We start from the raw sequence: 72,089 nt of genomic DNA, 5'->3' as shown, positions 1-72,089 counted from the left end.
CTTTTCATGAAATTTTCTGTGGAAGGAAAGGAAGTTGAATTAAGGGGTATTGTGGGGAAACCGGGAAAGATAATCAGCTCTAACGGTATGACAAATCTTCTAAAAAAGGGACAAAGAGGTGTAATTGCACAATTATGTTCACTAGATGTTTCCACATTGGAATCATCTATTTCTCCAGATCTCCAAAAAGCCTTGGACAACCATTCCAAGGTATTTGAGACTCCCAAAGGTCTCCCAACTATTTGTGATCATGATCATGCTATTCATCTAATTCCAAGAAGTGTTCCTCCAAACATCAGGCCGTATAGATATCCCTATGCCCAAAAGAGTGAAATTGAACGTATGGTTTTAGAAATGCTAGAGGCTGGTATAATTCAACTGAGTCAAAGTTCCTTCTCTGCTTCAGTAGTATTGGTGCACAAGAAGGATGGATCATGGCACATGTGTCCAGATTATAGGGAGCTCAACAAGCTCACTATTAAAGATAAGTTTCCCATTCCTGTCATTGATGAATTACTGGATGAATTGCATGGATCAATTTACTTCACCAAGTTGGATCTTCATTCAGGATATCATCAAATCAGAATGAAGACTAAAGACATTCTGAAAACAACATTTAGAACTCATGAGGATCATTATGAATTTTTGGTCATGCCTTTTGGCCTTACCAATGCACCTTCAACATTTCAAGGTTTGATGAATTCCATTTTCAAACCATTCCTTGGAAAATTTGTGTTAGTATTTTTTGATGATATACTAATCTACAACAAGTCTTGGAAGGATCATGTTGAACATGTTGACAGGGTGCTACAACTATTGGAGGAGAAACAATTATATGCGAAAAGATCGAAATGTTTCTTTGGAGTACAAGAGGTGGAATATCTGGTTCATATTGTATCTCATGAAGGCGTTAAGGTAGACCCTAGCAATATTAAAGCCATTAAAGAATGGAAAATCCCCACATCCATAAAGCATCTACAAGGATTTCTCGGGTTGACAGTGTATTATCGCAAGTTTGTTAAGAATTATGGGAGAATAGAAGCACCTCCAACAACATTATTGAAGAAAGATGCATTTTCATGGACTCTAGAAGCAACAAAGGCCTTCGAACATCTTAAAGAGGCAATGTGCCAAGCACCGGTCTTAGCTACATCGGACTTCACAAAAAGCTTTATTGTGGAATGTGATGCTTCAGAAAATGGAATTGGTGTTGTTTTAATGCAAGATGAAAGACCCATTGCTTTTGAAAGTCATCTAATCAAGGGAAAGTTTTTACACAAAGCTATTTATGAGAAGAAAATGTTGGCAATACTCCATGCACGTAAGAAATGGCGACCCTACCTAATGGGAAGACACCTTCAAGGTAAAAACGGATTATGATAGCCTTAAATACTTTTTAGAACAAAGATTATCCTCTGAAGAGCAACAAAAGTGGGTCACAAAGATGTTGGGTTATGACTTTGAAATCGTCTACAAAAAAGGGAAGCAAAATGTGGTGGCAGATGCAGTCTCAAGAAAGGATGAGGATGCGGAAGCATTGTTGTGCGCCATTTCTATTATCCAACTAGACTGGATAAATGAAGCAAGGGAGGAATGGAAGAATGACGAAGAAGTGTGGGCACTTATTCGAAAGTTACAACAAGATTCTAGTACGTCTGATACATTTAGCTGGCAAAATGATTCGTTATGGTACAAAGATTGATTATACCTCTATAGGAATTCTTAGTTAAAACAAAAGATTCTTATGGAATTGCACACTTCTCCCTTAGGAGGGCACTCAGGATTTTTAAAAACTTACCACAGGGTTAAGAAGGAATTTTTTTGGGAATGCCTTAAATCAGATATTCAGAAGTTTGTGGCAGAATGTTTGGTTTGCCAACAAAATAATTTTGAAACAATTAAGACATCAGTCTATTACAACCTTTCTCCATTCCAAGCCAACTTTGGGAGGAGGTTTCAATGGATTTTATCACAGGTTTACCCATGTTTGAGGGAAAGAGTGTCATCATGGTGGTAGTTGACAGACTTACCAAGTATGCACACTTTTGTGCATTATCATATCCATTTAAAGCCAGTACAGTTTATTCTGCATTTATGGAAACAATTCAAAAGCTACATGGAAACCCAAAGATTATTGTAAGTGACAGAGATCCCATTTTCACTGGAAATTTTTGGACAGAATTATTTTCTTGTCTTGGTACTCAGTTAGCTCGTAGCTCATCTTATCATCCTCAATCTGATGGGCAAACTGACATAGTAAACAAATTTTTGGAAGGATATCTTCGTTGCTTTGTATCTGATAAACAGACACAAAGGATCAAATGGTTGCCTCTGGCTAAATGGTGGTATAACACTTTCTTCCATACAACAACAAAAATGACCCCATTTATGGCACTTTATGGATATCAGCCACCATCCATCACATCATATTTAAGAGAAAATTCTAAGGTTCAAGCAGTGCATCATCACATCGAACATCAACAACAAGTCCTCCAACTCTGAAAGGATAGCCTCGTGTTGGCACAGAATAGAATGAAACAATAGGCAGATCAACATCGCAGTGAAAGAAGTTTTGATGTATGTGATTGGGTATTCCTATAGCTACAACCATATAAGAAAATGTCCTTCAAGTAAGCTAAGAAGGATAATAAATTATCACCAAAGTGTTATGGTCCGTACAACGTGTTGCAAAATATTGGTACTATGGCATACAAATTGGAGGTCCCTGCAGGTTCTCGATTGCACCTAGTTTTCCATGTTTCATGTTTAAAGAAGGTTATAGGCGACAAGCTCCCAGTTCAAACAATATTGCCAGAACTTGACGAGGAAGGAAAAATTATATTGGAACCAGAAGCCGCTGAAGATTCCACATGGGAGGATGAGAATTTTATACAAAAGAATCCATAACTACTCAAGCGTTGAGGACAACACTTTTTTGAAGGAGAGGGGCATGTTGGGTCCCTATAATACTAGTGATTACCCCATTACTATTGTAGTTGTATCCCTTATTAATATTGTTGTGCCCCTGTTATCCCCATATTGTTATGACTATGCCCCATAGAATCCCTCTATTGTTATTTTTGTGGCTTTATATTATTATTGTTAGGTCGGCTGGCTTATATTGTGACTCTTTAGACTCCTCTATATAGAAAGGAGGTTTTGTCATTTGAATCATCGAAGAATTGCTCATTTATGTAATGAAAATGAGGTTGCCCCTCGAAGAGGTTGAATTCTAAGGCGTTGATCTATCTTTTATATCTTTTTCTTGAGCTGGTTTCATAAAAAATACATACATATTAAGGAAAAGGAATAAGCAGTTAGATAAATGGTTGGTTACTACAAAGCAATAGATTGATAATCTCATGGTCAAGAATCAAAGAATTTATTCCACTAATGCTGTAGAGAGGGATTTAATGCAACAATAATTGAAAAACTCAAGAAGTTGGAAGAAACCATGAAGAAATTTTATGATGAGATTATCACACTACACGAGGTCATAATGCTTGTGCATGAACTACAAAAAGGCTCATAGGAGATGGTGAAGGTCCTGAAGAAATCCTATACAACCATAGATGTGATTTAGGAGTGGGAAACCAAGTATTTTACTATACCTGCAACGTTGGTTAGGAAAGGAAGGAGGGATGCTAAAATGGAGAGGGAAAAAATTATAATGTTTATATAAGTCTATGAGCAACTCAATACTTCTATAACCAATACCATATCAACATATTTGTGACTGTACCGTGGATTGGATGCCTTGGTGAGGATGCACAAGACATCTTATGTCATTTCATTGATGAAAGTGAAAAATAAGGATTCAATAAGGATGAAGATACTTGAGCACTATTAGATAGGTGACCACTTAGGATCAATTAGAGGTGAAAAAGAGATTGTTCCAAAATATGTAACCAAGCTAGCCAAGATAAATATGAAGTTAATCATATTGTGGAATAATATTTAAATAGTCTCCAAGACTATATATCGAGATGCGTTGGAGGGTAATCAAATATAATCTAGATTTATGGTTAAAGGTTGAGCATATAGATGAAGAGTATAAATCTTGGTATCGATATCTTACTACAAAGCTACATGTCATAGTCACCAAGTTACAATTTCCTTAAGTTTAACATGATATATTGTTTTGTCTCATGACTATAGCCACATTTTTCTCATATGTAATTTTGTATTTTGAAAATAATGAGAAAATGTAAAATGTGTAAGTGGAAGTCCAAAAGTCGCATAATGAATGTGAAGGGAATTATGTATCCCAAAGGTCTAAAAGGAACTCAAAAGGAATATGGAATCTCAAGAGCCATGAGGGAGCTCAAGAGTCACAAGAGGAGCTGAAAGGTCACCTCACTTTTTATAAATAAACCTTCATAACTCAAGCAAAGGGCTTGGATTATGAGATTCTTAACCTTGGCTTCTCTTTCTTAGCATAGAAGAGAATATAATTTTTTGGAGGAGCAAGTGGTAGCTTCATGTTCCACTATTGGTGCTAGTGGTGCATCTTTGTGTCACCTAATATCTTAAACCTCCCAGAGCCGACGCACTTTCATGCATGTATTGTGGATATTGTAAGACTATTCTTTTAATGTTTTCAATATATGTTTGTGTTCGTGCATACTAAAGAAAATGGAGTATTTCGTTTCCTTTGGTATATATCTTGTTAAATGTGAATTGTTACTTTCTTTTACAATTAGTGTTACCTTATGAGCTATTTTGTAGGACAGCTAATGATTATTTCTATGCTCATGTCTTTATTAAGATAGTAATACTACTTTTCTTCTCAAGGCTTAGTCCCTCTCTTCACGTCCATGAAAGAAGTTTGTATGCATAGAAATTGGTGTTCAACAAATCTAACTCTCTTGATTATCCCAAAGCTATGTGCAAACTCACTTATGTTGTTGTTTACAGCCAAGGATATCTTTAAGATCAACATAATTGTGTTCTGATCGAATTCCTAGCTTGGGCTCCTACTCTAAATGGTGTGAAGAATAGTTGGGAATTCATATTGGGAAGACACCCTATATTTTGACAGCTTCTAACACCATCAATAGTAAGATGGTAGCTAGGCCAACATTTTGCATGAGATTCTCATCCAAAATGTTGTGAATTGTAATTGGGGCATGATAAATGAGAGATCTTGTAAGACTGTAATTAGCGAATTTACCCCCATCAACACCTCCATACCACCCTACTTCCATCATTATAACTTTGACAATATTTCCCTCTCCCTCTTTTGTTGTTTTCCTCTTGCTTCTCTCCCTCACCATTATCTCTCTCCACCATTATCATCTCTATTTGAATCCATATCTATCTCCCCCCCTCTCTCTCCATATATTACACAATCCCTTCTCTCTCTCCCACCCTCTCTTCCTCTCTCTAACATTAACTCTCTATCACTCCTTCCTGTTACTACCCCTCTCTCTCCATTTCAATTGTTCAATCTCTCTCTCACTTAATTGCTCAACATATCTCATTTCCTTCTCTCTCAGCATATATATAACAATATTCCTATATCCCATTTTCCTCACCCTCACTTTTCCCATAAATATGTTTCCCCTTACTCTTTAGCTATCATTCTACCTCTCTCCTCTCTCACTCACTCTTCCCTTACTCCCTACCTCTCTCTCAATCTATCTCTAGAATTATTTTACATCTCTCTGTTAATATTTTTCACCCTCTTTTCTAATTCCATTTATCCCCCCACATCCATCTCTCTCTCTACCTGTTATCTTCTATGTTTTTCTCTCTTCCTTTCTCTCCCTTTACTCCTCCCTCCTTCCTTCCCTCAATAACTTTTTCTTTATCTCTCTCCTCTATGCTATATTCCTTTGTCTCCCTATCATTCCCTCTATTTGTATGTCATATCTAACCCTCTCCCCCCTACTCTCCAATTTTTTTTAGTTCTCCTGAATCCTTCCTCCCCTCCTCTCTTACCCTATCTATCAATGTCTCATTGTCTCCCTCTTTCCCTCTCTCCCTCTATGCCTAATTAACCCATTAACATATCTATATCTAGTTCTCTCTACCCCTTTACTATATAAGTTTATTCCTCCTTACTCACTACCTTTTTCTCAATCTCTCTCCCTCCTTATACTCCACCTCTCTCTCATTGTCTCTCTCCCTCTATTCCGATACTCTATCCATATATCTCTCCCTCTATATCTCCCTATACCCCTCCTTCGATCACTCCCTCTGTCACTAAATTTCTCTTTATATCCTCCACGTATACCCTCTCTCCCTTAATCTCCCTTCCATATGCTATATTTCTATCCCTCTCCAATCATCTTTACCTTTATCTCCCTCTCTCCCTTCCCTTCTCACCCGTACTCTACCCCTTTAGCAATCACCATTTTATATCTATCTCACTCTAACTCTCTCTTTTTCTATGCCCCACTCTCCCCCCCATTGAATCCTATACTTTACCCACATTCCTTTGTCTCCCCTTCTAACTCCCACATACAATATCTCTCACCACCCCACTCAGATTAGAAAATATCTCTCTTAGTCTCTCTATTCCAACTACACATAATATCCCTCTCCCCCCCTCCCTAACTCCCTCCCACTCCCACCACCCTCTCTCTCTCTCTTTCTTCCTTTATTGAACTATTTCCCCTTCTACATATGTCCCAATATCCATTTCTCTCAATGCCCATATCTTCCCCTATCTAAACCCCATTATATTTTACAAACCTATCCCTTCACCTAACTACCCTCCTCTCTCTCTCGGCCACTCTCACTCCATCAATATCTCTATCAAGTTTTCTCCCCTCTTCATACATTCCTTAATCAATACCTTTATTTGCCTCACGTTCCCTCCCTATCTATCTCCATATCACATATTTCTACACCCTCTATATTCCTCCAAATCCTCTCTCTCTATCCCTTGCTCATTTTCTCTCTTCATCTCTCTTGTATTCTCTATCTATTATTAAACCCCAATATATTTTACCCACCTTTCCATACATTACTCAATCCACACCTTTATTTTCCTCACCCTCCCTCCCTATTTATTTCCATCTCCCATCTCTCTATGCCCCTAATCTCTTCCCTCCACCCCCCTCTCTCTCAAACTCAATCAATTTATCTCTTTATATATTCCTCCTTCTCTCCATATCCATTGTGTATTATTAAACCCTAACATATTGTACCCAACTATCTCTATAACCCCCTCTCTCTTCCCCCCACTTTCTTTCTTTGTTTATCTCTCCCTCCTCTCCCGTCTACTCTATCTATTATTCATTTATGCTCTTTCTCTCTCTCTCACCCCTCCCTATATATCATTGTTTCTTCCTATCTATTTATCTCTATCTTCCACTCTCTCTCCTCTTCATCTCTCCATGCACTAAACTCTCCTTGTCTCACTACCCGTATCTCCCTCCTACCTTGATCTCTCTCTTATGCATGCGTTCTCTCTCCCCTTATCACCCAATTTCTCTCCTCGATCTTCTACTATCTCCCTCCATCTATTTTTCTCCTTCCTTTGTCTCTCTCCCCCTCTCTCCTGCTCCCTCACAGTGCTTGTCATGCTCTACCTCCCCCCAACATTCCCTATAGCCCTCCCTCCTTTTATACCATCATTTCTCTCTCTCCCTCTCTTGCACCACCCTCCACAACTCTCTCACTACTACTCTTACTCAACCTCTCTACACTCGTCTCTCTCCCAATCCCCCATAACACTCTCTTTCTCCCTCCTTCTCTACCTCTAACTCTATGCCTCTCTCTCTCTCTCTCTCTCCCCACTCTCTATCTTTAAGATTATTTCTCCCTTCACCTAGCCCATATTTTCTCTCTCTTACTCTCTTTCACCCTCACTATCCACCTCTCCCTTTATCTCTCTCTCCGTCATTATTCTAACCCTTACTCTATACCCACACCCCCTCTCTTTCCCACATTAACCATATCTACTTTTCTCTCCTTCTCATCCTTTATCTATTTCTCCAATTCCTCACCCTCTTCACCCCTCTTTCCTTCTCAACTATCTCCCCCACTCCATCCTAATTCTCTTTATCTACACCCCCTCTCACTCTCACTTTGTCTAAACCTCAATGTCCACCCCTATCTATATCTCTATATCCTTTTCCATCTCATAACATTTATCCTTCATCCCCTTCCCTCTCTCTCTCCCTTACTACCTCTCCCCATATCTATCTCTCTATTTCTCTCTCTCTCTCTCTCACACACACACCTCTACCCTCCAAGACTATATTCAACTTACGTTTCTTCACTCACTCATTATTTTCCCTTCCCACTATTACCCTTTTACTCCGACCCTCTATCTCACACTGTCTCACTCCCTCTCCCCCTTCTTTGACTCTCCCACTCTCTCTCCAGCTCATGCTATCTCTCCCTCTCTCTAACTTTCTCTCTCACACACACCCCACCATATCTCTAGCTCTCTCTCTCTATATCTATTCCTTTCTCTCTCCTATTACCTTGCTTTTTCTCGTACTTTACCTCTATCTGTACTTCCATGCATCTCTCTCTCTATCTTATTCTCTTACCATCTCCTTGTCTACCCCGCTAATCCAGATCTTTTACTTCAAGGATGCATACAAAATTTCATTTAAAATAAAATGTTACCATATGAAGCATACACATAAGATAAGCATAAATGAAAAGAAACCTTGAGAACAAAGGCACAAAATGAAGTTTATAACAGAGTTCACCCAGTGTGGGCTATGTCTTTGGGCCTTGCTTAATGTGGGGAGGCCTCTTTTATTAATCTATAGTGAAATGGAATTACATGCAATTACAAAATGATACCTTATGCCTCCACTTCTAGGGATGGCCTAAAAATGCAGTCCTCTACAAAAGAAATAGACTACACCATTGTGTTCATGGAAAAAAATCATGAAAAATGACTATAAAGTCAACCTTGTTGTGTGTTAGTGACCTCTAGAGCTCTAGGGAATCTTTTAGATTCCCTTCAAGATTCTCTCGATGAATATTATTTCAAGATTCCTGGGAATCTTTCTTGAAATCATGCCAATAAAGAGAGGAGTGCCAGTTCAATGTTCCACAAGCATTGTAAGGGTTGCATTAGCCACAATTCCACTTTGTTTGTCCTCCTCCTTTTCGCCAAAATAGGCTTGGTTTAAATATATGGTGGCAGCGCTTTGGAATTAATGGGCAACTTGGCCCAATGGTTGGACCACCCATTAGCGGGTCGAAGGTTGTGGGGCCGACCTGTTGGACCTGCCCATCACTATATTTATTTTGTAACAACTGTTAACCATTGGTTTCCAGTTTCGCTAGCATCACTATTGTTGTTTGTGGTTATATGGTAGCCGATTAGTTGGGATTTCATTTTATGTTAACAATGGAAGTGGACGGGCCAATGACCATGCTGAGTGGGCTTGACCCCTGCTAGTTTTTATCAAAATATAACAATTAACCCCGTGGACCAATAGGTGGGGTTTGACTTCCCGCTGAACAACCAATTCGTTTTCTATTTTTTAATTTTTTATTATAATAGCCCCACCAACCATTTAATTTCCCGCCCAAATTTTAGGGTCACTGGATGAATTAATCAAGCAACCATAAAAGGTACAAAATGTAACCCCTTTAAGGAATCTGACAGTCCACTCACTGTGCTCCACATGGCACATCGTGATTTTTTCGTACTGTCGATTGGGATGCTAACTATTTACTAACGTCACCTGCCACCTGTTGTCTTATGATTGGAACCCTCCTGACTATATTGCCATGTCATCATGCTGAATTCATTAGCCGTATGGATGACATCAACATCTGTACTGCTGAAATCAGTGCCACATGTCATCCTGTGCGTCCTACCTACAAATATTTTAGTTATTTCTCAAAACATTCAGTGGCCCATAAAGTTCTCATACGATGTCAGATTGAGGTGACATTCATATCACTGGATTTGTAATGGCAAGATCTTGGATTTGATATTAGTTGTGTTGCATGTTGAGGACTCCAAAAATTTGGCTCTTTAGGATCTTCCTGGATCAGTCCTCCCCACTAATGAGTTTTTGGGCCACCAAAAGCCTTATCAATCAATTGGAAAGTGAGGAATTCCTCCCTCACTTTCTCATTTCCAATCCAATGGGCCTTACTTGGATTGATTCCCTTGAAGCCAATAAAAAGATACTCCATGTCTCTTTATCGTGAAGTCCTAGTTCTCCTATCAAGAATGATATCTTTGGATAGCTTGTCCCAATATTCAGGTGTAAAATTATCCACTGTAGGAACCTATCCAACCTCCTCGGTGTACATGATCAAAGGAGGCTCATAGAGCTTAATTTTTTCAATGTTCACCACTGAGTACATCTGCATGTATGCTAGAAAATTGAAGTGAAAGGCATTATCTCCAATCTTCTCTAATATGGTGAAAGGACCATATCGGAATGGCATCAACTTCTTTCCTTCGCCTTTCATTCTGTCTTTGATGATATGGAGCCACACCTTGTATCCAACCTAAAATTGGTGATTAAATCGATGCTTGTCATGTCGAGCCTTGTATTGAGCTTCACTTTTCTCTAATCCCTCCTACACTTCCAGGTGAATCATCTGAATTCGCTGAATGAAATTTCGTGCCTTGTCCCTGTCATTTTTCTCACTGGAATCTTTATCTCTCCCAAAGACCATGTCTAAGGGATCCTTTGAAAAATATCCAAAAATGTCTCCAACAGTAACCTTCGAGTGGATGAATGCACATCCCCATTCTATCCATGTTAAACATAACGATGTTATTCATCCCACAACTTGGGATGCCTGACAGTAAATGTATTACCTTTTTGTTGACAAGCTCTGTTCTCTCGTCGGTCTACGGATCAAACACCGTACGCTTCTTTAGTTTGGTTTCCATCATTCTCCACAAATTTGTCTAGAACACACCAAGGAAACAAGAGTCCCGATCAGACACAATGGATGTGGGAAACCCAAAGTGGACCCATACAAATTCGAAGAAGAGATGAAAATTTTACTCTGTAGTGATCTTTTTTTTACAAGGCATTAAGACACACATTTTACTAAATTTATCCACAACAACATACAAATAGTCATGAACTTTCCTAGAAAAAGGTAAACCGCAAACAAAATCCATTGACACACTTTCCCATGGATGACTAGGAATAAGGATTGGTGTGTAGAACCCCAATTTTCTATTAGTGTTATTACAATTTGAACACAACACAAATCCCTTTACATATCTTGTTACAATTTTCTTCATGTGAGGCTAATAATAGAAGCTCTACAAATGACACAAAATTTTCCCTACTCTGGAATGACCCAACACAAGAGAGGTATGTGCCCCTTTGATTACATGTATTTTTTCACTGGTGGGGGTAAAAAGTTTACCAAGGTGCTACAATAATTTTTCTTGGAAATGGTAATTGTCTACCAGTGATCCATGAGTTAGTTTTGCATAAACCTCCTTAGAATATTCATCAACAACATATTATTAAGCATAGCTTTCGAAAGATAACGAAGCATTTTTCAAAACAATAAATGCAGTAATAGGAGGACGAGAGATCATATGTTCCACTGCGTTGATATTTCCCTTCTTTTGATTTATTACCAAATGAAACTGCTGAAGAAACCCCATCCATCTAGAATGATCTTCGTGTTACAGCTTGGTCTACGAATAAAGGTACTGCAAGGGTTGGTGATTTGTGTTAATGATGATCTCCTTGCCAATCAAATAGTGCTTCCACTTCTTCATGCTTTGGACCAAGGCATACAACTCCTTCTCATATGTGGGATAGTTCATAATAACATGGGAGAATTTCTCTGAATGGTAACATACAAGTTTCCTTTGTTGCATCAACATGGCTCCCATGGCGTATCCATTGGTATATGTTTCAATTTTAAAAGGTTGTTGGACGTTAGGTAAGGCCAAACTAGTGTCATACAGATTTTCTATTTCATTCTATCAAAGGCTTTATGAAGCTTTCCTCCCCACTAAAATGCCTAATTCACACTCATTAATGCATGCAAGGTGGATGCATGACAAAGAATTTGGTAGTGAACCTTGTCCAATATTGTATTGCACCGAAAAAGCTACAAACCTCTATAACATTTGTGGGTTTAGGCCACTTCACAGTCACATCAACCTTGGAAGGATCTATTTTTAACTATCGACTTCTAGCAACGTGACCCAAGTAAACCAAATAGGTCTGACCAAAATCACACTTAGACATTTTGACATATAGTTTTCATTTTTGCAAAACATCAAGCACCTTTTTAACATGACTCCATGATATTCCCATGTTTTACTGAAAACAAGAATGCCATCAAGATATACACATGTACAAAATCCTCAAGAAAAGGTCTGAAAAAGTCATTCATCATCCTCATGAACGTGGTCAGATAAATACACAGTCATGGTTGCATTACCAACCATTCAAACAACCCCTACATTGTCTTGAATGCATTATTCCATACATCCTGTTCTGCAATCCTGACCTGATGGTAGCCAATGCACAAGTCTAGTTTTGTGAAATTGATAACATTTTTCATCTAGTCTAATAAATCATCAATGCAAGGGAGAGTGTATGGATTCTTCACCATTATTTTATTGAGTTCCCTATATTCCATGCACATCCTCCATGTTGCATCCTTCTTTGGCACCAAAACGATGGGTGAGCCACATGGAGAAGAACATGGCCTTATGACTCCTTGGTTCAACAATTTTTGCACTTGTTTCTTTATCTCCTCTATTTCAATGGCTGAAAACCTCTACATACCAATATTTGGTAAAGGATCATCCTGATGCAAATGAATTTCATGTTGAATCTTTAACTTTGGAGGAAACCCACTTGGTTCCTAAAAAACCCCATTATCGTTAGAAACAATTTCATAAAATTCTTATTAATGAGTGGGTTCACAACCTTGGAAAGATTCAAATGTCTCTCCATTTTTTTCTCTAACAACATGAACCCTAAAGATGTATTCCACCTCATCTTTTGTGATATGATACTTGTTTTCATGGCAAAAGAAAATTGCTTTCCTATCATATAAATACAGACTCCCATATACAATTTAGGATGCAATCACAAATCAATCCTTACACTGTTTGGTTACATGAAATTCTTCTTTGTCACACACCCTACCAAGAAGGTAGGGTTTTGGATGATGTTGGGTATCCAACCTAGCTTTTAAAACAACGATTCTGAAGTCAACTTTACTTGAGATCCCAGATCAAACAAGGTTTCCACTTTGGTATGTTTCATCGCAACTCTAATATGAAACAATTCAGTCCTCTTCCATGCATTAACAAGAGACTCGTTCGAAGAACTTGTACTTGCACACATTTCATAATTTCATTAGCATGAAGAGAAAGGTTACCTTTTATTCCCACTATTCTGATCTATGTCTCGTCATCGGAGTCAGATCCAAGGTCCTGTTGCATGGTTTCCACCATCTTTTGTTTTCCCTTTACACCAAATCTCTTTAGCTTCAATTCTTGATGAAACTTCAAATAATGTTCATCATCACGACCTTCCTTCTTCCAATGTGTGCAAGATGGAATTCCTCCTTGTTCCTTCTTGGTTGTAGTTGCCTTCTTGTCCTTTCCATTTCCATTTCTTTTGAAATTGCCATTATGACGCTTGAAAGATGATTTCTTGGGATGATCAACTTTGCCATTCTTTCCCTTACTTTCAAGGCGAATAACCTTCACACTAACCGCATGAATAGTACTAGGTGTTATAGACATTTTTGTGCCTCGCATCATGGAGCATGAAATGTCAATAATCACAGGGATCCTCAGTCCCTAAACATGTTGTTCTTACCCCTAAAAGAACAAGGTCATCAAACAACAGCACTTCCAATCAGTTCTCCACCTGAAAACACTTCAAAACAGGCTTATTTTGGATCATGTCAGCTGCTCCACTGAGCTTCTACGCTGGAATGCAACTGTCCCTCCTTGTACCTACGCTGGAAGTCAAGATTAATGAAGGCTACCTGCGCTGGGCGAGATTGGCCAAGTGGCACAGTCATTCTGCAAGGTGTCAACTGCCCAGGAAGCTTCCAAACTGACACTTGGTTCATGAGATTCGCCCTGTGATGAGTAAGAGGTACTTGATCACCATGTGTAAGCAAGGATCTCCAAGTGGACTCAAGAACTGAAGATTAACTGAAGAGGGAGAGGACACTAGTCAGCTCTATGCCAGCCTCAAGCTGACTCATCCTCTCTTCTTCTCTCCTATATATAGAGCTCTTCTATGAGGTCTAAAGGGGCTGGAATTTTGTGTAAAGCAAGGAGGTGCTGTTGGTTTACAGTTAGAGCTATTGGGTGATTGTTTTACTAGAGGTGAAGAGGAGAGTTCTTGCTGCTAGGGAGGTGCTGCTGGATTGGAGCCATCATTGGTTGTAACCTTCTCAGAACCCTGTTACTTCTATCAATAAAGTTTTGCATGTTCTCCTATATACTTGTATTGCATTGATGTATTGTATTTACATGTATATTTGATTCACTCTAATCCATGTATCAGTTATGAGTACTTGTATCTTGTAGTTTCCTCTCTTGTTTTGTGTAGGATCTGTGTGTACCTGGACCGACAAAGAGAGCAAGGAGCTGGGAACAAGAGACAAAGAGAGAGGACAAGGATCGACTAAGCGAAAGACACCAGGTTGGTTAATCTTTCTTCATTCTCTCTGTACTTTCATAAAGGAAATCATCAAAACTTTACTTTCAGTTGTTGCTAAAGACTGTCACCTTTAGAGTAGGGATAGGGTCATCCGCATCAGATACTTTTCCCCACAACACTAGGCTCAAACAAGAATAAAGAATGCTTGATATAACTATGTAACACACCAATATACTTTGTTACAGTTTCTGGTGAATCAAGTGGAATGCCCAAATTTAAAGCTTACTTCTAAACTCTTTTGTGAAGATTTGCACATTTTGACCCTTGCCTTGTCTTAAATATTGCCATTCCATTAAAGCATTTTTTCAATATCCCAAAAGATAAAACTGGTCTTTTAATGTAGAAACAAAATTGGACCAAGAGGAAAGGATATTACCCAATTTTTTGCTAACTTTCTTTAGCTTCCTCTCCCACCAGACGAGAGCGATGACACTCAGATGAAGACAAGATAATTGTATCTTGGCCTCATCTTCATTAATCTACTAAATCAGGAAATAGACCTCAGTCTTTCTGATCCAATTGTTTAACTTTTCTACAATACATTCTTCGTTATATGTGGGAAAATCAAACTTTACATGAAGATTAAAAAATGGCTTTTTAAATGCATTCCTATGATGCTTGTTAGAATGATGACAAGAGGAAGAAGAATAAATTTCACTGTAAGATGGAGAGGGAGGTTGAGGAGGCTCTCCTAATTTTCCTCGATCTACCAAGGTATGATCATTTATGTCTTTCTCCTACTTTTCCATTGTCTTATCATATTCTTCAAACAATTTGTCCAATTTTTCTACCATGGTGTAGAATATCTTGCAATAATTTCGCTCATCCTCCAACCAAACATCATCATTTGCCATATTTTGTTTTCATGTTGTACACCCTGCTTTGGAATCAAAGGATTTTAATTTTCCTACACCTATTTGGAGTGTGTTCCTGGTTAGCATTCACTCATGCAATCCACATGAAAAAGACCTACTTTGATACAAAACTTGATCTAGATATTTTGCTTCAAGGATGCATACACAATTGCGTTTAAAAGAGAATGTAACCATATGAAGCATACACATAAAAAAGGAAGAAATCAAAAGGAACCATGAGAACAAAGGCACAAAAACAGGTTGATAATGGAGTTCACCAACTATGGGCTACATATTCGGGCCCTACTCAATGTGGGGAGGCCTCTTTCATTAATCTGCAATGAAATCAAATTACACGAAATTAGAAAATGACACCTTATACCTCCACTTTCAGGAATAGCTTCAAAATACAAATCTTTGCTAAAGAAATAGAGTGCACTGTTGAGTTTGTGTCAAAAAATCGTGAAAGATAACTATAAAGTCGACATTGTTCTATGCTAGTGACCTCTGGGGCTCTAGGGAATCTTTTAGATTCCCTACAAGATTCTTTACAAGAATATTTTCTTAAGATTCATAGGAATCTTTCTCCAAAATCACCCCATGCAAGGGCATGGTTGTGGCTTAGGGTTCCCCAAGCGATATCAAGGTTAAATTTGGCACAATTTTGCTCTTTCTATCCTCCTCCCTCTTGGCACAAGAGTCCTGGTTTAAATCTATGGTGGGAATGCTTTGGAATTAATGGGTCACTTGGCCCAACAGTTGGACAACCCGTTAGGGGGACAGAGGTCTCAAGGTCGAACAACCAAATCTTCTCGTTGCTATCTATGTTATGTAATAATTGTTAATTGTCAGTTCATAGTCCAACTGCCCTAACTATTTTCATTTGTGGGTATATGGTAGTTGGTTGGTCATGCTGGAATTTTGTGTTAACACCACCGATGGACCGACTGACAACCACGCTGGGCAGGTTCAAGCCTCATCTATTTTTATTAAAATATAAGAGTGAACTACCTAGGCCAGAAAGCTGGTCAGCGAGGTTTGACCTCCTTCCGACTGGTAGGTTGGCTTTCTTTTTAATTTTTTATTATTATAATAGGCCCACTCGCCATTTAATTTCCTACCGAATTCTTAGAGTCACTCGACAAATTAATCAAGTGACAATTTGGTCATTGTTGAAAGCCACAAAAGGTAAAAAATATCACCCCATTAAGAACTCTGGCAAGCCACCGATTGGGCGCCATGTGGTGCATTTTGAGTCATCCATAGTGCCAACTGGGCTACCGACTGAATTACTTATGCCATGCTAATGTCATTTTCCACGTATCGTCTCCTGATTGACTCCATGTTGATCGTACTGCTAAGTTATTTTGTTGAGATCATCATTTGTACATATTATGTCAGTAACCATAATGCTGATGTCAATTCCACATGTCATGCTTTGGGTTCCTCCTACAAATTTTTAGTTATTTCTCAAAAAGTTCAGCATGCCATAACTTTCTCATATGATGTCGGATTGAGGTATCGTTCACATCATTGGATTCATAATGATGAGATATTCTAATTGATATTTTTTTTACTACATTTGGAGGACTTAAGAAATTTATCGCTTTAGGATCTTCCTAGATCACCTTCTCTCATTCTCCCCATGCCCAACTCTTCCTTCAATATTTCACTTTCTTCCTTTGCACCTTTATATCTCTATGTCCTCCCACTTTTCCATTTTCTTGCAACACACTCTCCCTCCATCTAATCCTCTGCCTCCTCCCTCTCCATATCACCCTCTCTCTCTCTCTTGCCCACTACTACCTCTCTATATCCTTCATACAATCCTTCTGCCCTCCCACTATTCATCTAATCCTATATCTTTCCCTTCATGTATCCCCCCTTTCTTCCCCCTTTAAAATCTCTTCCTCACTCCCTCCCTCACCTATTGCTCCCTCTCTCACTCATAATGTACTACGCATTATCTTTCCCTACACTGTTTATCTTTAACATTAGCACTTTATTTCTACTTGTCTCACAACCTCTCATCACTTATGTCATTTACCTCCCTCACTCCCTCAATTTTTCTCCCACCTCTACCCTCTCATCCATTTTCTCCATCTCACTCCTTTATCCCCCCTTCCTCTATACCTATTTCTATCCCCCCCCACTATCTTCCCTTTTCCTCTACCCTTGCACTCACCTATTTTCTCTCCCCTCATTATCCACCTCTCCTTATCTCCCACACAAAATTTATCCCTCACTCCCTTCCCCTTATTTCTCTCACCCCTTCTATCCTACCTCTATCCCTCCCTCTCTTCCCTACAAATCAACCATATTACTCTACCCCTCCTTTCTATCCCACTCTCGCCATTATTATCCACCTTTCCCTCAATCCCCTAACTCACTCCCTTTAACTATATTTATCCATCATCTCCCACCTCTCTCTCTCTCTCTCTGTCTCTCTCACTCACACACACACACACACACACCACATCTCTCTCTCCCACCACCTCTACACACTCTCACCCTCTTTCTACTCCTCCGTCTACTCTTCCTCTCCTCCTCTACCATTCACCGCTTCCTTCTCTTCCTTTATCACCTTCTCCTTGCCTCCCTCTTTCTCCATATCCTCCTCTCCTTCTACCCCTCTCCCTCCCTCCTCCATTATATATGTCTATTCCTTTATCTCTATCACTACTTTTATACGAAATCTACGACAATGAATAGAAGTATATTCCCTAGGTCTGGTGGATTGACATAGAACCATAGAAATAAAGGAATACAATGTCTTCCCTAAATTAAATTGACAACAGGATGAAGCATACCTGGAATTTGTCACATGCTTCGTTCCTTTCTTGGCTTGTACACTCCAATCCTAGCTTTGATCGCTATAATTAAAACATGCACAATTAGACAACACAAGCTAAAGATATACGACATATATGTAGCATAATCCAATCACTTCATTGAATATATCAACAAGGTATTGAAATACACGAATAACATTACATCACATATAGGAAAAATAATGTACTTCTTGTATTAATAGAAATAGAGAGAGTTACAAAAAAATATAGAGTTGATCATGTAGAAGAGCTCTTCCAATTTGACTTTTCCTTCCTTGTCACAAAGTGTATGTCTATATCACCCTACTGGATGGAATAATGACCCTCACAACAACAACATGAGGGTAGAATTTATCTCCAAAATCCAACACCTGGCTTGTGGATCCAAGTAAATATATAGAAGAGGATGGTAGTTTAGGAATTCTTATCCATTTACCAATCTAGGATTGAGATCCACTCTTGATGGGAGGATGAGTTCAAGGTATAAGTGGTGAAATAGCCAAGATAGGATAGGATAGGATTCGAGATTCTCATCCACGGTAAATGGTTGTAACAACTCTTGGAATCTTCTCGAAGAGGAAGCTTCCAGATTCTTTTCATTTTTCTAGAATTTCTAGAATCAACTCACCCCCAACAAGGGTTAACATACTGGTGATGAACATAAATCTATATAGGGTCAAACTGATAGTGAACACAGTCTCCTAAGGAAGCAGGGTGCTTTGGGCCTTAAAATAACTAAAATGAAGCAGTGAAAGACATAAATTCAAGGATTAGGGAGAGTCATGCTTAGGGCTTTATGCAAGAGTGATGACAAGGGGTAAAAGGATGTTGATTGATCTAGTTAATATACTTATTGACATGATGTGACAAAATGGCCTATAACAACTACCTTCCTCCCTCCGTACCTCCCTACTTCCTCCCTCTCTCCCCTTATCTATTCACCTCTCCCTTTCCCCACAACTATTTATCTCTCGCTCACTTTTTCACTAACTCACTCTCTTTGTCTCCATCTCTCTCACTCACTCAATCACTCTCTCTCTCTTCCATCATTTTCCCCTCTACTCTCTCTCTTTTTGACATGATTTCTCTATTCCCTCACATTTCCCTATCTCTCCCCCACTCACCATCTTTCTCCTTCCTCTTAACCCGCCTCTCTTATTCCCTAATCATCTCTCTCTTTCTCTCTCTCTCTCTCTCTCTCACACACACACACACACCTCTCTATTATTTTGTCCCCCTTATCTTTCTATCACTCCTATGCATGCCTCTCTCTCACCATCTAAATCACTCTTTTTCTCCCTCGATTTTTCTCTCTCTTTATCAACTACATTCTTCCACCCTCCCTTTAACTCTCTCTCTCTACCCACAACTATCTAACTGTGAAATTATTTCTCCCTCCCTCCCTTTCCCCTTCTCACTCTCTCCTAGTTTCCTTCCCCATCACTATCCACCTCCCCCTCCCTCTCTCCCTCTCTTAACCTTTCTCCACTACCATGGCCTTCATCTCTCTCTCACCCTACCCCCTCCTTTAACCCCTCTCCACCCCTCTACCTCTCATCATTTATACCTTACCCCATAGCTCACAAATTCTAACCCCACCCTCTCTCTCTAAACTACCTCTCTCTCTCTCTCTCACCCTATATCCCTCAACCCTTTAGCTCGATCTATCTCTTTCTCCCTCATCTACTCCATTAATCACTCTCTTCCTCTATCCCTTTATCCCACTATCGTGCTCTCCCCCACTAATTACTTCCCTCCCTCTCCCTCCTTTTATTCTCTCCATCTCTCCCACTCACTCCCTATTCTATCTCTCTCACACACACACCCTCCCCTCTATTTCTATATACCTCTCTACCCCTGTCTACAACCTATTTCTTTCTCTCTTTCTACCTCTCTAGACTTCCATGTCTCTTTCTCTTTGTCTCTCCTGATCTCTCCATATCTCTCCCTACTTTATACTAACTCTCTCCCTCCCTCTGGCACCATCTCTCCCTTTATCCCACCAATGTATTTTAATCTCTCTATCTGTAAGCACTTTGCAATGCTTCCACCCCCTCTTCTTTCCCTCTATCTAATTATCTCACCCAACCTCACATCTCTCACACTCTTCCTTTCCATATCTCTCTCTTCCCCACTTCTTTATTTCCTCCCTCCCTCATGTCTCACTCCTCCCTCCCTCATGTCTCACTCGCACTAGCGCTCTCTCCCTTTCTCTCTCTCATCTCTCTCTATGTATTCTACCTCTAGATCTTTTCCTTATTTCTCTCCTCCCAAATACCTGCTGCCTCGCACTACCTTGCACTATATCTCATGCAATATATATTCCTCCTTCCCTCACCCTCCGCCACCCACTCCTTACCTCTCATTCTCTTTCGCTTTATATTTTTCTAGCACTTACACCATCACGCTCTCCTTCCCTCCCTCACCCCAAAGTCACCCTCACTCACATTTTCACCCTCCCATTGTTTCTATCCCCTCTATCCCTCTACCTATCTCTTTCAAGCACTCTCCTTTTCTCTCCCAAAAACTTAACACCTATCCCTTTGCACCCGTCTCTCTGGATGTCCCACTATAAATACATGCAAATGAGTTATGTGATAAGTATGGAATTGGGATCTATGCAAGGACTTATGTGGTTGATATTCTAAGGATCCAACTACAAGAATAAGAGATATTTATGTATGATCCCGGGTTACTATGTGAAACTCCATGTGCGAGAATCTTAAACGATTTTGGAGATAATTATGACTTATGTGGTTAATATTCCTAAGCATCCAATTACAACAATAAGCACTATTTATGTATGATTCTGGGTTACTATGTGAAACTCCATGTGCGAGAATCTTATACGGTTTTGGAGATAATTATAGTGTAAATCACAGCACCCGCATTTGCTCTTTGGCTGCTATGTGAAACTCTCTATGCAAAGAACTTATACACTTTTGGAGATAATTATAGTGGAAACAACAACACCCACTCCAAAAGACTCAGAAATGAATGTAAAAGAAGAGGACGAATGTAAATGAAGAGGACGAGAAACTAACATTAGGTCGCTATAAAATTGGGTGATCGCAATATAGAGAGATTCAGAACAATCGGTGTGAATTCACTCGTTACACCACCGATTCTTTGATCATCTATTTATTACTCTCCTAAATTTTATGCTATTACTGACTTCTAAGTCTACAACAGACCATTTTTATTGTTTATGTTCACTTATTTACTACAACATTATTACCTAAGACTGTCGATAGCCGATTTCCTTTAATCAACAAGTAATAGACAGAGTACAACACAAATGTTAAACGGGAAATTTGATTAAAAATATATATGAAAGGTGAGCCGATAAGACAGAGATCATGATTAAGGAAAAAAAAATTAGAAAAATTAAAGGAACTCGGATGTAATTATAGAGAAATAGAAATACAAATTCCAAGGCAATAATTAATTGTTCAATGAACATGTAATAAAAATGGTTACTCATAGCAAAACCAGAGAAGATAAACTTCAGGCCTGAAAAATTTAAGGAGATTATTCCTTTTTTTCTTGTCTTCCAAATAATAACTAAATCATATGGAATATAATCACCTTTAATGAATTTCTTTATTTCTCAAAACTAGAGAAATTAAAACTTGGTGCAATGAATGTAAGAAAAGGGACTCACTTTCTTGGTCAAAAGCTAATAAACCAATCTATAGGCGGGACAATATAAACGAATTTCTTTTTATTTGTTCCTTTTTGTTTATCTGAAATAGAGTCACTATAACATAAGGAAAACTTGAGCAGATTTCGGTAATCGTAGAGCAATTTTAACAAATATTCAATATCCACGTTCATGCCATATTTACAATCGAGATGGAGAGCAAAAAAGTATGATGCAGAAGGGAAGATAATTTAGGAATTTCAGTGCCATGGAACTCCATAAATCTCTCCATCCATCTCAGCTCCTGCTGCGACTAAAAACTACATCACATTTCCATGCCATAATAATTGGTTCAAATTTCATATTGAAGGATAAGCTGAATGCTTAGAGACAGGGCCTGAGAACGCAGTAATCGCTGCAGCCCTTTCGCAGAACTCGGCAGCCATTGCAGCTCATCCTCATGATATGATTTGATCTTAGATCTTACAAAAGTAGCATGCAAGAAAAGTAGCAGCGCTTAAGGCGGTTGTGGGGCCGGCCCACGCTACTATGACTTGAAGCGCGCTGTCCACAAAAGCAAAATAAATTGAAAAGAACACGGACGCCATTATTTCTTGATTCCTTTTCCATCGAACAAGAGCAGATTGAGGACCGCTGGAATTGACGAAAAGTTGCAGTCACGTCAACGATTGCTCTTTGGGACCTCTATAAGGTAGACTGAACACGCTAGATTTTTTTTAGTGATCCCTTTTATCAATGGCATCTGCATCTTGCTGCAGGTTCTTCTCTCGCACGTTTAATAATTCTGATCCACACTCGCTGTTTAGGTGAGATTTGGTTAGTCACCGGCATCTGAAAATTTTGAGTGAATAAGTCTGTTTGCACGTTTTGAGTTCTAGATCTAATCTTCTGCGGCTAGATCTAGATTTAGGTGGCTAGGTTTTAGTTTTAATCTTCTGCGGCTAGATCTAGATCTAATCTTATCTTTTATCTTATTTCTTTGCGGCTGGGTTCTACGGGCAAGTAAAATATGGCTCCCAGCTTCACGAAAATTCCTGCTCACTCATCCACTTCTGGAGAGCAAGCTCCTGCCCATATCGTCAGTGAAGCCCCAACTCCCACTGTCCAAGTGGTCTTGGCCTCACTCGATGAGGCTTTGAAGTTTTTTGAAAGTGCTCTAATCTGCCAGTTCAATGGTTTTTGGCCGCGGCTAACAGCTCTCCACAATTGCATCTCGGAGGTATGGAAGCCTGTCATTTATGATGAAATTAATATCTACCTCTGTGCTATGGGTTTCTTTATAATAGATTTTGAAAATCCTGAAAGTAGACAATGTATTCTAGATTTCGGCCCTTGGTTTTGGGAAAAATCAAGGCTATTCATGAAGCCATGGAACCCATCATTCGATCCCTCTACAGTAGTGATAACCTCAGCACCAGTTTGGGTGAAATTGCCAAGCCTACCCTTGCATTTCTGGAATCTCTCCTCGCTAAAAGCCATTGGAAATGCAATTGGAAAATTTTACTGCAGCTGCCCAGAAACAGAGGAATATGCCAGAACCACCTATGCACGCATCTGTGTGGAAATGGACTTCAGTGTCGGATTCCCAGTTGAAATAAACCTAACAAGTAAAGACTATGCGTAAAACCAGAAACTCGATTATGAAAGTGTCCTCTTCGGAGGTCGATCCTGCTTTGAGACAGGCCATCCAGCCAAAAATTTCCCAAAAGCATCCCAGAAAAATTTTGCTTGAAAAAGCCACCATAGATCTACATGGTGGGAAGGAGCACAAACGGAACATTACACTGTCATTAAAGAAGAATACTCTAGAGAAAACTCTGAATCACAAGAAATTAGGCAAAAGAGAAACAACTCTCAAGACAAGCAGGGAGAAAGCCCCGCTCAACAAATCAACAGTTATGAGGATTTGAATATCGCAAAAAATAAATCTTCATTTAACAGCAAAGCAGATCTCCTAGACCAAACTTCTTCTCTGATTATCTTCAAAAGGACGAACACAATAGATCGCAAAGCCAAGATACCAATGTCCCAAGAACCAGAAGAGATGAAGGAGATACAAGATAAAGGAAGTTGGAAGACCGTAGAGAAAAAAAAGAAAGCTACAGCCCCAATCTCGCTAAGAAAGATGAGGAGCTAGATAATTAAAAACTAAGAAAATTATAGGTCCGATAGACCAATTTGGTCTTAGTGGATGTTAACCACCAACATCATCATCATCAAGAAATTAAGAATTTGAATTTCTTAATCAAATCATGAAAGGGAATGGATCTCATGTAATATACATGTTAACACTACATGATAATAATAAAAGTAATCTACCTCTGATGGTCAATTCAACTCATATTTATTGTTAGAAATTGTAACAACTCCCGCATGAGGAGTCGGCTAAAATTAAAGAGTTAGTTAACTGAGTGTTGAGTGTTGAGCGTTGAAGAGTTAAGTCAAGTCGAGTTAAGTGATAGAGGACTTTTAGCATGTGGTTTCATTTCAAGATATTTTAGGCAAGTCGTTAATTGGAAAAGGTTAAATACCCTTCGTGGGGTTCACTGTAAGAATCAAGTTTTGTGCGATCAATAGAAGCGCCGCAGCTCGTGCGATTTGTGTTTTGTCTCCTCTACCTTTCCAACAAATTGGAACCACAGTGAGGTTACAAAGATTTAGTGAGAGCGGATCAATTGTAATCTGTGAGAGAGAAGAGAGATAATGTTTCCTCTTGTTTGATATATAATGCTCCTTACAGTGGTATTCAAGGCGTTATAATTCTCTTAGGCTTAGCATAGAGATGCATTAGAGGTCAAAGAAGAGGCAGAGATTATTTCCATGGTTATAGAGGTTTAGGCCGCAGCTAAGGATCTAATAAGTCTAGCAGAAGACAAAGAAGAAATCAAGGGTGATTCGTGTAGCTTTAATCTGCTACCACATCCTATGTTTACAGGTGAATATTTTGATCATTGGGTTATCAAGATGCTGACTTTTGTTAGAGCTAAAGAGTTAACTGAATACAGATCAAATAACCCATATGATGAAGTATGTGATTCTTTAGCATTGACTTTTATAAAGCAGGCATTGGATGAGAAGTGTTTGTGTAACGTAGAAAAAGCTACAACTTCTAAGTAAGCATGGAAGTTCCTGGGGAACTAGAGTTTGGTGCAAGGGGGAGCGACATGCAACATAAGGTTATCTCACAAGAAAAGAAGTCAACTACATATATGAGAGTAGATTAGCAAGACTCTGAGAGGAAAACAAAGTTTGCAGAATCCCACTCAAAAGTGGATGATGATTTTCAATACCATAAAATTGAAACCCATTATGCAAGCATGCATATAGATGAAGAAAATGCAAAAAAAATTGCATAGAGAGAAGTAAGAGCCTGTTTTTGTGAAGCATATAAAGAGCATGTTAATGCTTAAGGAATCCATTGTAATATGGATGATGCAAATGATTATGAATCCCACTATAATGAGACACATGTGGATGATGACTGCAAAGTGAGATATGAATTAATGAATCCCACCACAATTGGTGGATTTGGTGAAGTTCAAATTTCCAATGAAATTGACAATAAGCACATGCATATTTGAATATCCCACCATAGTGTGGATGAAGATTATGTTGATAATATATGTGGTTTCTTTTTTGAAACACGTTTTAATTGTGACGATATGATAAGCACCATATTTGATGAAGAATTAGAGGTTGAAGTTGCCACTATAGCAGCAAGATATGATGCAGTTGGAACTGCTAATGAAGCAATATGTGATCTAGCAACAGTTGATGGTCAAGAACATGAAAAAGTGATTGAAGAATTTCTTATGAAAATATCCACTAACAACATAATAAAGGAACATAATTTCAGTGAAGTTGAAAAGAAGGCAGAGACGGAAGAGGTAGCGCAGGAAGCTTTCACTAAAGAGCATAATAAATATGTTTTTAACATTGTTTTTGAATATGCAGGTGTTCACAATAGCATGAGCAAAAAAGTTGAAAACAAGGTTGTTAATAAATTTGATGCAGATTTGAAGCTCATTTAAGAATGGATTTAGAAACCAATAGAACAAACTAATGCGGGTCTTAAAGCAACATCTGGAATAAAAAAACTTGAATGAAAATGGTGAATTGATTTTGAGTGTGCAGATTATAGGAAAAAACAGAAATACCTGATGATGAAAGTGAAAAGAATGATATGAAAGACAAAGAAGAATGCATTGAAACCATCTTTTAGCAATAGAGTCAAGAAGAGATAAGATTTTGCTGTCAAGAATTATGGCAGAAAACGAGTTAGGAATATGAAGCGCAAAAAGCAGAGAAAAGAAGATAGTTTGAAAATGCAATGTTGTGGCAGTAGTCCATGATTGAACGAATATTTGAAGAGGAAGTTGTAGAAGACATGATCCAATTGTTTTTAGAACAAGTTCAAGACAAGTGAAAGAAAAATTGCAGCGACAACAAGTGAATAAAGCCTACGTCAAGAAAGTTGAACAAAGAATGAAGCAATTTCGAGGATATAAAATTTGGAAGAATAGAAAAAGAAAATGCAAAATTTTGAAACTCTTGAGTCATTGTAAGCCTAGCTGAGACATAGACCAACATTCATGTTCTAGTGATAATTTATTCAAATTTTATTGTAAGTTTAACAGTGATATTGAGTCATACAATCGTAATTAAGGGGGAGTGTTAGAAATTGTAATTAGTCCCGCATGAGGAGTTGGCTAAAATTAAAGAGTCAGTTAACTGAGTGTTGAATGTTGAAGCGTTGAGGCAAGTCGAGTTAAGTGATAGACAAATTTTAGGGTGTGGTTGCATGTCAAGGTATTTTAGGCAAGTCCCTAGTTGGAAAAGGTTAAATACCCTTCATCGGGTTCATTGTAAGAATAATTTTTTGTGTGATCAATACAAAAACAACAACTCATGTGATTTTTGTTTTGTCTCATCTTCCTTTCCAACATTCATCTCACCCAAAAATTACCCTCATAAATGACACAAATGGTAAAGATTACACTTAGGATTAGGGCCTCCTTTACTATATTCCACTCCATGCCTTTCCATCAAAGGCTTTCCGCCTATATTCATCTCTCTCCGTTTATGTAAGAGAACAATAACAACAAACACATCCAATAATACCGACTACACCATAATACAACACCAAATTCAAAGAAACTTAAAAGAACATCCAAGCGAACAAAATAATCGAAGGGGAGCGTTCTCGAATCCACAAAACGAATAATTCAAAAAGCAGAGACGAGAGAATTTGGGAGCAGGAAGAGTTTAATGAGAGACATATTATATTGTGTTGTTGCAACAATCACATTCTCTGTACCGTTTCAACGTCATCCTCCGAAGTCGGATCCACTCATTCATAATTCCCAACGGTCAATAAACATTCCAATTAAAATCCAGTAAACTAGCATTTGCACCAGATGTTGCAAAGGAAACGCCGTAAGGCATAAATTGAAGAACACAAATACAACAAAAAATAGTTTGATAAAGAATAAGAATATATTGAACACTAAAATCAATGCCCCATTAACTGGAACCACTTAGTAGACATATCTATCAACATTAGGATTATACACAATGATCAAGAAATTTCCCATGTACAAACAACACCTTCCACAAAAACCTTTTGTCACATCCACATTTTAAAAAATGCCTTGGAAAGTGATTGGAATCTCCCATATTTCCTTCTTCATTATGCAAATGAATCTTCCATATTGCTATTTTCATCATGAGTATTGTTAGTCCATTGTTGTAAAGTGTTAGTGTGTTAAATTCAATACTATAAGTTCAACAAGCGAGAAACATTCCTCAATTAGAATAATATGTATTTTTCTCTCAACCATGCATAAAATGAATTGTTAAAGAACAAGATATCATTTTAGTTTTGTATTCTAAGAATATACTAAAGCTTTAGGAAGCTTGATAAAAGAGTTGTATACAATAAAGGATTATTGAAGAATTTGAAAAGGATGACTAAAGAATTTGAGAAGGAACAATTGTGTACATTAAGAGATCAACTAAAGAATTAAAATTTGAACATTAGATGAAATGAGTATTTAAATTAGAACTTCTCATAAAAAATTCTTAACTTGTGAGGTAGGATATCAAATTTCAACCCTACATAGAATGACCTTGTTTAATAATAAAATACCATTTTAGTTTTCCAACCCAGGAACATATTAAGGTTCTTAGGAAGCTTATAAAACAATTATGTACTTTAAGAGATCCTCGAAGAATTTGGGAAGGACCAAAAGAGCAAGTTGTTCCACATAAATGTCAGTTACTTTATGTATAGAGTTTCCAACATGATAGGAAACATGTATGTACAGAGTTTCTCTTTTGTGATTTCTTCAATTATTTCCAGGATTAGCTCTCAAAATAACTAAACTATTGTAACAAATTTACTTTAGAATAATTGAATAAGAAACACAATAATTCACAAAAATACAATCCTAACACACATAAACACATTGAATTGTTTATTCCATCTAGTTCAATGTGAATTTAGACATGGAGGTTTTCAACTAAAGATAAATATACTATTCCATTGAGACTTCAAGCCAACAACAACTTAACTCCACATTCTATTCTAGGAGAAAATCTTGTTGGAGAGAATCTCTCATATCCAACTAAGATTCAACAACCTCCACAATAATAGACAAGGCATATATGTGTAGATAATGAGGAATACTCATTAGGCACACCAACAACGACTATTGAAAAATAATAAACCAGCTAGCGAGCACTAGAGTCATATTTTCTAAGAAAACGAAGATTGTCATTCAATATTTCATAATTTAAGCTGCCGTGATTTTGCTTGTGACAAACATGAAGCACCGAAGCTCCTATTTTGAAGTATACGACTCATAAAGTTTGTTTCAAATATCACTTTAAGACTAGGATGCCTCTAGAATAAAAAAATATAATATTGAACAATTTGTAAGGGTCCAAAGAACAATTTGGAGATAGCTAGTGAAATTTTAGAAAATTCCAATATGGTGATGATGATAAAGATAATGAAAAAAAGAACATCCATTAACACTTATATGATCTATCCTAACTTAAAAAACAAAAATAAAAAAAACAATTGAGATTTTTTAATACATTGTATCCTACCATAAACATCATATATTAAATGCTATAAAAGCATTTTTGGAAGTGAATATAAACATAAATATCAAATTTGTATAAGAATATCATGCCTAAAATATACCGCATTGTTTTCATAAAATTGAGTTTCAATTCTTGGTTCTATGAGACGTTCATAGGAGTGTAGGTGTTGAGTAGAAGTTGAGATTCAAGTATTGATTCCATGCTTTCCCGCCTCTGCAGAAAACTCTTGTACCAATGAGCAGATAGTTTGGGATAACGCTTCAAATTGTCATTGAAGTCCACATAATGAAGACCAAAACGCCAAGTGTAACTACTCAAAACTTCAAAGTCATTTAAGTCCACATAATGAAGACCAAATTGCCAAGTGTAACCACTCAAAACTTCAAAGTCATCTAGGAAAGACCATATAAAGTATCCACAGATGTCTGACCCATTTCTGCCACAATGAATAAACGTTTTATTTCTGAGAGATATTCATCATTTCACAAATTCCTGCCACAATGAATAAACGTTTTATGTTTCAGAAATGGTATACCTTATTGCTGCAAGCACATACTGAAGGACCTCTTGATGGAGATCCATCCTAAATTGGTCATTCAAAGCCTCAGAAAGGGGAATAGAAGAATTATTAGGCTCTGAAAATCCTGTCCAGACATGAAAGCTGATATTGTAAGTCCAAAACAAATAATTAGATGGTCAACAACTGGCATACCCTAAAATGATCTCTGCTACAAATTTAAGCATGAGGTAAATATTTTTCTGCCAGGATATAAACATACTTAGAACATACTGTTTAAAATTTATAAAAAGTTTAGTCGAATTTTTGGATTCTATTTGTCTCTCAGTTTGGAATTATGTTTCTAAATTAAGGCATAGTTTAAATCCAAAATTTCTATCGAACTGTAAAAATCTACATACTCATATTTATAAAAAGCTCCTGCTAAAAAGAAGAAGAAAATATATGATTATAATAGGACATGTGATTCTTCAAAATCTTCTTACATCAAAGCTGATGGGAATTCCATCTCGTTTCACTGCATTCATCAAGTAGTACAGAATAGCCATAAAATGTTCTTAATACCAATGTTCTTGCAATGTATCACTTTTGAATTTAAAATAACATAAAACTACAATGGATCAAAACCATTTTCCTTTATGATTTGAAGACAGTAACGTTTTTCTTCATAGATTTAAGGAGGCCAAGTTGAAAGGCTGTTAGAAGATGAGATTTATTGAGTTAAATCTATTTGTGAGAATCACTCTCGTACCTGCAGTTCCAATGGACATATCTTGAGCATAGTCTCTTGACATAAGTTCACCATTTCTTGGAACATCAAAACAATACCTGGTAACATAGTGATCGACACCAATGAAGTCCAATGACACTTGTAACTTTTGAGCCTGTTCCTTTGTAAATGAAGGTAATCGAGAACCCACTATATTCCTCATGCTCCCTGGATAGTCTCCAGAAACAAATGGGTCTAAAAGGCTGGATTTTGGAAAAAGAAATTAATTCAGGGTGGTTGTTTGCCCTCAACCAAACAAAAGTACACCTATTTGCATCCACTTCAACAATATAGCTATTAATTATTTGAATCACTACGAAAACTGATCTGAAAATTGAATGTACTTGTTTAAGGGTGCAAGGTATCCATTCTCAATAATTTCAACTGTGAGCTAGACACTCCAAATGACCTCTAAAAATGTATAAACTTCTTATTTCTTATACAGAGATAGACTGTAGGGGCATTCACCAGACATGTCACCTATAAAAAGAGGATGAGTTCCAGAGGCTACTTGGCCCTCTATAGGCTTTGCCTAAAGAAATAACAAAGTAAACACTTAGAAGTCTCTGACATACACATACTTGAAGTTTAAGGTCTTGCGGAATAAGACAAGTAACTTTCGGCAGCTAAACATGTGTTTATGTGTGTATGCAAGTTATATTTATTTGCTGTTTAATACGTTATATCAGTTTTGTTTAGCATATCATCTTCAACAAATAAAGACATCAAAATGATAAAGCAGTTCACCCCGCCCTCTGGGCTACATCTGCTGGACCAAACCTCTCCAACTAGGCTTGTCCTCTTGTATTAAAATTGCTACAAAGGCTAATACAAAAATATGGGTGTCTCAAAGAATAGATCTGACTGTAAATACAGAATCAGAAGATAGGAATTAGCCAAACAAGCTCTTTCCCAAACACTAAACAATGAATTTTGTACCTTATACAGTACTTTCCCCAATTGGCCGTTGTGGCCCTTTGAACTTGCATGGAGAACCTCGAGGTGAAGATTACCTCAATTGGTTATGAAACTTCTGCCATTAGACTCAGAAGGTCGAAAATAGTAGACATAGGCTTTTGAATCACCGAAAATGGATGAATATAGCCCCCAAACAGCTCCTGCACTGAAATGGCCCTAGTGGCCCTGAAAGCTTCCCTGAAGCAAAACAGTGAAAAGAATGCCCCAAAAGGAAAAACGAGCTGTAGAAATGGATTCAGAATGCTGAAAACCTTCAGGAATGACCTTCGTTCCACATTCAATGGCTGCACAATTCCCAGTCCAGCTCCCACACTGATTTGGCCCTAGTGGCTCCTCGAACTTCCATGAAGCAAAAACATCTGCAAATGACCTCAAATGTCTGTGAAACCTATGCCAATGGCTTCAGAAGGTCCAAAATACCCAAAATCAAAAAAAAAAATTCATCCAAAACTGACTTTCCTAGCCAAAGTTATGGCCATTTAAAGTTTCTCCAGTTTGCCCCTAGAAAAACTCCAGCTAATTTTAGTTAACTCCAGTTAGCTTCGCCAATTATGGCGGGTCCGCCAAATTTTGCGCTCCTGCCAAAATTCCGCCAACTTAACTGCAGTTACATTTAATGTTTGGTGCTTGCCTCGGATTTCGTGCGAGGTAGAATATTCCTTTTTTTAATTTTTTATTGAAAAATTAAAATTTCTAATGTTATGGACAAATTCTTCTTTTTGCCATAACTTCCTCATACGGCGACCGTTTTTTGAACCGTTTGCGGCACCAGAATTGGGAAGACGAGAAATTTCCAGTCATTCAACTTTGAACCAGTTCTAAGCACTTTAAATTTTGAGCATTTTACGACACTTAGGACATGAGCACCTGATCACACCTCCCAAATGAGAAGGCTTTTGGTCCCCAAAAGCTCACTGAATCTCTGAACTGAACTGTACAGCAATTGAGGAACAAAAATATCCTCTTCCATTCAGCCAAAAGAACATACTGATGCCAAAATGTCCTGCCTTATCAGCTGTCGTCATGGCGAATGTTGCTACATAAACCAAGTATTCGTCAAGTCCCGACCAAGCTTGTTCGCGAGACAAACTGAAAGTTTGCAGAAACCAGCAATGAAACTTTCTGATATATGAGCTGAAATATTCTCCTAAATATGTGGGCTTGCCAGCTGTCACGATGCCCATCCATGGCACCTCTGCTCCAGAAGAAAAGCTGCCTCCAAATGAGAAGGCTTTTACAAAGATGAAACACCTCATCATTTCTCCTCTTTACAATCTTGGAGATCAAATTAACTTTTTCCAAGTCAATATTACATTACATGCATGGTTAAAAATAAAGTAATCAACCCTTCAAGTTAATCACACATACATGTTTAAAATACAAGGAAATCATCATGATCCCTGTGCTCATGCATATCATTCTCATGCATGCAGTTTATCCTTCAATTTTTCCTTAAGTACAATCATAAGTACAAGATCCTCGATCACATGTACATGTAGTTTCAAAGCTGAGATGAATATAACTTTCACTGCGATAGAGTGAATCTCATACTCAGTTTTTCCATCGTGCAACTTGCATTCCCTTAACAAAGAAATGCATTCAATCAAAAGACATGCAACTTTAATTCCATAAGAATTCTAACCATTTCTTACCAATCCATTTCAAAGTCGCTTCCTTTAACTGCACATCGATATCAACATGTGAATCATCCTGACACATATCAATGATGGAAACTTCCTTCCCATTCTTGCCATACTCTTTCTCCAATTTCTTCAACTTTCGTGGAAGCATTGTTGGATTCAGAGTCCAACAACTTTCAGCAGTATGTCCATGATTATGGCAATAAGTGCAACACATGTTCATCTTCTTGACAGCATGATTTGCATTGTTCAATGGAACTTTGGCTTCTTGCCTCCTTTCCTTCAAAAGTTTCCTGCATGTTTCCATTCTTTTCCAACATCTAGAAACACTATGGTTAAACAAACCACAAAAAGAACATGCAATTATTTTCCAATGCTTGTGTGGAAATTTTCCATGCGTTACATGATCAAAGGAAATATGATTGAAATCAGATTTATACCTTTCCCTTTCACCTTCATTACCTTCATGAGGAGGTGAATCAAACGAAGAAGAAGCTCCTTTTGGAACACCATGAATCTTTGCAATGGCTTTAGAGCTTTCACCACTTCCTTGTTCAAGTGCATGCTTATGCACACCTTCTTCCTGCAAGGTCTGTTTCAAACTATTGCATTCCTCAAGGATACAACCTTTACAACCTTGAGATAAAGAACCTGAAATGAAACTCCTTCTAGGAACTGTTTCAATTGCCTTCATGGCTGCTTTGGAACTTTCTCCATAAGATTGTCCATAGCCAAGACCCAAATTCTTAGATCTTACCTCCACCATTATTGCTTCAACTATACCCTGTGCATGTTTGCCCAATCCTTTTCCTTCATATCCCATTTTGGACATCAACTTGGACCCTATGCCTCTAGTATGTTTCTCAAAAGAACCAACATAAACATTCTTATCAGAATTTGAAGACAAACTAGAATTGTTTACCTCTTCTTCCAGCTGATACTTGGCTAGGGCTTCTTTGGCAACAAGGAGTTGTGTCTCCAACTCATGCATCCTTTCCAGCTTCATGTTTGCAATATGAAGTTGGCCTTCCATTTCCTGCAATTGGTTAGAAAGCAACTGATTCTCTTCCCTCATGGAATTCAACTTCTCTTGAAGTCTAGAGCTCTTTCTTTCATCCTCATACATTTCTCTCACCATATTCATCATGATGAAAAATTCTTGCTTCAAGCCTTCATCAAAGAATCTTGTGAAGGATGACGATTTTGAGAACTCACTTATGGAAGTTGTCATTGTAAAAATGAACAAAAGAGCTTCAGAAACTCAAACAACAAGTACTTTGCAGAATAATAAAGCAGTCAATCTCCAACACTATTTAAGACACCTTTCAAGCTACACAATCAAGCTAGTGATGTCAGTCAAGCAACCTAGTGCTCTGATACCATCTGATCTGAAAATGGAATGTACTTGTTTAAGGGTGCAAGGTATCCATTCTCAATAATTTCAACTGTGAGCTAGACACTCCAAATGACCTTTAAAAATGTATAAACTTCTTATTTCTTATACAGAGATAGACTGTAGGGGCATTCACCGGACATGTCACCTCTAAAAAGAGGATGAGTTCCAGAGGCTACCTGGCCCTTTACAGGCTCTGCCTAAAGAAATAACAAAGTAAACACTTAGAAGTCTCTGACATACACATACTTGAAGTTTAAGGTCTTGCGGAATAAGACAAGTAACTTTCTGCAGCTGAATAGGTGATTATGTGTGTATGCAAGTTATATGTTTTTGTTGTTTAATACGTTATATCAGTTTTGTTTAGCATATGATCTTCAGCAAATAAAGACATCAAAATGATAAAGCAGTTCACCCCCCCCCCCTTTGGGCTACATCTGTTGGACCAAACCTCTCCAACTAAGCTTGTCCTCTTGTATTAAAATTGCTACAAAGGCTAATACAAGAATATGGGTGTCTCAAAGGACAGATCTGACTGTAAATACAGAATCAGAAGATAGGAATTAGCCAAACATGCTCTTTCCCAAACACTAAACAGTGAATTTTGTACCTCATAGAGTACTTTCCCCAATTGGCCCTAGTTTCCCTTTAAACTTTCATGGAGAATTTTGAGGTGAAGATGAGCTCAATTAGTTCTGAAACCTCTGCCATTAGACTCAGAAGGTCGAAAATAGAAGACATAGGATTTTGAATCACCGAAAAGGGATGAATATAGCCCCCAAACAGCTCCTGCAGTGAAATGGCACTAGTGTCCCTGAAAGCTTCCCTGAAGAAAAACAGTGAAAAGAATATCTCAAAAGGAAAAAAAACTGTATAAATGGATTCAGAATGTTGAAAACCTTCAGGAATTACCTTCGTTCCACATTCACTGGTTGCACAATTCCCAATGCAGCTCCCAAACTCATTTGGCCCTAGTGGCTCCTGGAACTTCCACGAAGCAAAAACACCTGAAAATGACCTCAAATGGATACGAAACCTATGCCAATGGCTTCAGAAGGTCCAAAATACCAAAAATCAAAAACAAATTCAGCCAAAACTGACTTTCCTAGCCAAAGTTATGGCCATTTAAAGTTTCTCCAGTTTGCCCCTAGAAAAACTCCAGCTAACTTTAGTTAACTCCAGTTAGCTCCGCCAATTATGGCGGGTCCGCAAAATTTGGTGCTCCTGCCAAAATTCTGCCAACTTAACTGCCGTTACATTTAATGTTTGGTGGTTGCCTCAGATTTCGTGCCAGGCAGAATATTCCTTTTTTTAATTTTTTTTTGAAAAATTAAAATTTCTAATGTTATGGACAAATTCTTCTTTTTGCCATAACTTCCTCATACGGCGACCGTTTTTCAAACCGTTTGCGGCACCGGTATCAGGAAGACGACCACTTTCCAGTCCTTCAACTTTGATCTAGTTATAAGCACTTTAAATTTTGAGCATTTTACGACACTTCGGACATGAGCACTTGATCACACCTCCCAAATGAGAAGGCTTTTGGTCCCGAAAAGCTCACTGAATCTCTGAATTGAACTGTACAGCACCTGAGGAACAGAAATATCCTCTTCCATTCAGCCAAAAGAGCATACTGATGCCAAAATGTCCTGCCTTATCAACTGTCGTCATGGCGAATATTGCTGCATAAACCAAGTATTCGTCGAGTCCCGACCAAGCCTGTTCGCCAGACAAACTGAAAGTTTGCAGAAACCAGCAATGAAACTTTCTGATATATGAGCTGAAATATTCTCCTGAACATGTGGGCTTGCTAGCTGTCACGATGCCCATCCATGGCACCTCCGCTCCAGAAGAAAAGCTGCCTCCCAAATGAGAAGGCTTTTACAAAGATGAAACACCTCATCATTTCTCCTCTTTTCAATGTTGGAGATCAAATTAACTTTTTCCAAGTCAATATTACATTACATGCATGGTTAAAAATAAAGTAATCAACCCTTCAAGTTAATCACACATACATGTTTAAAATACAAGGAAATCATCATGATCCCTGTGCTCATGCATATCATTCTCATGCATGCAGTTTATCCTTCAATTTTTCATTAAGTACAATCATAAGTACAAGATCCTCGATCACATGTACATGTACTTTCAAAACTGAGATGAATATAACCTTCGCTGTGATAGAGTGAATCTCATACTCATTTTTTCCATCCTGCAGCTTGCATTCCCTTAACAAAGAAATGCATTCAATCAAAAGACATGCAACTTTAATTGGATAAGAATTCTAACCATTTCTTACCAATCCATTTCAAAGGTGCTTCCTTTAACTGCACATCAATATCAACATGTGTATCATCCTGACACATATCAATGATGGAAACTTCCTTCCCATTATTGCCATACCCTTTCTCCAATTTCTTCAACATTCGTGGAAGCATTGTTTGATTCAGAGTCCAACACCTTTCAACAGTATGTCCATGCTTATGGCAATAAGTGCAACACATGTTCATCTTCTTGACAGCATGATTTGCATTTTTCAATGGAACTTTGGCTTCTTGCCTCCTTTCCTTCAAAAGTTTCCTGCATGTTGCCATTCTTTTCCAACATCTAGAAACACTATGGTTAAACAAACCACAAAATGAACATGCAATTCTTTTCCAATTCTTATGTGGAAATTTTCCATGCATTACATGATCAAAGGAAATATGATTGAAATCAGATTTATACCTTTCCCTTTCACCTTCATTACCTTCATGAGGAGGTGAGTCAAACGAAGAAGAAGCTCCTTTTGGAACACCGTGAATATTTGCAATGGCTTTAGAGCTTTCACCACTTCCTTGTTCAAGTGCATGGTTATGCACACCTTCTTCCTACAAGGTCTATTTCAAACTATTGCATTCCTCAAGGATACAACCTTTACAACCTTGAGATAGAGAACTTGAAATGAAACTCCTTCTAGGAACTGTTTCAATTGCCTTCATGGCTTCTTTGGACTTTCTCCATAAGATTGTCCATAGCCAAGACCCAACTTCTTAGGCCTTACCTCAACCATTATTGGCTCAACTATACCCTGTGCATGTTTGCCAAATCCTTTTCCTTCATATCCCATTTTGGACATCAACTTGGACCCTATGCCTCTGGTATGTTTCTCAAAAGAACCAACATAAACATTCTTATCAGAATTTGACGACAAACTAGAATTGTTTACCTCTTCTTCCAGCTGATACTTGGCTAGGGCTTCTTTGGCAACAAGGAGTTGTGTCTCCAACTCATGCATCCCTTCCAGCTTCATGTTTGCAATATGAAGTTTGCCTTCCATTTCCTGTAATTGGTTAGAAAGCAACTGATTCTCTTCCCTCATGGAATTCAACTGCTCTTGAAGTCTAGAGCTCTTTCTTTCATCCTCATACATTTCTCTCACCATATTCATCATGATGAAAAATTCTTGCTTCAAGCCTTCATCAAAGAATCTTGTGAAGGAGGACGATTTTGAGAACTCACTTATGGAAGTTGTCATTGTAAAAATGAACAAAAGAGATTCAGCAACTCAAACAACAAGTACTTTGCAGAATAATAAAGCAGTCAATCTCCAACACTGCTTAAGACACCTTTCAAGCTACACAATCAAGCTAGTGATGTCAGTAAACCAACCTAGTGCTCTGATACCATCTGATCTGAAAATGGAATGTACTTGTTTAAGGGTGCAAGCTATCCATTCTCAATAATTTCAACTGTGAGCTAGACACTCCAAATGACCTCTAAAAATGTATAAACTTCTTATTTCTTATACAGATATAGACTGTGGGAGCATTCACCGGACATGTCACCTTTAAAAATACGATGAGTTCCAGAGGCTACCTGGCCCTCTACAGGCTCTGCCTAAAGAAATAACAAAGTAAAAACTTAGAAGTCTCTGACATACACATACTTGAAGTTTAAGGTTTTCTGGAATAAGACAAGTAACTTTCTGCAGCTGAACAGGTGATTATGTGTGTATGCAAGTTATATTTATTTTCTGTTTAATATGTTATATCAGTTTTGTTTAGCATATCATCTTCAAAAAATAAAGACATCAAAATGATAAAGCAGTTCACCCCCCCTCTGGGCTACATCTGCTGGACAAAACCTCTCCAACTAGGCTTGTCCTCTTGTATTAAAATTGCTACAAAGGCTAATACAAGAATATGGGTGTCTCAAAGGATAGATCTTACTGTAAATACAGAATCAGAAGATAGGAATTAGCCAAACATGCTCTTTCCCAAACACTAAACAATGAATTTTGTACCTTATAAAGTACTTTCCCCAATTGGCCCTCGTGGCCCTTTAAACTTGCATGGAGAATTTCGAGGTGAAGATGACCTCAATTGGTTCTGAAACCTCTTGCATTAGACTCATAAGGTCGAATGTAGCAGACATAGGCTTTTGAATCACCGAAAATGGATGAATATAGCCCCCAAACAACTCCTGCACTGAAATGGCCCTGGTGGCCCTGAAAGTTTCCCTGAAGAAAAACAGAGAAAAGAATGCCTCAAAAGGAAAAACGAGCTGTAGAAATGGATTCAAAATGCTGAAAAGCTTCAGGAATGACCTTCGTTCCATATTCAATGGCTGCACAATTCCCAATGCAGCTCCCAAACTGATTTGGCCCTAGTGGCTCCAGGAAATTCCACGAAGCAAAACCACCTACAAATGACCTCAAATGGCTGTGAAACCTATTCCAATGGCATTAGAAGGTCAAAAATACCCAAAATCAAAAAAAAAAAATCATCCAAAACTGACTTTCCTAGCCAAAGTTATGGCCATTTAAAGTTTCTCCAGTTTGCCCCTAGAAAAACTCCAACTAAGTTTAGTTAAGTCGAGTTAGCTCCGCCAATTATGGTGGGTCCGCCAAATTTGGCGCTCCTGCCAAAATTCCGCCAACTTAACTACAATTACATTTAATGTTTGGTGGTTGCCTCGGATTTCGTGCCAGGCGGAATATTCCTTTTTTTATTTTTTTTTTTGAAAAATTAAAATTTCTAATGTTATGGACAAATTCTTCTTTTTGCCATAACTTCCTCATACGGTGACCGTGTTTCGAACCGTTTGCTGCACCAGAATCGGGAAGATGAGAAATTTATAGTCATTCAACTTTAAACCAGTTCTAAGCACTTTAAAGTTTGAGCATTTTACGACACTTAGGACATGAGCACCTGATCACAACTCCCAAATGAGAAGGCTTTTGGTCCCCAAAAGCTCACTGAATCTCTGAACTGAACTGTACAACACTTGAGGAACAGAAATATCCTCTTCCATTCAACCAAAAGAGCATACTGATGCCAAAATGTCCTGCCTTATCAACAGTCGTCATGGTGAATGTTGCTGCATAAACCAAGTATTCGTCGAGTCCCGACCAAGCTTGTTCGCCACACAAACTGAAAGTTTGCAGAAACCAGCAATGAAACTTTCTGATATATGAGCTGAAATATTCTCCTGAACATGTGGGCTTGCCAGCTGTCACGATGCCCATCCATGGCATCTTCGCTCCAGAAGAAAAGCTGCCTCCCAAATGAGAAGGCTTTTACAAAGATGAAACACCTCATCATTTCTCCTCTTTACAATCTTGGAGATCAAATTAACTTTTTCCGAGTCAATATTACATTACATGCATGGTTAAAAATAAAGTAATCAACCCTTCAAGTTAATCACACATACATGTTTAAAATACAAAGAAATCATCATGATCCCTGTGCTCATGCATATCATTCTCATGCATGCAGTTTATCCTTCAATTTTTGCTTAAGTACAATCATAAGTACAAGATCCTCGATCACATGTACATGTAGTTTCAAAGCTTAGATGAATATAACTTTCGCTGCGATAGAGTGAATCTCATACTCAGTTTTTCCATCCTGCAACTTGCATTCCCTTAACAAAGAAATGCATTCAATCAAAAGACATGCAACTTTAATTAGATAAGAATTCTAACCATTTCTTACCAATCCATTTCAAAGGCGCTTCCTTTAACTGCACATCGATATCAACATGTGTATCATCCTGACACATATCAATGATGGAAACTTCCTTCCCATTCTTGCCATACTCTTTCTCCAATTTCTTCAACTTTCGTGGAAGCAATGTTGGATTCAGAGTCCAACACCTTTCAGCAGTTTGTCCATGCTTATGGCAATAAGTGCAACACATGTTCATCTTCTTGCCTCATTTCCTTCAAAAGTTTCCTGCATGTTGCCATTCTTTTCCAACATCTAGAAACACTATGGTTAAACAAACCACAAAACGAACATGCAATTCTTTTCCAATGCTTGTGTGGAAATTTTCCATGCGTTACAGGATCAAAGGAAATATGATTGAAATCAGATTTATACCTTTCCCTTTTGCCTTCATTACCTTCATGAGGAGGTGAATCAAACGAAGAAGAAGCTCCTTTTGGAACACCATGAATATTTGCAATGGCTTTAGAGCTTGCACCACTTCCTTGTACAAGTGCATGCTTATGCACACCTTCTTCCTGCAAGGTCTGTTTCAAACTATTGCATTCCTCAAGGATACAACCTTTACAACCTTGAGATAAAGAACCTGAAATGAAACTCCTTCTAGGAACTGTTTCAATTGCCTTCATGGCTGCTTTGGAACTTTCTCCATAAGATTGTCCATAGCCAAGACCCCAATTCTTAGGCCTTACCTCAACCATTATTGGCTCAACTATACCCCGCACATGTTTGCCCAATCCTTTTCCTTCATATCCCATTTTGGACATCAACTTGGACCCTATGCCTCTGGTATGTTTCTCAAAACAACCAACATAAACATTCTTATCAGAATTTGAAGACAAACTAGAATTTTTTACCTCTTCTTCCAGCTGATACTTGGCTAGGGCTTCTTTGGCAACAAGGAGTTGTGTCTCCAACTCATGCATCCTTTCCAGCTTCATGTTTGCAATATGAAGTTGGCCTTCCATTTCCTGCAATTGGTTAGAAAGCAACTGATTCTCTTCCCTCATGGAATTCAAATGCTCTTGAAGTCTAGAGCTCTTTCTTTCATCCTCATACATTTCTCTCACCATATTCATCATGATGAAAAATTCTTGCTTCAAGCCTTCATCAAAGAATCTTGTTAAGGAGGACAATTTTGAGAACTCACTTATGGAAGTTGTCATTGTAAAAATGAACAAAAGAGCTTCAGCAACTCAAACAATAAGTACTTTGCAGAATAATAAAGCAGTCAATCTCCAACACTACTTATGACACCTTTCAAGCTACACAATCAAGCTAGTGATGTGAGTCAAGCAACCTAGTAATCTAATACCATATGATCTGAAAATGGAATGTACTTGTTTAAGGGTGCAAGGTATCCATTCTCAATAATTTCAACTGTGATTTAGACACTCCAAATGACCTCTAAAAATGTATAAACTTCTTATTTCTTATACAGAGATAGACTGTAGGGGCATTCACCGGACATGTCACCTCTAAAATGAGGATGAGTTCCAGAGGCTACCTGGCCCTCTACAGGCTCTGCCTAAAGAAATAACAAAGTAAACACTTAGAAGTCTCTGACATACACATACTTGAAGTTTAAGGTCTTGCGGAATAAGACAAGTAACTTTCTGCAGCTGAATAGGTGATTATGTGTGTATGAAAGTTATATTTATTTGCTGTTTAATGCATTATATCAGTTTTGTTTAGCATATCATCTTCAACAAATAAAGACATGAAAATGATAAAGCAGTTCACCCCCCCTCTGGGCTTCATCTGCTGGACCAAACCTCTCCAAATAGGCTTGTCCTCTTGTATTAAAATTGCTACAAAGGCTAATACAAGAATATGGGTGTCTCAAAGGACAGATCTGACTGTAAATATAGAATCAGAAGATAGGAATTAGCCAAAGATGCTCTTTCCCAAACACTAAACAGTGAATTTTGTACCTTATACAATACTTTCCCCAATTGGCCCTAGTGGCCCTTTAAACTTGCATGGAGAATTTAGAGGTGAATATGACCTCAATTGGTTTTGGAACCTCTGCCATTAGACTCAGAAGGTTGAAAATAGTAGACATAGGCTTTTGAATCACCGAAAATGGATGAATATAGCCCCCAAACAACTCCTGCACTGAAATGGCCCTAGTGGCCCTGAAAGCTTCCCTGAAGCAAAACAGTGAAAAGAATGCCTCAAAAGGAAAAACGTGCTGTAGAAATGGATTCAGAATGCTGAAATCCTTCAGGAATGACCTCGTTCCACATTCAATGGCTGCACAGTTCCTAATGCAGCTCCCAAACTGATTTGGCCCTAGTGGCTCCTGGAACTTCCACGAAGCAAAAACACCTGCAAATGACCTCAGATGGTTGTGAAACCTATGCCAATGGCTTCAGAAGCTCCAAAATACCCAAAAAAAAATAAAAAAAAGATTTTCCAAAACTGACTTTCCTAGCCAAAGTTATGGCCATTTAAAGTTTCTCCAGTTTGCCCCTAGAAAAACTCTAGCTAACTTTAGTTAACTCCAGTTAGCTCTGCCAATTATGGAGGGTCCGCCAAATTTGGCACTCCTGTAAAAATTCTGCCAACTTAACTGCAGTTACATTTAATTTTTGGTGGTTGCCTCGGATTTTGTGCCAGGCGGAATATTCCTTTTTTATTTATTTTTTTTGAAAAATTAAAATTTCTAATGTTATGGACAAATTCTTCTTTTTGCCATAACTTCCTCATACGCCGACCGTTTTTCGAACCGTTTGCGGTGCCGGAATCGGGAAGATGAGCACTTTCTATTAATTCAACTTTGAACCAGTTCCAAGCACTTTAAAGTTTGAGCATTTTACGACACTTAGGACATGAGCACCTGATCAAAAACCCCAACTGAAAAAGAGGAGAAATAACAATTGGTGAGACTGCTCTATGTTACTCAAGGTTCTGGAAGCATAAGTTAACTTGAAAATTCATTGTTAAAGAAATCACTCACCAGCCCACCATAAAATCATTTGCTCTTTGAGTAGCAGCCACATCTGTGGATTTATTGGTAAGAGGTATCATCCAATGTACTAAAATTACTACGAAAACCCCAACTGAAAAAGAGGAGAAATAACAATTGGTGAGACTGCTCTATGGTACTCAAGGTTCTGGAAACATAAGTTAACTTGAAAATTCATTGTTAAAGAAATCACTCACCATCCCACCATAAAATCATTTGCTCTTTGAGTAGCAGCCACATCTGTGGATTTATTGGTGAGAGGTATCATCCAATGTACTAAAATTACTAATCCAATCCAGCCCTTTTGCTTTTCCTGCATTCATCGAGAAATTTATAAAATCTCATAGAATGAATGGAGATGAACATAGATAAGAGAGGAAAATAAACCGATAGGTTTTCCTGTACAGCTCCACAATGGCTATATGTAATAGCAAAACATGGTGACCAACAATATATGGCTCAACAGTTGAGTTTCCAGCAGTACAATTTCCAAATGGTTGGGAACATCTTTGAGGTGGGAAAACACCGTCATCATATCCTGTAGTGCCAAAAACATTGGGCTCATTGAAAGTGGACCAATATTTCACTCGATCACCAAACTCTTTGAAACACACATCTGCATAACCTTTAAAATCCTCCTTGCATAAGATTGAAGTAGATTAGAAAACTCTTCTTCTCTAACCATAAGATTATTAATGCACCAATAAATTGATCCTTTGACTTGTGAGTCAACCCACATGGGAAGAAAAAAAAGAACAGGAGATGACATAAGATGTTTACACAATCTGTGGATTTAAGAAACCTCCATAGGAATCTTACAGAGCTTGGGGCAGATCAAAGTGGTACAATGTCACATGTGGTTGAATGCCTGAGACGTGCATTGTGAAACGATTAACAGTTTTGAGGATGATAGTCACAGGAATAAAAACAAAGTAGACAGACAAGTTTGTCAATAAATACTACCATGGGACAAAAGCTCATTTATGAGGTTATTATAGTACTCAACGCCTTTTGGGTTGATGGGTCCTTCGCCATCTGCATCAATATATGTGAAATAGTTATTTCCTACCATTGTCCATTGAGTGTTTACTAAATTCTCAGGATTAAACATGTGGTCAGAGCTCAAACAGAAATATACCAGGAATAAGCCTGGGCCATGAGATTGAAAATCTAAAGGCATCTACTCCCATCGCAGACATTAGATCAATATCCTCCTTCAAAACCCACATGAAATTTTGCATCAAGTTGATACCCAAATCATCTAGGAGTTTAACTATTGATACATTAGTATGAAAACAACAATAATGGGGTTGGACATGCACATAAAGCTTGAGGATGGCTTACAAGTAGCCACTGCATATAGGTTGTCCTAGTGACATTTATTGTTCTTAGATTTGCAGATAATAATACCTTGTAACGATGGTATTGATCAACAACTACATCTCCCTTACCTCAATCCACAGTAATCCCTGACAATACAGTTAAAACAAACAACAGCTCACTTCCAGCCTTGGCCTTGAAAGTCCCAAAGTAAAGTAAGGAATTGGGTAGAATGCAAATGAAGGGATGAATGAAGATATGTGATGAAACATACCTTCCTTGTGAGTGAAAGTGTCAAAGATGCTTGGCTTCCGGCCATCTTCTGCTGCAACTCCTTCATACTGCAGTAAACCAATTGTTATTTTGCAAAGAAATACGCTGGACAGTATTCCATATGGGCACAAACTGGAATTGACTAACAGAGACCAATTAACATTTCACATTTGTAGCTTTGCTAACTGTTTATGTTCTATAAATACTGATAAAATGATAACCTTACAGAAAAAGAAGACATCACTTTGTAGGGTGTGTTATTTGTATTTACACAATTGATTTTTTTATTCAATCAGCTATGCTATTCTCTGTGCTTTTGCTGGGTTCCTTCATCACCGCCATCATTGGGAAATTCATTTCCCTCTTGAAGTATGAAACGAGTAGCAATTCCCAATTGATCTCACACTACCACCAAAAAGAAGCTAGCAATCCTCGTATACAAATTGAACCAGATATCCTATCAAGCAATCCATGTAGTTCTCAATCTATAGCTTTGATAACCCAAAACTCAAATCTTTTATATCTAATATACACAGAAATTTTCACATTAATATGTCTGGATCTCATTCTAAGATCTTTACAGATCTGATACAGAGGTAAACCAGATTTTTCATACCATGACAAGTAATATTAGCAAGTCTTGGAGACTTTCTTACGTAAGGTCTCCTCCTTATTTGATATTTTTTCTTTAGTATGGTTTGATATAGAAACTTAATTGCAGATATGGGTCTCCTGATCTCTTGAAAACATTCTGATCTGATGATTGTTATAGCTATGCATCCCATGAATGCTATGGAGATTTTAACTGCAAACCTTCTGATTGAATATAGGAATATTATCATACAAGTTTCTGCTCTTATGCAGAAATTGGAAGTATAAGCCTTCTCATTTTTAGGAAGGCTTTTGTATGAACAACTTGTCTACTCCTTTATAAACAATAATATACCATAGTGAAATGATACAATGGTCTGATGAATAAAGGCCTGAAGCCATAGACAGTTTCTTTGCACCTGATACACTGATTGTATATACCTATTGCTATACACAGAATATAGTAAGCTGCTACCATTCGTTCCATGCACAAATTATGACAATTTTCATGTATACCATAGAAACTATTATACAGATCAGTTGTAGAAAGAACAATCTATTTTGAGTGAGTATCCAGAAAATTTTGACGTATACCAATCTTAGTCCTGTTGAAAAGAATTCAAAATCTCTTTGATGAGCAGTTGCTTAGGTGGTCCAATGCATGTTCTGAATGTAGGGAAGTCTGAAATTCTATTGACTGTCATTCAATGCGCTTAGGAACTTCTGCTTTTAGAAAGTTTGATTGCGCTGCATTGACTTAAGCAAGGCTGAAACATTATTGCTGATGTTGTAGCTGTAGTTGTTCAAACTGCTTCATATGTTCTCATAACAGTGAGGTCAAATAGTCTTCACATAATCTCTGTAGCATTAGGATTGACATGGTTTGATCAATAGAAAAATACCTCTAAAGGCATCCCTGCCAAATTCAAGGGCACAGTCTGCCAAGCATTTTCTGTTGCTCTCTCGTCCTTGCACTGTTGTCAATGCTTCTGGAATAGAAGAAATAATTCAAAATTCATCCTCAAATTTTGAAAAAACCATTATTAATCAAATTCACCTAAAAGACCATAACAAAATACCATTATTAATCAAATGCTCCTAAGAGACCATAACAAAATCCATGTAGCTAATGGTTGAATTTACTTTTGCACCATTTCGAACAGTGATATTGGCAGGCCCTGTTTCTCTCGATTGTTGTGCAATGAGGGATCTAACTTTGCTACCACCTAACCATGGATGTAGAGAATATAATCAAGATAAATGTTCAGATTCTTCATTTTACTACCCAATACCCACTACTGACAAATCTACCACCGAATTTTCCAGACTGAGGAATAATTGAAATTCTCAGCTTAAAGAAAGGCAGATGCTGCATGGTTAACCTCTTTCTCAATGATTACTGGCGCTCCATATTCGTAAGCCACCTGCTATCAGATAAAAAAGAAAAAAGAAAATCACTGAACATAAATTTACAGGAATGGAGGATGTATTTCACTTCATGTCGTTGCATGAAATTTTTAAAATCAAATCAATTCCCATTTATTGAGCCAATCCTATTTGTAACCAATAATCAGAGGGATAGACACAAAGAATTTTCATATAAATATACTCTGCATTACCTGTGTCGCCTCATCGTTCAATTGCTGGAACCCTGCACTCATCGTACATTCCTTCAACCTGTTTAAACCCTCTTCCATATATATATATATATATATATATATATATATAGATATATATATATATATATATATATATATATATATATATATAGATATATATATATATATATATATATATATATATATATATATATATACACACGAAAGCTAATATGGATCTACGATTCTATACTATTTTAACTTGCAGAGTTGTAACCTGTAGAATTGAGATAAAAACGAACGTCAAAAATTCATATAGAGCAACCAACCTGGAGCTGAGGGGTTTTCCATGGTAGAATTAGCACTACCAATTTCGTTGATCCTTTGTTAATATGGAATCAATAGAATTTTCATCAGAGTAGACTACTTTGATCCCAAACACCGAAAAAAACATAATAAACCATGAACACGTCAAATATAAATGAGGAGCTCAATTCCTAAGAAGAATAATGATAAGTTGTACTATGACTCGTCAGATACTAGGAGAATGACTCTTGATACCCAAAAGATGGCAATATCAAATGATCATAGACAATTGTGCATGTCAATGATCATAATAATATCATATATTTACACCAAATATATACTAATTCTCAACCATTACTAGTGTAGTTCCAATTCCAGGACTCCTTAAATTCACTGGAGGGCCATAAAAATTACCTCCCTTCTAGGAATGCTTCATTCCGAAAGCATAAGATCCAAATTACTCAAAAATTTCTACCAAATTTTATCATAATCTTATCAAAATTCCCCTTATTTTCTACTCTAAATTTCCAACCTAGGTTTTGAAGACTACCCAATTTTGGATTATAAAAAAGAATGCAGTTACAAACCTTACCTTTTGCAGTGTTACGGGGACAGACGAGTAAGCAGCGGAAAGGAGATGGATAAAAAGCAGAGGCCTGAAACATGCCACAGTCATAGCACAGCGCAATATTGAACAGAGGATGTAAATCATAAACACTTGCTGCCAACATCACCGTGTAAGAAGATTGTATATTTCTTTGCTACCAAATTCTATAATTCATTCCTTTCTCGATTAATATAGTCTTCGAATTTTTTTATCCGGACAGGGCTTCTCCAGTATAATCCCGTGCTTAATATATGGTGTGGATTCATGTAGTTTGCTGTTCACTTTAAACTATTCATGCACAACGCTTTTTGAGGCTGTAGAAGAATTATTTGCGCAGATATTATCAGTTATGGGAGCTTTTAGTGGCACACATAAATGCCACAACATTTTTCCCGGAAAACACACCATCTTACCTACAGTTAGTATTCAATACGGGGCAATGCGTTGATTTCAAAAATATGCTAAAACCATTGGAGAAAACTTTCTTCTCACTAGTTAAATAGTTTTGGTATCAAAGCATTTGCATCCTGGAAATGCAAAGCCGGAAGCAGAGATCCATGACCCATAGTTAAATAGTTTTGGTATCAAAGCATTTGCATCCTGGAAATGCAAAGCCGAAAGCAGAGATCCATAACCCATAGGACATAGGACAGGTGTTAAAACATATAGTTTCAGAATCAAAGCACTTGCATCCTGGGAGTGCCAAGCTCAGAACAGAGATCCATGACCCACGGATCAGAGATTAAGACATGATTTTGGTATCAAAGCATTTGCATCATGGAAATGTGAAGACGGGAACTAAGATCTATTAGCCACAGGTCGGATGACCATGTGAAAATAACTGTGAAGGAGGGGCCAAAATTAACTCACCAGTGTTTATTAGAGTTTCTCTGGCAACGTTGGACGAGGAGACAAGAGGGAGTAAAGGCAGAAACCAGAAAAATATTCAGTCACAGCAAGACACAGATTTGAACATAGGATATACATTGTAAACTCCTGCCGCCGACATTATGGTGCAAAAAGACAATTTCTTTGTAAATCATTCTTCTCCGATTAGTAGTTAATAGTCCTGGAGTATTTAACTACCCCAGGGTTTTCTCCACTTATAATCCTGTGCTTAATTATAGACTGGATTTGTTTATTTTGCTGTTACGTTTTTACTGTTCATGCATGGGTTTTGTTACTGTTTTAGAAGAGTTTTTGGCTCAGATATTGCTGGATGCAGTGGCTTGTAATGGCACAGCCACAGATAAATGTCACAGTATTTCCCCAAGAGAGCACACCGTTTTGCCCACAATTATTCTATTATAAATGGAAATACCATTCAGATTGGGGCACTGTCTTCATTTTTAAAATATATTTAAACCATTTTGAGACAATTTTCTTCACCTTGGTTAAAACAGATAATTTTGGCATCGAAGCATTTATACCTTTGAAGTGCAAAGCTCGGATCAGAGATCCATAACCCACATGTCAGAGAGCCATGTGAAAATAACTGGAAAGAACTTAGAAGTAAGAAACCTTAACTCTGCCGTATTAATCGGAGTTTCTCAGATGACAATGGGTGCAGAGAGGAGGAAACCGCGACAAGGAGATAGAGAAAAGGCGGAAGCCAGAAAGATGCAGCACTGAACAGAGGACGTACATTGTATACCCTTGCCACATAGAGAAAATGCAGAAGCCAGAAGGATGCTTCAGTCACAACAAGATGCGGCACTAAACAGAGGATGTACATTGTATACCCTTGCCACATAGAGAAAAGGCAGGAGCCAGAAGGATGCTTCAGTCACAGCAAGATACAGCACTGAACAGAGGATGTACATTGTAAACCCTTGCCACCAAAATTAAGGTGCAAGAAGACTGTCTATTTCTCTGGAACTAAACTCTGAAATCATTCTTCTCTCCATTATTATTGTCCCAGAGTTTGTAATCATGTAAGGATTTTCTCCACTTATAATCTTATACTTATTTTATACTGTGGTTGATTTGCTTTCCTATTACGTTATCACTGTTCATGGAGAGTTTCTGTTATTTTTTTAACAAAGTTTTTCGCTCAGATAATGTTGGTTGTAACAGCTTTAATGGTACATCACAACATTCCTTTTAAGAAAATACACCGTTTGCCTACAGTGATTCTATAATACATATGGAAATAGCATTCAGTTTGGGCAATGTCCTGATTTCTAAAATCTGTTAAAACCATTAGATATTTGTTACCCTTACTAACTAAAAATTGTTATTACTGTACAGGGAGAAAAAATTGAAGCCCTTGCCAGTATGGTTAAGAATCAAGGTCTCATTTACACTGGCAGAAGTAAAGGCGTCGAAGCGTTGGTGACCTGAAAATAGAAATTTCCAAAGCTGTGGGACTGATGTTATGGAACTTGTCAACCACATTTATAAGAACAAGTTCAATTGAAAGATCAACTGAAACATATGTAATGAATTGCAGCAGATACTGGAACTATTGTTGTATCATCATAGCATTAGTGACTTTGGTGTATTTTCAAAATCTAATATGAAAATAAATCATGTTTCTTGAGTAAGAATGTTTTCCAGAACTTTAGTAGATGATAACGCTATTCTTGGGGGATTTTAGACCTTGAAATGATGATGAATCCGAGGATGTTGTGGTGTGTCAAACGATGTGGGATTCCGAACCAGAGTAAGAAGCTTGTCTGTATATACATCAATTTCTAATTTAATTTATCATTAAAAGAAATAAAACATGTAAACCGAAAACCTTTAGCGATTGAAATAAAACAGTAACCATTGATTACATATACGGAATTTTGGAATACCCAAGGTAACCATTTTTCCCCTTTTTTGTTCTTTTTCTTTTATACATAAATCAAGCATGATGGTCCCATAGCAAAAAATTCATGGTATCCTTTTCTACCTCCGACGCATTCTTGGAGGGGAAGTATCATCTTTATACAGTAATCTACATCAAAATGTATAAAGATACAACCAAACGCTGTACAATTAACTGGCGAGTCCTGGCCACAGAGCAGACTAATGAACTCTAATGGCATTAACTTACAACTACCATTCAGGTCCATGCTGGATCTGCGAGTGCCTTGCGCCCCCTCTGAGAGCAGAAGCTCTATACAAAAGAAAATAAAAAATTGATAGTATAATTCAAGAAAAAAAGGCTGATCTCTGTACAGATATAACCCTGCCCCAGAAAAGCTGGTCCCTGTACATTTACAACAACCTCCCAAAATAGCAGACCTCTTATTACAAAACCTTTGAAATGTTGGCTGCAATTCACAGGCTCACCTTTCCACTATTTAGTCCAGCCCAGATATAGTGCGATACATTTTTTCAGGGCAGCAGATATTGCGGGAAGAACGAATGATTTTGGCCAACATTTTCCCCCTCCTTTTAAGGACCTTGGGTGATGCCAGAACTGATGCCGCTACAGCAGCAAATATCAGTCCTTTTATGGCCCCCCGTTTTGGCAGAAGCCTCACCATTTTTTCTTGGGGTCTGCTAATGCCGCTGACAGGCCCTGCCTTGAGCACACAAAAATATCCAACTTGCTTATACTCCATTACCCCGATTCGTAGTCTTCAACGGAATTCTAATGAAGCACCAAAAGAGAAGTAGTTCATGATACAAATGAGTGCGGAAGCCTTCTTATAAGCTGAATCTGATATTATCAATGAAGCATCTGAACTATCTGTATCAATGAGGTATTGAGAAATTAACCCAATGTCTTAAGAAACCCAGATTAATTCAGACAGCGTATAGTTAACCAAGTTACATTTACAGAAGACAAATAAATTCTGATTCGTAAATTGACAAGTTTAGACCATAAATACCTCTGTAATACCCTCGGGCTGCCCAACTCTAGGAATGGAAACAGTTGCCAAGAACAAGAATTGAAATCGCCTTAAAATCGTATGAAAACAGAACAAAATTGTTTCGCTTAGCAAATAACAGTGCTTGAATATAAAACTTTTTAAAGACGATTTGCAACGTAATTGTCTGAATTATATAATTTGAATGATCTGGACGAGCCTGGAAAACGGCGGGCCAAGTTTCTGTCAAACTCAAGTCATGTCATTTTTTTTCCATGCGCACAGGGTTGCTATTGATATAATAGCACAAGGCTACGCATGCAGGGAAGAAAGACATGAAGAGTTTCTGCGAAGAGTCTCATCGCCAGCAAAAGAGTCTCATCGCCAGCAGGCAGTCTCTGCGAAGAGTCTCATCGCCAGCAGAAGAGTCTCATCGCCAACAGGCTAGTCCTAGCCTTTCATGGCCCATTACCATGGGAAAAAAACCATTTTTCTATGAAAAAAACAGATTAAACGAACGGCACAAAACACTCCAATCATCTAACACACATAATCAATAGCGCAGGATCGCACATGTCACATTTTAGGGATGTCTTTCTCCTTACAGCGTAACAAATGGTTACACTGGAAGTTCAAAATAATTCGAAAACATAATTATTATTAAATTCACTTTTTATTATTTTATTTAAGAGGGCATTCAAAATAATTCGAAAACATAATTATTATTAAACTCAGTTTTTATTATTTTATTTAAGAGGGCACGCTTTCTATGATGGTATTGGCTAAATTAATTCAATAAAATTCTCATGTTATTAAAGATGCGAAACCTAAAATGCAAGAAAACATGTGAAGATTTTCTCTCTTTTATATTTAGCCAATGAGATGGTTATCAATGTGGAAAAGCGTTTTTTTGGTTTTCAATCGAACATATTTTTTTGAACCATATTTTTCGCTTTCCTTATTTTCCAGTGATTAGGAAATTGATGAAGAAGATTACCGGACAAACAACCGTGTCCATGTCACTCCCTCCATTTAGACCTTACACATTTTATCATTTAGACTTTATACCTGGTTGGGACCAAAGAGATATATACTCAGTACAAGTTTCTAACCCCACATACACTACTCATTCTTTATGTTCTCTATTCTTCCTAAAGTTCTAAAGAGAGGATACATGGTACAAGTTACCCAACAACTAGGGATTTCTTTTTATTTAGATAGTTCCAGCATAAAGCGGGTCGGATTCTTCTGATAGTGGGTGTTGTGAACTGTCAGCATTTATAGTAGTTTACTTTACATTATATGTGTTAACACTAAATTTAATAATTACATAAAAAATAATATGGATTAACATTAAGGAATGATTACATCAAATAGAAGCTAGCGCTTTAAGAGGTCTAAAATTGAATATCATTGTCTATTTATTATGATAGGTGGTTTTTAAAGTGATAGTTAGTTTTTAAAGAAGAGACAAATTGATATGGGTAAGTTTTTATTAGAAACTATGATATTAGTGAATTCGATTTTAGGTTTTAATATATTTAAAATGGAAACATGATTATTTGTTTATTTTTATAGGTGGTTATTTTAAAAGAACGTAAAAATAAATTAATTATGCCAAATTTTTATTCAAAATTATTTAAAATTTAAATTAATTTTATGTTTTGTTTGGAAGTTGAGTATTAATGAAGATGTTTTTTGTTTTAATGATTATTTCAAAAGAATTTGGAGATAGCAGTTTAAGATTGTCTCTATTTTACCAACTAAAAAAACTTCCTCCAAGATGTGCGAAATTATAAAAAGAAACTAATGTGGTTTAAGTTAGTAGTCAAATATATTTCAATGTCTTAGTTACGGAGGATTTATCACCTTCTATTTATAGGTAAATGGCTGGTTTGAATGGTTAAGTATGGCAATAGGGTTAGGTTGGGAAAGTATCGTGTCATGGAGCTAGCAAAAAATTATTGTGGTCCTATAATTATGGTTTATAGTTTAATGGAAATGAGGGTGTTTTATGTATCTAAAATAACCTATGCAGACAATATAGTTGCATGGAGAAAGAAATGACTATTTACATAGATTACCATTTTTAGATAATGAAGTCATCAAATGGGAAGGTTATATTACTGATTTGAAAACTAGTGATGTCAAAATAAAGGTTATACTACTAGTTTGTTTATAAATTTTAAAAAGAAATGTGTTTTCTAAAATTGGGATATAAAGTTCTTAGGAAAGAAGAAGGAATATATGAGTTGAAGTTGTGCTTCAAAGAAGTGTCGAAGTTTAATTCTTGTTTAAGAGTGATATAGGAATATATGAGTTGAAGTTGTGCTTCAAAGAAGTGTCGAAGTTTAATTCTTGTTTAAGAGTGATATTTTGTATATTATTATGAATAAAGTATCTACTTAGGACTTCATGTTTTGAATGAGTTAGCTAGGGCAAGTTGGTAATGTATAACTTTAATTGTTACAGTGCTTCAGCATGGAAAATAATAAAAACACCAATAGCCATTGATATCATGTAGGGAAATTAATTTATAAATTCCTTACTTTAAAAAATACATGAAAATACATAAGAATCTTATAATTATTTAGTCTTCATTAAAAGAGATATCCGGAAAGAAAAGTTACAAAGAAAATAAAATATAGTGATTCGTGATTCTTAAATTTATTAATAAATATAGGAAATAACTCTCATTGCAATTTTTTTTGAATATATATTCCTATACCATATATATTCTTTTAAAAGAAATCACTATTAGTAACGATTAAATCAAATAAATATCATATATAGATTAATTTTTTGAATGTCTAAATAAAAAATTTAAAAAAAAAAACATATAAAAGTTGGAAACCTCCCAAACTTATGGTAGGTTCGAGCCCGAGGGATATCTGATTTGGTTTCGGCAACAGTGCTTTCTAATCCCTCGGACGCAGACCCGCGGACCGAATTCATGTTGGGAAAGCTTAATCCTGGCGGGAGCATGGCAATTTCGTTTGGATCTCGATTTTATTTGTTTATGCTCCACGAAAATTAAAAAACTCACCAAACCTGCATTGCATAGTATTAACCCATTACCAGCGGTGGTGAGTGTTCAAACTGTGCACACACATTGAAAACTGAATTACACTGGGAACACACTACCTTCAACAATGATGTTATAAGAAAACGCATCTTCCCGACTAAAATTCGAAGAGGAATAAAGCAAACTCAGAATTAAAACAACAAAAAAGACAGAATAAATAGTCTAATTTAGATAAAGACTCTCCATCTAAAAATTAAATTTGATTTTTTTATTAATTTGTACATAGTTTAGTATTTAAACACTGTTTAGATAATCTTCCGCAAAATCACATAACCAATCTTTTGTCGACGCGTTTCGAACCAACCAGTGTGGTTCATCGTCAGGACAAGTTGAAGAACATAGTTTAGTATTTAAACACTCTTTAAACTTGGTTTAAATAGATAAAAGATGATAAAGGTAAAGTTAGGTATTATTATTTTATTTTGTAAATATTTAGGTTAGTGTAACATATAAATTACATGAGTGGTAAATGTTAATAAATTGATGTTGTCAAAATTTTAATTGTCTCAGCTATATAATTAAATTTCTAGTAAACATTATATCTTTAATATTAAAAAATAAATAAATATATAAAATTAACTTTCTTTCAAATTATTATTATTATTAATTAATATATGAATTAAACATATATACATTGAAAAAACATGTAAGAAGATTTTTAACAATCTAGATTTATCTCCACTTTTATCTTGTAAATAGGCTTTGTTACATTACCCTAAAGCCATAACTCACATCTATAAAACATTTTTTTAATGAATGAATTTAGATTAAATATAAGTAGGATCATAGCTAATTTCGAGATAAAGCTTAACCTTTGATATGTCACTATTACTAAAATCTTCTAAAATATTCCATGGAGATTAAATCTCTCCTTAATCATGTGTTACTCTCCCTCCTTCTCTCTCGATACATCAATAGTACCCCTCTCTCCCTTCCCCTCTCTCTATCTCCCTCTCCCTATTTCCAACCCTCACCCTTCTCTCCCTCTCTACACCCCATTATCCTTTCTCTCTATATATAGAAATCTTGGACAAACACTAACTCTGCCTCTCCATCTCATCCCCCTAATCCTCAATGCCTTATATTCTTGTCTTCCTCTCTCACCCGTACTATCTCTCTCTACCCTTCTCCCTTCATTTAGTTACGTTTGTACATTCTTCCCTTCATTTCACACTACACCTCTCCCTCCCTCACTTCTTTTATCTCCACCTCCCAACGCCGCCGCCCCCCCCCCCCTCTCATAGACATGCACACACATAGAAAAACATGCACTCTCACTCACTCCCTCTCTCCCGAACACACAAACTTCCCCTCCATGCACCCACCCTTCATCTCTCCCTCTAACGTTCTCCCTTCACTCTCCCCCTCCCTCCCACTCTCTCTCATGATGTGTCTCTCTCCTTCTACCCTTTCTTCCTTCTATACCCCATTTCTCATCCCCCGCTATCTCGCACATCTCTTTCTCCCTCTCCCAACCATTTCTCTTACTTTCTATCTTTTTTCCCTCATTTCTCTTTCTTCTCCTCCATTTATCTCTCTCTCACCTGTCGAATTAACTTTGTCTTTGATTCATGAAATTATAATATGATATTGTATTAATATTATATATCATGTCAAATAACCCATTAATCTTGTGTTTTGATGATTATTTTATTAATCAAATTATAAAAACTACTCCTTTCTATCTATATCTCCCTTTGTGCCCTCATCATTCTCTATTCTCCTTCCCTTCTCTCTATACCATGCCACCACCTGACTCCTTCTGTTGGCTTTCACTCGTGGTCTTTGTTCCCCAGTCTCTTCTTCCCACAGGCTCTCTTTCATAACTCTCTACCTCTCTCTCTATCAATTTTAGTTTATGTTTCATATATTTTTTCACTAAATTTTGTTAGATAGTTAATCCTTAGGGTTAGAGATTTGGTTAGTTTGAGTAGCTATTGGAGTCCAAGAAGACCCATAAACTAATTCAATTGTTTCCTGTATGTATTAATATGTACACGTTGTACATCATTGATTGAGATCAATTAATATACTTTTGAGTTTGGTTTCTAGATTGTGTGTCTTACTGTGATATTAGAGCCAAGGTCTATCCATTATGTTGATTGAGTTGAGCCACTTGTTTTGTGACCTCCCTGGGCGCCCCTCTTTTTACATCCTTTGAACCCTTATATGGCATTGTGAAAAAGATAGATGACTAATAATGTTTGGAGAGCTTGGTGCATCTTTGAATTAAAAGGAGAACAAGGCATGTGGAATCTCTACTGAAGCACGAAGAACTAGTTGCCTAGGGAAGTCTGTAATGGATGGTGTTGTAGCATAAATAAAATGTATTAATTACTATTTTAATCAAACTTTTTTTTTATTAATCTTGAACCAAAAAGGAAGTGTGGCATAGAGGCATTGTGATAAGGAAATTGCAGTCGAAGAATGGGTAGGTCCTTTCAACAAATAATTAATTTTTAATAAAATTTTCTAGACATTAGACGTTAAAAGGATACTTTAAAGATATTTAGCATGATGTGGATCTTTACCAAAATTGATGTGGTAGTCTAGAATTAGACTAATGGTTCACTTAAAAACCAATCAGTTGCGCGTTAAACATATTTTGTACGTGTATTTCCTCCCGAGGGTCCCTCTAAGCTAACCAATCACTATCGGTCCCACTTTGACTTTTCCAATACCAAGTGCATCAATCTGCACCATTGATTTGTTTACCCAATCCTACAAATATCGCGACATATCATGCGCCAACTAGCCCGACCGATCTCCACTGTCGATTTATCCCGTCCGATCCAACGACTACCGTGCAATATCGCGCTTTATCTAGCACGATTGATATCAGGTCGAGAGAGTGCGAGAAAAGTGGTTTTCTCGTGCTACGTGACACCAGCTTAGGTTAATCACGTGAATTTGAGAAATACCATTTACCATTCTTTAAGCGTGCGAGATACCGCTTAACACTTGGGAATATTTCTCACGTGCTTAATACATGTTTTTAATAAACACGTTTTAACAATGTTTTAGCGTTTAAGCCTGGAATAACCATTAATGATAACTGAATCTGACTTATCAATAAAATTCATAAATAGAAAATAATACCCGATTAGGGTCCAGAATGCTGATACATGGATTCGAGAGAATTTCACACCAGGAATAATACGCAACGCCACACTTAATCAATTATTTCAATAAAATAGAAATTACAGAGTCTTGGCTGTCTTGGCTCGATTAAAACAACTTGTCTGACCTCTGCTTCATTCGCAACCGTATCTCTCTCTCAATCTCTCACTTACTCACTCTCCTATACCATTCCAATATATCATTACATTTTTTCCCTTTCTTTTATAGCTCAAACCTTATCTTAAAAACTTTGACAACTCAATATCTATTTTTATTAGCTCAACTATTCAATCCCTATTCTCAAGCTCCGATGCACACCTATCCTAACACTTATCTCCTGTTCTAAAAATAATACAATGATTTAATTATTACAATAATTGAGATAACGATCAATTTGAGAGATCCAACCCTCTCTACTAAGCTAATTTTCACCACTAAGGTCAATGAAATTCTTCTCATGTTAGCCACAACATGTGAACATACAATCAGGGTGTTGGCTAGGTCTGAATGCTCCTGCATCAGACTATAGTGGAAGAAAAGAATCATTCATCAAACCCCCAGGTTTGACTCCATACTTCTGTAATTTTGCTATTATTAACCATCTGGCATCCTTCATTGGTTGTCCCTTCCATTTGAGTAGATAATGAAAATAATCTTGTCCTCTAGTTCTTTTGGATGCTCTTTTTCTCCAAAACAACTTCCACCTCTTTCTTGAATTTCTTTGGCATTTGTTCATCCCAATTTAAAGTCTGAACTTCATCTTTTGCAAGTTCCTTCTGTAGCTCTGCCTCTATCTCCTTGTATGGATATAAATCTGCAACATTGAAGATAGATGATATTCCAATCCTTTCTAGCAATCCAATTCCATAAGCATTGATTGAAAACTTCATCACAATTCTGCATGGCCTATATTTTCTTCTTTATTCTATTATAAGTCCCAATAGGAAATCTTTCTTTCCTCAAGTGTACCATCACTAGATCACCCACTTGGAATTTTTTTCATTCCTCCTCATATCAGCTCCCTGCTTGTATTTTCCAATGCTTTCCTACAATATGTCTTTGACATCTTCTTGTAGTCTTTTCATCTCCTCTACAAACTCTTCAGCCTTTGCACTTCTTGTCTCCTATTTGCCCAAATTTATGAGCTCATACACACCTCTTGGATTTATTCCAAAAATAATCTGAAATGGAATCATCCCAGTACTTCGGTTTCGACTGTCATTATAAGCAAACTCAGCTTGAGCAAGTGCTAAATCCTACTGCTTAGGATTTTGATACACTAAAATTCTCAATATGTTTCCCAAGCTTCTGTTTACCACTTTGGTCTGTCCATCTGTTTGAGGGTGATATGTTGAACTGAAACTAAGGTTGACACCTAGTTTCTTCCAAAGAGTTCTCTATAAATGCTCAATAAACTTTTTATCCCTATCAGACACAATACTTATAGGCAATCCATGTAATCTTACAACTTCTAAAAAATAAAATTAGCAATATATGTTGCATTCCTAGTCTTTTTACATGCAATGAAATGTGCCATTTTAGAAAATCAATCTAGCACAACATAAATGGAATCATTTCCTCTTTGGGTTCTAGGTAATCCCAAAACAAAACCCATACCAATTGCATCCCATGGTCGGTTTGGTATTGGTAATGGCTGGTACAATCATGTATTTTGGCTTCTCCCCTTAGCATGCTAACATATCCTGCATTTCTCAACAAATTTCTTAACATCAGTTTGCATCTTTGGTGAGTAGTAAAAATCATTTTCTTGAACAAGGGTTTTGTCTCATCCAAAGTTCCCAAATAACCCTCCACTGTGTTTCTCCATGATTATGTTTTCCTTCACAGAACATTTGGGAATGCACAGTTTGTTACCTTTAAACAGTAAACCTCCTTGAATAAGATAATCTAGCCATTGGCTTCTATTATGAACTGGTGGATTTTGTACAACTGCATAAATATCTTTGAAATCTGCATCATCTTTATACATATCAACCATTTCTTTAAATCCTACAACACCAACTCTTAATTCTTGCACAATGAAATTTACCCTGCTTAGACCATCAGCGACTTGGTTCAACTTACCACTTGTATGTTTAATCACGAAAGTGAAACTCTGTAAAAAATCTACCCACTTGGCATGCTTCTAGTTTAATTTTGGTTGGTTGTTTATGAACTATAATGCATGATTATCATAATACAATACAAACTCTTTTGGTAGTATGTAATGTCTCCATTTTTTAAAGCTTGCGTAATAGCATAAAATTCATTATCATAAGAAGAATATTTCTTCTTAGCTTAATTTAGTTTCTCACTAAAGTATGCTATCAGTCTCTATTCCTGGCTTAAAATTGCTCCAATTGTAACTCCACTAGCATCAGTTTCATCTTAAAAGACTTTTCCAAAATGAGGCAAAGCTAAAACTAGTTTTTCTGTAATTTTCTTCTTCAACAACTTAAAATTTCAGTCTGTTGCTTTTGTTCACTTGAATGGTTGATTAGTCACTTTTATTTTTTCAATGATTGGTGCACAAATTTGACTAAAACTTCTCATAAATTTTCTATAAAAACTTGCAAGACCATGAAAGATTCTTACCTCAAATATGTTTCTTGCAATAGGCCAGTTCCAAATTGCTTGGACTTTATTTGGATCAATTTTCAGACCTTCTTTAGAAACTACAAAACCAAAACAAATTAATTCTTCTTTCATGAAACTACATTTCCTTAGACTTATCAACAGTTTCTCTTTCTACAGAGTTCTTAGAACCAACTTAAGATGCTCCAGATGTTCTTCTTTTCTTCTACTGAAAACTAGAATATCATTAAGATAAACAATGACGAACTTTCGTGCATATTCCTTCAAGACTTCATTCATCAATCTCATGATTGCGCTGGGTGCATTAGTGAGCCCAAAAGGCACCACTAACCACTCATACAGCCCACTGTTTGTTTTAAATGCAATCTTCCTTTCATCTCCTTCTCCAATCCTTATTTGATGGTATCCACTCCTAATATCTATCTTAGTAAAATACTTTGACCAACATAAAAAATCCATCAAATCATCCATGCATGGTAAAGGAAAATGATACCTGATTGTGATTTTGTTGATGGCTCTGGAGTCTGCGCACATGCGCCACTCACCACCTTTCTTTTGACTGAGTACTGTTGGTACAACACATGGACTAAGACTCTCTCTGATTAATCCCTTATCCATTAGTTCCTGTACTTGTCTTCCAACTTCTGCATTTTCTTCAGAAGTTAACCTGTATGTTTCTTTATTTGGTAAACTTGGTCCAAGTATTATATCAATGTGATGGCTAATACTCCTGATTGGTGGTAGTGCATTTGGTAGCTCATCCACAATAATATCAACAAAATCATTCAATAGAGTTTTTGTTTCTTCAGATAAATCATGTAAGTTTGTGGAAGTCAAAATTACCTTAGGTCTCCTTATGACAACAAAATGTATCTGTTCAGCATAACACTATTTCCAGTTGTTCCTTTGTCTACTTTATCTTTTAATGGCAGCAATGTATGCTTCACTGCATCCTTATCCGAGGTAAAGGTGTTTCTTCTACCATCATGTATAGCTTTCTGATCAAACTGCTAAGGTCTTACCAACAATACATGTCATACATCCATTGCCATTACATCACATAATACCAGATCCTTATAAGTACCAATCTGGATTTCAACTTTGCATTGTTCTATCACAATGAGTTGATGTCCTTTTTGCAGTCGTGATACTTTGTAAGGAGTAGGGTGTACCTTCTTCACTAATCCTAACTTGTCCACCATTTCTGTAGAAACCAGGTTATTAGTGCTTCCACTGTCACTTTAGAACATTTTCCTTTGGACTTGCATGTAGTGTTACATAAACTCTTTCTCTGAGCTGGTTATCTTATATCTTCCTCTGCTTTAAGCAATACCCTTTTCAGTAATAAATATTCTCCTACTACGGGTGATTCTTCCTTATTTGTAATTTTAGGTTTTTATTCTTTTGCCTCAGCCACATTCACATTCCGCTGATTTGTTGTTTTATTATGAGGATAGTCCCATGATCCATGTCCCCATTCTCCACATGTATAACACTGAATTTCTCTTCCTCGACCTCTTCCTCTGGGTGCAAATCTTCCTCTACTAAAGTATCCTCTCTGTGGTGGTCTACTACTTCAACTTCCTGCTTCACCATAAGGGCACTGAAATCTTGATCTAGTAGTTTCTCTACCTCTTGCTGATCTTTTCACTCTGTTCCTCTAATTTTGTTTTCTCAACATCTTCTCCTTTCCTTTCAAAGCTACTTTCAAAGCCGATTGATAGGCATATTCAATTGTCTTTAGACTCAATGAGCTGATTTCATCCTGTATGTCATATCTCAAGCCATTGATGTATCTGGCTAGCTTTTCTACATCATCCTCTACATGTCCTGCTCTAATGCTTACCTTATAAAACCCTTATTTATCTTCTTTGACGGTCATTCCTTTTTGTCTCAAATTTTGCAATTGTCTAAGAAAATTTAACTGATAATATTTTGGCATGAATTTAACTTTCAACCTACTCACCATTTTGTCCCATTGTTTGATCTTGGTCTTCCCCTTTCTTTGTCTGGATCTTTATAGTTCATCCCACCAAATAGTTTCATGACCCTTCAGCCTGGTAACTGCAAATTTCACATTCTTTTTGTCATCAACCTTCTCATAGTCGAAATATTTGTCCAACTAACTGATCCATTCCATCGACCCTTCTACATTGAGATTCCTGTCATACAAAGGTATTTCCACCTTTGCTCATCCACTTGCTTTGGCCAAATCTTGAGAAATTTGGCAGCTTCACTTTCATCCTCTTCTTCTTCCTCAGAATATTCCTCTGCAGCACTGACATCTCCTTGATCAGGTGCTCTCCTTTTAGTAGTTTCTTGTCTCCATCCTTGTGCGCAAGTTTCGTATCTATTCCAGCAGAACTGCATTTGCTACATGTGTCCTGTGACCTATGCCAGTTCCTCTCCTAAGTGGCATGTTTACTGTAGAAGAGTTAATCCTTTGCTCTAATACCAAATGATGTAGATGGTTACAAAAATTGATGTGGTAGTCTAGAATTAAACTAATGGGTCACCTAAAAATCAATCAACTGCGCGTTAAACATATTTTCTACATGTATTTCCTCCCAACGGTCCCACTAAGCTGACCAATCACTGCCAGTCCCACTTTGACCTTTCCATTATTGAGCACTTCAATCTACACCATTGATTTTTTTACCGAATCCTATGGATATCGCGATGTATCGTGTGCCAACTAGTCCAGCCAATCTCCACCATCGATCTATCTTGTCCGATCCAATGGTTATCATGTAATATCGCGCGCTATCTAGCACAATCGATATCAGGTCGAGATCGCGTGAGAAAATTGATTTCCCTGTGCTATGTGTCACCAAATTAGGTTAATCGCGTGAATTTGAGAAATACCATTTACCATTCTTTAAGTGCATGAGATAACGCTTACCACTTGGGAATATTTCTCACGTTCTTAATATGCACTTATAATAAATAAGTTTTAATAGAGGTTTAGCACTTAAGCCTGGAATAACCCTTAATTCTAACTGACTATGACTTATCAGTAAAATGCATAAATAGAAAATAATACCCGATTAGGATCTAGAATGCCGATACACGGATTTGAGAGAATTTCACACCAAGAATAATACACAACACCACACTTAATCAATTATTTCAATAAAATAGAAATTACAGAGTCCTGGCCCTCTCAGATCGATTACAACAATTTGTCTCACCTCTGTTTCATTCACAACCATATCTCTCTCTCAATTTCTTGCTTACTCACTCTCCTATGCCATTCGAATCTATCATTACATTTTTTCCCTTTATTATATCGATCGAATCTTATCCTAACAACATTGACAACTCAATATCTATTTTTATTAGCTCAACTATTAAATCCCTATTCTCAAGCTCTGATGCACACCTATCCTAACACTTATCTCCTATTCTAAAAATAATTCAATGATTTAATTATTACAATAATTGAGATAAAGATCAATTCGAGAGATCCAACCCTCTCTACTAAACTAATTTTGACCACTCAGGTCAATGAAATTCATCTCATGTTAGCCACAACATATGAACATACAATCACATCACTAGCTAAGTCTGGATGCTCTTGCATCATAATTGGTGATCAAACTCTGGCAAAGATTTATGAAAAGGTAAAAGCAGTAAAATAAAATTCATGAACTTTTAAAATTTTATACCAGGTATTTTCAAGAATTTTAGATCAAGGAATATATTTCTTTCATTTTTATTATTACTTCAAGGTTCATGAAAGTGAAAGTATAAGAAAAAAGATTTGACATTTTGTTTTGACAAGGATTTGTAAAAATTAAATGAATATGGAGACATTTCCCATAATATGAGACGATAAGTAAGGTGAATACATTTCCTATATATTTTGTATTACTTCCAGAATCAACATCTTTGTGTCGAAGTAGGCAGAGCCAGAAAGGTGAAAGTTGAATACATTTCATATATATTTTATATTACTTTCATAATCAACATCTTTGTGTGGAAGTAAGCAGAGCCAAAAAGGATAAAGTGAGCAGAGAAAGAGAAATAGCTATATAGGTGAAAGTGAACAGAGAAAGAGGTAGAACTGGATAGGTGAAAGTGAATAGAGAAAGAAGAAGAGCCATAAATGTGAAAGTGAAGAGAGAAATGTTGGGTAGCAGATCCCCCCATAGCATATTTTTGGGGCTTGAGGCCTGAAGTTTGGTCAAGTGTCATGTAAAGACCTCGCAAAATGCAAGCGTGGAGTGTGAGAGTCTAAGGTTGTCAGCCCTAAGATAATGTAATTTAATGTAAAGTGTCTCGGCCTACCCATGGTTCGTGGACCATGGGATTGTATAAATAGAGCGAGGCTTTAAGTGTAAAGTCAGTTTTTTGAGTCGAAGTTTTGAGAAGTAACAGATAGATGTGAAGGCATGGTTAGAAGATAGAAATGAATCTGAAGTGTATTGGGTCATAGTGGTAGGTAGAGGCTCTGAAGCTAAGTTTCAGAGGCTTAGTAGAGTTTGCAACAGAGTGCGCAGACCCCTGCAACTGAGTGCACAGGGTGGAGTCAGGTCTATACCTGAACTTCAGTATTAATAAAGATAAGATTGATTCAGAATATTGTGCATCTATTTGTATATTTGTATTTCTATGTTCTGGTTATTCTTTATGCATTTATATTATTTTCAAGTATGCGCGCTAATCTAAAAGTTGAATGAGTAATAATAATATTGGGTCCACACAAACTAAGTTAATCCCTAATATAATAGCACAATAAGGATCAAATCAGAAAGATATGAAGGTGCACACAGATTGCGAAGAATAGAAAGTTGCGCGGAGAAGCGCAACGCGCGGATAGGATCACGAACCTCCAGTACCCTCATCAAGACATCGCTAGGGTGCATAAACATGGTTCCAACACCCTCCCATACTACTTCAGGTGAGATTTCAATCTGCCCTCTGTGGATTGTTGTCGAAAGGGCCGGTAGTACTGGGATTTGCTTAGCTAAACTGATTGCTGAACCTGGGTTAGGCCCCACATAGCCAACAAATGGTTCCGTTGCTGGGACTGAGACTTTCCTAAGGGATGTTTGATGTCGCGCCAATGGAACCCAATAAAGAAAGAAATTGAAGAGTGGTTGGACAAGAAAATTCATGAGTTCGTGACGTAGGAAAACAGAAATCTGCAGGTATCTAAGAAAAGCTGGCCGGATCACTACATGTATATGAAAATCAATGATATCTTCTTCACATCCTTTCCTTCTGAACTATATGAGTGGATTGCGAGGTTAGCCGACAGCCAGGGAAGCTGTAAGATCGGCCAACCGATAGTGTGGACTCTAGAATTAGTATGTAGACTAGAGGCATTAGAGGATAAGATCGCACGAGCTATAGACCATTGGCTCGACCAGATAATAGGGGTGTTTATCACTGAGTTCACGGTAGACACAACCATGAGCTACAACGAAGCAGAGCGACATTTTCTCAAGGGACAGCGAGGTAAGTAAATTAAATCCTCGAATACTCAGATTAAGATGTTGTTATGTGAGAAGCGGGTTATGTGAATACATTAACGTTTGGAATGATGCAGAGCGGAAAGATCTACAAAGCTAGCAAGGGATTAGGAAATAATCCCTTAATTTCACCTTCGTGAGAAAGTGAGGAAGAGCTTGCTCGAGTCCCTTTGACAAGTGCGGTCAGTTTGATAAGGAAACACATTCAGCAACTACCACCCCCACCCATGCCACCACCCGCTTCACCTCCCTCACCTCCATCTCCACCCACTCCACCTCCACCACCCACATAGTTCAGCATGGTGAACAAGATCAAGGTACCTGTGTTCAAAGGAGTAGGGAATGAGGATCCAGACCACTTCTAGTTCATGGTAAGAGCATTGTGGGAAGTGCAAGGGGTCACAGATTACAACATTAAGAAGGCTACATTGGTGAGCATGCTGCAGGATCGTGCATTGACATGGTATATCAAGCACTCTAATGATCACCCAAATGCACGAATAACAAAGATCCAGAATGTGCTGAACAGAGAGTTTAGCCGGCCAAAATCAGAGACATAATCAATCATCGAATTTAAAGATATCATGATGGTTCCAGGCGAGACCCCCTAGGATCTGGATCAAGGACTAACGAGTATGATCCATGAGGCTAATATCATGCTCATGGATGCACAAGATCACGCCTAGTTTGTGGCATTTCTGACACCACACCGAAGGACGGCGCTGTTGCAATAGAAACTTTCTACACAGGCTGAAGCATTGGAAATGGTGATGAGGTTGCATGAAACACTGATGCAGGATCTGGGGCTAGGAGTTCAACAAATCCACATGCGACTACAGAATCTCTGCCTGGAAATGTAGAGCTTGAAATAGGATAGGGCACCGTAGCCAAAGGTGTGTGAGGAAGTGTGGTGCATAAAATGCAAGGGCCAGGGCCATGACAAGGATCACTGTCCAGTATTCATGAACTACGTGGCAGGAGGGGGGCCAATGCCACTGAGACCAGAGGCATAGGTAGGGTCAAGTGCGACACCCACACTATGGTGCGCAATCTATCAGATAGGAGGAAAGCACAGGATGGATAATTGTCATTTGTTACAGAAGTATACACTAGCACCCCAACAATTGTTTTGTAATTTCTATAGGTCGGTGGGCCACAATGAGCGTACTTGTCATAGCTATGAGTTAATGATGGATCAGACCCCAGCCTATCAGATGTAGATAGAAACTTGAACCCTTGACCCAGTAGTGAGGATGGCGCACGCTGAATTTCAGGGTCGAGGTCGAGGACGAGGAGGAGTGGAGCCAAGAAGGGGTCGTGGACAATTAATTTGTTACAATTGCGGAGGACAAGGGCACTATGTGTGTGAGTGTACAAACCCAATGAGAGTATCCTATTCATAGTGTGCTTAGTTTGATCATGAAATGGTAGATTTTCCTGTGTTGATCACACAGATGCATGAGAAAGGGGTACTCTAGCCTCCTTCGACTCAAAATATTCAAATGATGAGGTTTGAACTGCATGAAGAAGACCCAAATGTGAACATGGTGTTCAAAAGCAGTGCGACCACAGGGGAGGATAAGGGGAAGTAGCACGAGGAAGATACATGGGTTCGCAAGGCTCCTATAAAGGAACCTAGGTTTTACTTAGAATGCGCAAAGGAGACGTTCATGGAAGCTAAGAAGAGCTTCGCGGAGGGCTCCACTTCAAATAGTAAGGATGAATTAAAGCCAGAGATGGATCCTTCTATGCTTAGTACCATTTTGGAGACATGCATGAAATTGTTGCGCGACAATAAGGCCATTAAGGGACTACAAGAGTTGATCACCAGGTGCACACGGTCAGGGGAACCATGCATAGTCTGAAAACTGGGAAAGCATGCATTGCGCACTGGGAGGGAAATGAGATTGGTGTCGCAGATTGGGGAGTATGAAATGGATTAAGTAATCCTGGACTTGGCTTCAGACATGAATGTCTTACCAAAGTAGACATGGGAACGTATGGGCAGGCCCACGTTATAGTGGTCCCCTATTCAATTAAGAATGGCAAACCAACAGAGGATTTTTCCCATTGGGAGGTTGCAAGGGGTAACAGTTGATATCGAAGGCACGAGCACACAGACAGACTTTGAAGTAATAGAGATTGTCGATGACAACAATCCTTATCCCATGTTGCTAGGAATAGACTGGGGCACCGATATGAATGGGGTCATTAACTTGAAGAAACAGAAGATGATATTCAAGAAAAAGTCCCTACGCGTAGTAGTTCCACTAGACCCAGTTCAAGGAGCTCGCTACACTGAACCAGTGTGCGACGATGAGCTAGATTGTATTTACCAGATAACGACGTGAGACCAGGATCAGGTGAACCTGATTGCAGATGGGAGAATCTCATGGGAGTGCAACAGTTCCTGTACTTCAGACTTAGATGAATAAGTAGAATGCTGGTAGAACTGGTTGCACTAAATGACAAAGCTGAACTATAATATGATGATTACATCACTGCATTGCATGACAGCAGAGGCAAGGGAACTGCCAACATATGATGGAGTAATAGTGGTGGATGAATTCCTGGACAATTTTAAAAGAGCATTACCAGAACAACAGTGATACAGTGCGCTGGAATGGGCGTTGTGCACAACACTCGCATGATGGTGGAGTACACATTAGGAGACCATTGTAAACTAGCATGAATGGAGAAGGTGGATGCACTTGCAGTTTGGAAGTTCCTAGCGTCGAACGAGAGCCGGGAAGCTAAGATGAAGCAATTTGCATGCCCACCTATGTTGATGGGTGCAAACGTGTGCTGTGTAAGCGTATCCTAGACTAAGGATCGAAAATCAGAACCAGAAGTGGTGACGCACACCACAAATATTCCATGACGGAGCATTCAAAAAGCTATATGGAATCATGAACAAAGTTCACCAAGTGAGACGAACTGACTAGGACCTGCATGTACTAGTGGTTCGATGGGCCTACAGGGCCATAAGGAAAGTGGAGCACGGAAATGCCCCTAACACTAACATGAATACATGAAACCATAAGAGCAGAGAAGAGTCCCCATACAACAACGCCCATAGTTAGGACAATACGGGAGGACTCGGGCAAAGGAATTATGAAGTTACAGGAATCCATTCGGCGAGGAGACTTGAAACTTCGCGAACTAAACGAATATTGGGTATGGCTGAGAAAGAAAAGCATGACATTGGATGGAGAAATCAGCAAACTGGAAACCGAAGTTGCACAAGCAGGCTGCGCTAAGAAACTAAGCTTGATGGGACAAGGTCTAGCCAGCCATACTACTGCATTAGAATAAGTTGTGACCCTGCTACCATGGCTGCGACCACACCTTATTAGAAAATGTAAACAGGGGAGCATACCATACAAAGAAGGATGTGATGCACTGACGGATGCAAAGATAATTAAGGGATGCCCGTGGCTCGGGCTAGTAGGAAAATTGAAGCCTCACACTAGTGGTGCGACCACCTGACTATCTGTAAGAAGCACAGTCTCAGCACTCCAATTAGTTGAAAGAGAGTGTGGGATTATAAAAGAGTATGTATGTGAGATATGTGAGACTGAGGTTGCGCGTAGAATCAGGACGTTACAGGGGTCGTGGCTGCATATAAGGGGTTGTGCTGCTGCGCAGGTAGGCTGGAAGGTGACCACTGGTGTCAATGTTCATGACAAGAGGTCCAATTTTTGGCAAAAAGGAGTGGGTGGCGGGAAATTAAGATAAGAATTAAGAACGAGATTTGGGATGATCCAACCACCAAGAAGGCATTAATGATGCAGAAGTGGGGGGAAGGTTCGAATTAAAATTCAAAGGTCGCTATAAAAACCACAGGGCTAGCTCCAAGGAAACACTTGGTTGTTTTACAATTGAGCAGGTATAGAGCATTGAGCACTTCTTACTCTTACCATCCACAACTATAGACAAAATGACAACTGCTAGAACAAGAGTGTGGCTCGCTGAAGTTACCGTAAAGCCCTGTATGGCCCATGAGGAGTGTTGAAGAGGTAAATCCCCTCTACGGATAGAGGTGATCCCTACTAGCCCAGAATGGGTCTAGCAACAATCAATCAATGCTACTGTGCAGGTTGCTAATTGCAAATAAAAGAGAGGAAATGAACACCTACTTGGATTCCAACGCTATTGTTTGATGAAGAGATGCCGCTCTCGCTCCTTCGCTCTGGCCGGTCACGATCCTCCACGATCTCCGTGAATAGATACCTGCACACACGAAGAGAAAGACAAACACAAGCGTGAAATCTAATAAAAGCAATTATACATCAGTCAGAAAGGATGTAATTCACATTAACCATTACAAAGACAAATGAGAATGGAACCATAACAGTAGTCATCTATTATTAATCAACAACAGAGAAAGTTACAACCAAAGTTCTGACGCTGAGTCCTTCTCTAGAGGGTCCAGCCAGCAAGTCTCTTAAGCATTCACCCTTGGAGGAAGATTCTCCCAAAACAAAGCTCTCTCTCACACAAGCAATACTCACAACCTTCCTTAAGCTTCCTCTAGCAAATCCACACTTGTCACACCAACTACCTACTAGCAGCAGTAGTCTAAGCACTATGAATTCCACACTATCCAAAAGTAGCTGCTCATGGCAATGGTGGAGACTTAAATAGGAGAAGGGGTCTCCATGAATGATGGGAGGATAAGCTTATCTTCAAAGAAGGTGGTTTCGAATGATGAATAGACATGCCATAGAAGGGAGGGCGATACTCACAAGGCCAACAACCAAGTCTGGAACCATCTGGAAGGCTGGCTGTTGGAACAAATTCGCCCAAACTGGATCAGCGCGGGTGCATAACTGGACTGGAGCGCTGACAGCGCATCATAATAACGGAGCAGGCTGTGTCAGCGCGAATCAATACTTTCATAGGGTGCGCTAGCTCATGAAATTCGACCAGCGTGGAAAACCCGTCTACTTCCACGCTGGCAGCGCATCAGTTACATTATCAACCGCCAGTCAGAGCGGTTATTTTAATAACAGTCGCGCTGATGAAATAAACTTTGGCAAAGTGGGTCATTTGGCCAGTTTAGAGAGCATGAGCATGGTGCATTTGATTTCATGACACAGTAGGGAGACTGACAGGGAGACAGTGACAAATTACTGCGAAACAGATGCCCCCTAAAGCATGAAGCCCGAGAGAGTGGGAGGGGTGAAATGCTTTACAAAACTACTGAACTGGAACACCACCAGGAAGGACCTGCACGTACGTACAACTGATATCTCGATTACATATAGTCTAGGCATGGGTGCAGCCATCCAAAAGACATACGAAGAAGGTATGTGGTATGGACGCAACCACCCAGCTGAGGAGACCATGATGATAAGAAGGTATGGTCACAGCCATCCAAAGACTCAGGTATGGGCGGAGCCATCCAACAATGGTCATGCAATAATAATCCACAAAATCGCAGCCTGGTTCCTAATAGACAAAAACCAGGGTGTTGCGCTCCATCACAACCCGAACAAAGTACAAGTCCAAGCATGTGAATACATGAGCTGAAGTCGAACATGCATGAACATCATTTGATTACCAGTCAATGATGAAAATTGTTAACAGACGCGAGAGGTACCACCAATAATGACAATGGTCCTCAAGGTACTTATAGGTACAATCCGCGGCGTGTGAATAAATGAGTTGGTGTCGAACACCCGCAGAATCATCCGATCGGAGGCCAATGATGAAAACCTCACGTTGAACACGAAGAACCTGCCATTGAGGCATGCAGGCTCTAAGGCACCTGAAGGGAGTCTCTAGGTCACGTTCCTGGATAATGAGCTGAAGTCAACAGGAAGTAACCTTGACCGAAGGTGGGCCATGATGATTCCCACATCATCGACATGAGACAGAGAAGGATAAAATATTTTGTGCGAGACATCAGAGGGAGGTGGTAAGCTTGCAGAGGCCAACTTCTCTTGAACATATCGGCGACACAAC

The 72,089-nt window shown here is 37.9% G+C and overlaps 1 pseudogene; it reads right to left on the bottom strand.

The window, feature by feature from the left end:
• Window positions 1-43,534: 43,534 nt before the first annotated feature.
• On the bottom strand, window positions 43,535-47,186 carry LOC149145451 (beta-glucosidase 31-like; annotated as a pseudogene).
• Window positions 47,187-72,089: the final 24,903 nt, after the last annotated feature.

This window comes from Pinus tabuliformis, chromosome X (genome assembly GCF_031772625.1).
Source record: "Pinus tabuliformis cultivar Carrire ecotype Pingquan chromosome X, CPIR1, whole genome shotgun sequence".
Classification (NCBI taxonomy): domain Eukaryota; kingdom Viridiplantae; phylum Streptophyta; class Pinopsida; order Pinales; family Pinaceae; genus Pinus; species Pinus tabuliformis.
Note: the sequence above shows the minus strand (reverse complement) of the source record. Positions and strands in the feature narration are given on the sequence as shown.